The 70839-nt window shown below is 45.1% G+C and overlaps 2 protein-coding genes across 5 annotated transcripts; one reads left to right on the top strand and one right to left on the bottom strand.

Annotated features, from left to right (window-relative positions):
• The first annotated feature begins 14231 nt into the window (after positions 1 to 14231).
• LAS1L (LAS1 like ribosome biogenesis factor) lies at positions 14232 to 36050 on the top strand. Of its 4 annotated transcripts, none has more exons than XM_030806430.1 (14): positions 14232 to 14558; positions 15305 to 15430; positions 16410 to 16479; positions 17603 to 17684; positions 19158 to 19442; positions 19778 to 19824; positions 20667 to 20776; positions 23646 to 23731; positions 24083 to 24133; positions 24432 to 24638; positions 24987 to 25134; positions 30198 to 30688; positions 33677 to 33824; positions 35731 to 36050. In XM_030806430.1, the coding sequence occupies exons 1-14, from the start codon at positions 14323 to 14325 to the stop codon at positions 35855 to 35857; spliced, it is 2214 nt and encodes a 737-aa protein (XP_030662290.1). In that variant the 5' UTR covers positions 14232 to 14322; the 3' UTR covers positions 35858 to 36050. The 4 variants fall into 4 exon arrangements, with proteins under 4 accessions (XP_030662290.1, XP_003272704.2, XP_003272703.2 ...); XM_003272656.4 differs by having other exon boundaries at positions 33674 to 33824; XM_003272655.4 differs by lacking the exon at positions 24083 to 24133 and having other exon boundaries at positions 33674 to 33824.
• Positions 36051 to 43248: 7198 nt separating this feature from the next.
• ZC3H12B (zinc finger CCCH-type containing 12B) lies at positions 43249 to 60521 on the bottom strand. The gene is made up of 5 exons (XM_003272654.3): positions 59764 to 60521; positions 51916 to 52055; positions 49634 to 49868; positions 48877 to 48983; positions 43249 to 47094 (listed from the first exon to the last, which is right to left on the bottom strand). Exons 1-5 carry the CDS (start codon positions 60369 to 60371, stop codon positions 45674 to 45676), a joined length of 2511 nt encoding a protein of 836 aa, XP_003272702.1. The 5' UTR covers positions 60372 to 60521; the 3' UTR covers positions 43249 to 45673.
• Positions 60522 to 70839: the final 10318 nt, after the last annotated feature.

Here is a 70839-nt window from a genome sequence, read left to right as displayed (position 1 = left end):
ACAACAACAAAAAAAACTGAAGCTGTTAGGGTGGGCCTTAATCCAATCTGACTGACATCCTTTTAAGAAAAGAATATAGGCTGAATGCCGTGGCTCACACCTGTAATCCCAGCACTTTGGGAGGCCGAGGCGGGCGGATCACGAGGTCAGGAGATCGAGATCATCCTGGCTAACAGGGTGAAACCCCATCTCTACTAAAAAATAGAAAAAATTAGCCGGGTGTGGTGGCGGGCGCCTGTAGTCCCAGCTACTCGGGACCACAGTAGCAGGGACTACTGAGGCAGGAGAATGGCGTGAACCTGGGAGGCAGAGCTTGCAGTGAGCCAAGATGGTGCCACTGCACTCCAGCCTGGGTGACAGACCAAGACTCCATCTCAAAAAAGAAAGAAAGAAAGAAAAGAATATTAGGCTGGGCGTGGTGGCTCATGCCTGTAATCTCAGCACTTTGGGAGGCCAAGGTGGGTGGATCACGAGGTCAAGAGATCGAGACCATCCTGGCCAACATGGAGAAACCCCATCTCTACTAAAAATACAAAAATTAGCTGGGCGTGATGGTGCATGCCTGTAGTCCCAGCTGCTTGGGAGGCTGAGGCAGGGAGAATTGCTAGAACCTGGGAGGTGGAGGTTGCAGTGAGCCGAGATCACGCCACTGCACTCCAGCCTGGTGACAGAGCGAGACTCCGTCAAAAGAAAAAAAAACAGAATATTGGAAAAGACAGACAGACACACCAGGGATGCATTAACACAGAGGAAAGACCATGTTGAAGACACAGCAAGAAGGTAGCCATTGGCAAGCCAAGGAAAGAGGCCTCAAAAGAAACCAACCCTGCTAACACCTTGATCTTGGACTTCCAACATTCACAACTGTGAGGAAATAAATTTCTGTTATTTTAGGCCACTAATTCTGTAGCATTTTGTTATGGCAGCCCTTACAAACTAACACAACTAGGTAATAACAGAGAGAGAAATTCATTCCAGGTCTATTTGCCTGCAAGTCCATGCTCTGAGCAGGTCTTGCTTTCTCCATTTATACAATGAAGGGAGCCAGCTCTTATGAGAATCCAGTGAGGGAAAAGATTTAGGATAATATTGAGAGACGTGACTCCTCAGAGAGTATTCTTACCTGCTAGGAAAAATCTAAGAGTAGCGCCTTGTGCACAGTAAGTGCTCATAAAATGTGTATGGAGCTAAATGAGGGTATACCTCAACAAAGGGCCTGAAAGGGAAAAAATAACAAGTTTCCTAACCCTAGAGTGCCCAAATCCCAGAAACTGCTGCTGAAAGCAATTCACCGGAAAGCCTTCACTGAATGATGCGAACTAAGGAGTAGAACTAGGGTTGCCCAATTAACCCACTAATTTATTCTCCAAACCCACACACTGACATGAAACAATGCAAACCCTCCCCTCCCCATACCATACACACTCACCTCAAACTCTGACATACACTCTCACTCACATATAGGTGCTTGCAAAGCTTACATGAGCTCCCATAGACACATCTTGCCCACACTTTCATATATATTCCACCATAGTCTTATGCCCTACACTGTGATACAAATGCATTTATTCATATATATATTCTCCCAAACACCACAACCTCTCGCCATTCACATATATTCCACATACTCACATAAAACTCCACTACAAGCTCCCATATTTTCACATGCATTTCCTTTGTTTACATACACTTATATGCTCACATATACACATATGGATATTTGAACATACATAGAAAATAATTAGCTGGGCACAGTGACTCACACCGGTAATACCAGCGCTTTGGGAGGCCAAGACAGGAGGACCACTTGAGCCTGGGAGCTCAAGACCAGCCTAGGCAACATAGGAAGACCCCATCTCTAAAAATATTTTTAAAAAATTAGCCAGGCATGAGAGTGTACACCTGTGGTCCCAGCTACTCAGGAGGCTGAGGTGGGAGGATCACTTGACCCCAGGTGGTCGAGGCTGCAGTGAGCCTCGAGGCTGCACTCCAGCCTGGGTGACAGAGGAAGACTCAGTCTCAAACAAAACCAAACAAACAACTCATATGTTGGACCTTAAACCCCAAGGTGATGGTATTAAAAGGTGGGGACTTTTGAGAAATGATTAAGCCATGAGGGCTCTGCCCTTGTGAATGAGATTAATGTCCTTATAAAATAGGCTTCAGATAGCTGCCTGGCGCTTTTATCTCATCTGCCATGTGAGAACACTGTGTTCATCCCTTTTGCTCTTCTACCATGTGAGGATGAAGCAAGAAGGAGACACCTCAGATGCAGACAGCAGCCCTCACCAGACACTGAATCTGCCAGTGCCTTGATCTTGAACTTCTTAGCCTCCAGAACTATGAAAAATAAATGTATGTTGTTTATAAATTATCTGGCCTGTGGTATTTTGTTATAGAAGCAGAAATGAACTAGGGCACCTTCACTGTTGTTCAGAGATGAAACCAATCACTCTCTCTTTTGCATTCCCTCTGGCTTCTCTTACAGTACTCATATTCAGCCCCGATTTCTACTTATTTAAGGAGCAAAGCCCAGAAATGCTAAACAACTTGCCGAAGAATTTTTTCCTAGTAAGAGGCAAAGACCTGGGTTGGGGAGGTGCTTATCTCATTGAGGGCAGAGATTCCATCTGATTTCTTTGTTTTCTTAGTTCCCAACACAAAACCTGGCATGTAGAAGCGGCTCAGTTTGAAAGGATGGAAAGAAGAGGGATAGAAGAGGAAAGAAAGAGGAAAAGCAAACTTGCTTCTGGGATTAGTTTGGTATTTAGCACTAGTTACCTTCCCTGAAAACTGTCAGACAGAGGGCACTTTGCAAAAGATCATGAACCAGACCATGTAAGGCACCTCCATCCTAATCAAACTCAGCAAGTTGAGGAGAAGGAGGCAGTATAGGAAAGTGGAGGATATTCTAAGAGAAACAGAAAGGCTGAGAAGAATTTAGAAAAACAAAAAGACAGATAGAATCCTGAGGTACAAATATAGACTTATTCAGGAGGCCGTGAAAGAAGCCAGGATGTGGTAAGAGGGATGAAGATTAGAAAAGGGCTAAAGATAAGCCAGATTCACATCATGGCCAAAGTGCTGCATGACAAACTTGAGAAAAAGGGCACCAGTCCAGCCCCAGCTTGAGCTTATAGGGGAGTGCAGAACTCATCCAGGATATCAGTTGCTAAATGTGAGGGGAAGGAGAATCAAGAAAATTAAGGCTCAGAGCCTCCCAGCTCAGGCCTATGTAATCACCTCTGCCCTAACTGGTATACCACAGTAGTTGCAGCCAGGGGTCAACTAGCAAAGGTCCAAGGAACATATAACCCAAATAATGAAAGGCTTGAGGCAGGCTCAGAGGACATGGTCAACTCTCAAGTATCCACATGCTAATAAACAGTGGATTATTCACAAGGATTTTGTTGTTGTTTGTTTTGAATTCAAACCTGGTTTTACCCACTTCAACACACCACCTCTTCCTCCTCCTACCACTTTCCCCAGGCAGCCAGCATCCTCTGAGAGGCTGACTGTGACTCCTGGTCTTGAAGGTCTGTACCTATACCTCGCTGGAGTCAGGGTTCTCAGGGAGGAAGCTTTGGAGCACCTCATCCAAGACCTTCACCATCTACCCATAGAGAACCTGGAAGGGAAAGAAGATTAAACAATCATGGAATGGCTGGGGCTCCAGGCTCTCAGTGGGAGTAACCATAGGTGTGGAATGCTGTTATTGAGTTCCTGTTAGATGCCATAAACACCTTTTCTTTTTTCAAGCTTTCCACACAAATCACCCTAAAAGTTAGCATGTATTAACCACATTTTGCAGGTTGAGGAAACAGACTTAGAAGGGGATGGAATTTCAGCCAAAGTAATAGAGCATTTAAGTAGGAGGTAGATTCTGCACCCATGGTTCCCTGAGTTCTAACTTCATGTTCTTGCCAATATATCTGTTGTTTCTGAAAGACCTTTCAAATCACAGAGAATTCTTTCATTTCTTTAATCAACTCATGTAGCAATGTATATTATTTCTTTCTGTCCCTTTACTTTTTTCTTACCTTTCATTTTGTTCTTCTACTTTATTTTTCTTCTTGCCAGCCTTCCATTATTTTCTCTTTCTTCTTTCCTCCCTTACTTTCCATATACATTTGCTTCCTAATATGGAAGATTCTGCTGTAAGAATTGTGGAAATCAATCAGCTCATAATCCCTGTTTTCCAGGAGTTCCCAGTAAAGCACCTACAGATACAAATTCACATGTCCACAGGATCACATGGGATATAAATAAATTCACCCCACTGCTTCTAGTACAGCATAATAAAAAGAGAACTTGGGTTGGAAATCTGGGTCTCAGTCTCTGCTTTGTCACTTACAGTATGACCTTGGGAAAATCACATTACTTTCTTGAGCCTCTGTTTTCTTATCTAGAAAATGGAAACAATAAAACTTGGTTTACAGGCTTCACAAAGGAGCTTCAAGGCTGGGCGTGGTGGCTCACGCCTATAATCCCAGCACTTGGGGAGGCCAAGGCAGGCGGATCACCTGAGGTCAGGAGTTCGAGACCAGCCTTGCCAATGTGGTGAAACCCTGTATCTACTAAAAAATACAAAAAAAAAAAGATTAGTTGGGTGAGGTGGCAGGAGCCTGTAATCCCAGCTACTCAGGAGGCTGAGGCAGGAGCATCACTTGAACCTTGGAGGCGGAGGTTGCAGTGAGTCGAGATTGCACCATTGCACTCCACCCTAGGCAACAAGAGCAAAACTCCATGTCAAAAACAAACAGAAAACGGCCGGGCGTGGTGGCTCACGCTTGTAATCCCAGCACTTTGGGAGGCCGAGGCGGGCGGATCACGAGGTCAGGAGATCGAGACCACTGTGAAACCCCGTCTCTACTAAAAATACAAAAAATTAGCCGGGCGTGGTGGCGGGCGCCTGTAGTCCCAGCTACTCGGAGAGGCTAAGGCAGGAGAATGGCGTGAACCCGGGAGGTGGAGCTTGCAGTGAGCCGAGATCACGCCACTGTACTCCAGCCTGGGCGACAGAGCAAGACTCCGTCTCAAGAAAAAAAAAAAAAAAAAAAAAAAAAAAACAGAAAAATTAGCCGGGCGTGGTGGCACATGCTTGTAATCCCAGCTACTAGGGAGGCTGAGGCAGGAAAGCTGCTTGAACTCAGGAGGCAGAGGTTGCAGTGAGCCAAGATTGTGCCACTGCACTCCAGCCTGGGTAACAGAGTGAGACTCTGTCTCAAAAAACAAACAAGCAGACAAAACACACACACACACACACACACACACACACACACAAGAAAGATAAGAAGATATAAATAAGGAAGAAAGTGTTATGTAAAGCATCCAGTCTGTAGTAGAGAAGTAATAAATGATAGCTCCTTTTCCAATACCATGATGCTTCTTGTATCATGAATTGAGCTGGAGTTGGCCTGGCATGGTGGCTCATACCTGTAAACCCAGCACTTTGGGAGGTCAAGGCAGGAGGATCGCTTGAGTCCAGGAGTTCATGGCTAGCCTGGGCAACATAGTGAACCCCATATTGAAACCACTGTTGCAAAATTATAACAGAAAATTGTTACAGTGAAAGAGATCTGACCTAACAAACTCCATCTTGCTTCTAACCTCCAAACCGTCCTTGTTCATTCCTGGGCATAGGCCGAACTAACTTTGGGAGGAACTTAGTTTACAGTTTAACTTTGGAACAAAGATGATAACTGCCCTTTCCCAAAACAAACCCCCTTGGGGACTAGACTGTTTTCATAGGACTAATAAATTAGCCACAAGATTAGAAATTACGGTTTAGGGCCGGGTGCGGTGGCTCATGTCTGTAATTCCAGTACTTTGGGAGGCCGAGGCAGGTGGATGACTTGAATCAGGAGTTAGAGACCAGCCTGACCAACACGGTGAAGCCCCGTCTCTACTAAAAATACAAAAAATTAGCTGGGCATGGTGGCACGTGCCTGTAATCCAGCTGCTCAGGAGGCTGAGGCATGAGAATCGCTTGAATTCGGGAGGCAGAGGTTGCAGTGAGCTGAGATCCTGCCACTGCTCTCCAGCCTGGGCGACACAGCAAGTCTCTGTCTAAAGAAAGAAAGAGAGAAAGAGAGAGAGAAAGAGAGAAAGAGAAGAAAGAGAAAGAAAGAAAGAAGAAAGAAAGAAGAAAGAAAGAAAGAAAGAAAGAAAGAAAGAAAGAAAGAAAGAAAGAAAGAAAGAAAGAAAAATTATGGTTTAGGAGCCATGAAGCTGGAGGCTACAAGATTCTGGCCCTCCCCAAATTGCTCCTGGGAAGCAATAACATCACTATTGTAAAACCTGTGAACCCTGAATAGCTGAGACAGGTCCCAGTCAATTTAGAAAGTTTATTCTGCCAAGGTTAAGGACATGCGCACCAGTGAAACAGCCTCTGAAGGTCCTGACGACATGTGCCTAAGGTGATTGGGACACAGGTTGGTTTTATACACTTTAGGGAGACATGAGACATCAATCAATATATGTAAGATGAATAATGGTTCAGTCCAGAAAGGCGGGACAACTGGAAGCACAGGTGGGACAACTCGAAGCAGGGAGGGGGCTTCCAGGTAATAGATAGGTAAGAGACAAATGGTTACATTTTTTTGAGTTTCTAATTAGTCTTTCCAAAGGAGGCAATCAGATATGCATTTATCTCAGTGAGCAGAGGGATGACTTTGAACAGAATGGGAGGTGGCTTGGCTGGACAAGGTGGTTCACGCCTATAATTCCAGTATTTTGGGAGGCCGAGTTGGCGGATCACTTGAGACCAAGAGTTCAAGGCTACAGCAAGATGTGGTCACACTGTAACTGCCCAGTGGGTTCTACTTGCCTGCTGCCCAGATAGAGCCATTCTATCAAGATAGGAGAATTGCAACAGAGAAAGAATTCAATACACGTAGAGCTAGCTAAATGGAAGACCTGAGTTTTATTATCACTCAAATCAGCCTCCCTCAAAATTAGGAGGCTAAGGTTTTCCAAAGGAGAGTTTGACAGGCAGAGGGCTAGGGTAAGGATCCTGCTGATTGGTTGGAGATGCAATCATAGGAGTGTAGAAAATGGTCCTTGTATGTGGAGTCCACTTCTGGGTGGGGGATCACAGGGGAGTTGCTGGTCTGACTGGGGCCATGAAACAGTCAGAAATGCAAAAGTCAGTTGGGCATGGTGGCTCACGCCTGTAATCCCAGCACTTTGGGAGGCCAAAGCCAGGAAATTGTTTGAGCTCAGGAGTTTGAGACCAGCCTAGGCAACATGGTGAAATCCCATCTCTACCCAAAACACAAAAAGGTAGTCTGGTGTAGTGCTGCATGCCTGTGGTCCTAGCTACTCTGGAGGCTGAGCAGGGAGGATCACTTGAGCCCAGGAAGCAGAGGTTGTAGTGAGCTGAGATGGCACCACTGCACTCCAGCCTGGCTGACAGAATGAGACCCTGTCTCAAAAAAATAAAATAAAATAAAATAAAATAAAATAAAATAAAATAAAATAAATGCAAAAGCCTGAAAAGACACCTCAAAACGCCAATCTTAGGTTCCACAATAGTGATGTTATTTACAGGAGTAATTGGGGAAGTTGCAAATCTTGTGACCTCCGGAATAATGGCTGGTAATCAATTATGCCTACATCTTAGTGGAATTCAGGGTCCTCTCATCCTCCTAACTTGGTGGTCTTTCATTAGTTTTACAAAGGTAGTTTAGTTTTGAGAAGGGCTATTATAATTTAAACCATAAAGTAAATTTCTCCCATATTTAGCTTGGCCCACACCCAGGAATGACCACCGACAGTCTGTAGGTTAAAGGCAAGATGGAGTGGGTTAGGTCAGACCTCTTTTACTTTCACTGTCATAATTTTGTTACTGCTATAATTTTTTGCAAAGGCACTTTTAGCACCACTATAATCTAGCCTGGGTGACAGAGTAAGACCCTGTCTCAAAACAAACAAAAAAACAAACAAACAAACAAAGGCTGAGCTCAGTAACTGACGCCTGTAATTCCAGTAATTTGGGAGGCCTAGGTTTGTGGCCAGGAATTTGAGACCAGCCTGGGCAACAGGGTGAGACCCTATCTCTACAAAAAAAAATAAAAAATTAGCTGGGTGTGGTGGCATGCCTACCCAGCTGGTAGGTAGGGGTCCAATCCTAGCTGTTTGGGAGGCTGTAGCAGAAACATCTCTGAAGCCCAGGAAGTTGAGGTTGTAGTGAGCTATGGTGGCCTCACTGCACTCCAGCCTGGGTCACAGAGTGAGATCCTGTCTCAAAAAACAAAAGAATACAAAACAACAACAACAAAAAATCTTTTTTTTTTTTTTTAAGACAGAGTCTTGCTCTGCTGCCTATGGTGGAGTGCAGTGCCGTGATCTCAGCTCACTGCAACCTCCGCCTCCCGGGTTCAAGCAATCCTTGTGCCTCAGCCTCCCAAGTAGCTGGGATTACAGGCCCACGCCACCATGCCTGGCTAATTTTTGTATTTTTAGTAGAGACAGGGTTTCACCATGTTGTCCAGGCTGGTCTTGAACTCCTGACCTCAAGTGATCCACCTGCCTTGGCCACCCAAAGTGCTGGGATTACAGGCATGAGCCACCATGCCAGGGCAAAAAACAAAACTTTGAAAAGCTATTTAATGCCTACTATTTCAGGAAAAGAGTCTAGGGATTTATTATTCTAACAAGATGAGTTTCCAGTTTATAAGATTCCTTCTCTTCTTTGTAAGGGATGGAAGCAGAGAGACCAGTTAGGAAGATAGTACAGTGATCCAGAGAAAACCAAGGCCTGAATTAGAACAGTGGCCATGAGAATGAAAAGAAGAGGACTGATTAAAAAGATAGTGGGTAGATTATGTAGTTTTGGGGGAGGGTGGCACCAAGGGTGAGGGAGAAGATGGAAGAGTGGAAGTGAGTGAGGAGGTGAAGTAGTGGAGAATGATCATACTGTTACAGGACCTCACCATTTACCCAAGGTTAGCCTTTGGGTAGGGGGTTTCCTCACCATAGTCCCTTTGGGGTTTGCCAGAAAGATGTTACAGGAAAGGGGTCCAGATCCAGACCCAAGGGAGGGTTTCTGGATCTCGTGCAAGAAAGAATTCAGGGCGAGTCCATAGAGTAAAGTGAAAGCAAGTTTATTAAGAAAGTAAAGGAAGGCCGGGCGTGGTGGCTCACACCTGTAATCCTAGAACTTTAGGAGGCCGAGGTAGGTGGATCACGAGGTCAGGAGATCGAGACCATCCTGGCCAATATGGTGAAACCCTGTCTCTACTAAAAATACAAGAATTAGCCCAGCATGGTGATGGGCGCCTGTAGTCCCAGCTACTCGGGAGGCTGATGCAGGAGAATCGCTGGAACCCGGGAGGCGGAGCTTGCAGTAAGCAGAGATCATGCCACTGCACTCCAGCCTGAGTGACACAGGATACTCTGTTTCAAAAAAAAAAAAAAAAAAAAAAAAGAAAGTAAAGGAATAAGAGAATGGCTACTCCAGGGACAGAGCAGCCCCAAGGGCTGCAGGTTGCCCATTTTTTTATGGTTATTTCTTTTCTTTTTTTTTTTTTTTTAGAGATGGAGTCTCACTCTGTCACCCAGGCTGGAGTGCAGTGGCTTGATCTCGGCTCATTGCAACCCCCACCTCCTGGGTTCAAGCAATTCTCCTGCCTCAGCCTACCGAGTAGCTGGGACTACAGGCGCACGCTGCCACGCCTGGCTAATTGTTTTTTTTGTTGTTGTTTTTTGTATTTTAGTAGAGACAGTGTTTCACCATGTTTCACAGGCTGGTCTCGAACTCCTGAGCTCAGGCAATCCACCCGCCTTGGCCTCCCAAAGTGCTAGGATTACAGGTGTGAGCCACTGAACCCGGCCTGATTATTTCTTAATGATATGCTAAACAAGGGGTGGATTATTCATGCTTCCCCTTTCTAGACCATATAGGGTAACTTCCTGACTTTGCCATGGCATTTGTAAACTGTCATGGCACTGGTGGGAGTGCAGCAGTGAGGAAGACCAGAAGTCACTCTCGTGGCTGTCTTGGTTTTGGTGGGTTTTAGCCCGGCTTCTTTACTGCAACCTGTTTTATCAGCAAATTCTTTATGACCTTTATTCTGTGCTGACCTCCTATCTCATCCTGTGACTTAGAATGCCTTAACCATCTGGGAATGCAGCCCAGTAAGTCTCAGCCTTATTTTACCCAGCCCCTATTCAGTATGGAGCTGCTCTGGTTCACATGCCTCTGACAATACGATTAACAATATAAGCTAGGCTGGGCATGTGGCTTACACCTGTAATCCCAACACTTTGGGAGGCTGAGGTGGTTGGATCACCTGAGTCAGGAGTTCGAGACCAGCCTGGCCAACATGGTGAAACACTGTCTCTACTAAAAATACAAAAATTAGCCAGGAGTGGTGGAGTGCCTATAGTCCCAGCTGCTTGAGAGGCTGAGGCAGGAGAATCTCTTGAACCTGGGAGGTGGAGGTTGTGGTGAGCTGAGATCGTGCCACTGCACTCCAGCCTGGGCAACAGAGCGAGACTCTGCCAAAGGAAAAAAAAAAAAAAAATATATATATATATATATATATATATATAGCTTAAGAGATGTAAGTGCTTACAGTGTGTCATGCACTCTTCTAAGAAGTCCCTCCCCCCTCCCCCACCCCCTCTTTTTTCCTTTCTGAGACAGAGTATCCCTCTTTCCCCCAAGCTGGAGTACAGTGGCACAATCTTGGCTACATAGTCCTAAACACATTTTAGCCAACCTGTGAAATCAGAAGGACTTCACTGCAACCTCTGCCTCCAGGGTTCAAGCCATTTTCATGCCTCAGAATAGCTGGGATTACAGGCACATCACCGCACCTGGCTAATTTTTGTGATTTTTAGTAGAGACAGGGTTTCGCCATGTTGGCCAGACTGGTCTTGAACTCCCGGCCTCAAGTGATCCACCCTCCTCGGCCTCCCAAAGTGCTGGGATTATAGGCGAGAACCACTGCACCTGGCCAATGCTCACCTCTTTCAATCCACATACCAGTCCTTTGAGACTATTATGCGAACACTATTAATAAGTGCTCTTATTATTTCCGTTTACAGATGAAGTAAACGAGGCATAGAAAAGTTAAGTAACTTGCTCAAGGTTTCAAATAGTAAGTGGTGAAGACACAATTCAAGCCCAAGCTACCTGAGTGCAGATACTGAGGTTCAGATGACTCTGTGAATAATACTGTTGCCATGTATTGAATGACATAGGAAGAGGGACAGATTTTGGGGGAAAGTATTTAAGATTTAGACAGGTTGATGTTGGGTTGCCTGCAGGATCACATGAGTGCAGCAGACAGTTGATTAAATGTGTCTGGAGTGCCGCAGAAAACTTAGCTAGAGACTTGAAGAATATCAACATATAGGTGTTTGCTTAGCCGGGGCCACAGGACTGCTCTAGGTGGACTAGATACACAAAAGTGGAGGTTGGGGTGAAGTGAGGGGGAGGGAAATGGTGAAATAAGGAAGGGGAAGCAGTAGCTTGAAGATACATTTGATTAACTTCAGGATTTCACAGACAATGCCTTGGACTTGGAGACTTTATTTAATTCATGCCCACTGGCACTGCTAGGAGTGTCCTACGTCACCACAAGCCTAGGGATTCTTAGGATTCTTGAGCACGTGCCAGGACAGATTCATATTCCCTGTGGTAAGCAGAAACAATTGTCCCCCAAAAGATAGTCACATCCTAATCCCTACAACCTATGAATGTTACTTTATGTGGTTAAAAGAAAAAGAAAAAAGAAAGAAAAACATTGGAATTCATTGTAATTAAAGATCTTGAGATGTGGAAATTAGCCTGCATTATCTGAGTGGACTCTGCCACCACATGTGTCCTTTTAAAAGGGAAGCTGGGGGAGATTTTACAAACACAGAGGGGAAGATGGAGCAGAGAGAGATTTGAAGATGCTGGTCTTGAAGTTTGGAATAATGTGCTCCAAGCCAAGGAATGCTAGCAGCCACTAGAAAAGACAAGGAGTGTATTCTTCCCTAGAGCAGCTGGAGGAATCATGAACCTACCAATACCTTGATTTCAGCTCAGTGATACTGTTGTCAAACTTTTGGCCTCCAGAACTATGAGAAAATAAATGTCTGTTGTTTTAAACCACCAAGTTTGTGGTAATTTGCTATTGCAACAACAGGAAACTAACACAATGCTTCTTCAAAATTACCACTATTTAACACACTTTGTCCACTAATTCCTAATTCTCAGTAGGTCTCAGGCCCCATTTGCCACATATTAGACATAATGCTCTTGTTACATGCTTTGGTCATGTTTTCTTAGAACACACGGAATACAGAGAACTTCAGCTCTATGTAGATGGAATGGGGATAAATAGGGGTCTTTACCTGAAAAGTACTATGCAAAATTTTTAGCCTATAAACCCCAAAATGTGTGTGAATGATTGCCACAGATCTGGCAGCTCCTCTGACTGGACTATAACTTGAGGAGTCATAGAAACCACTCCCCAGACTTCTTTGCCAGCACACTGTCATGATCCTGAAGGAAAAAGGGTATCTGGTTTCAGGCAGACACCTGGCCAACTGGTTGGCATGGCTACTTGGGACAGAGTAACTGTCAGTCAAGAACCATAGGCAGGCCGGGCACGGTGGCTCACGCCTGTAATCCCAGCACTTTGGGAGGCCTGGGCCGGTGGATCACTTGAGGTCAGGAGCTCCAGACCAGCCTGGCCAACATGGCAAAACCCTGTCTCTACTAACAATACAAAAATTAGCCAAGCATAGTGGCAGGCGCCTGTAATCCCAGCTACTCAGAAGGCTGAGGCAAGAGAATCACTTGAACCCTGGAGGTAGAGGTTGCAATGAGCCGAGAATTGTGCCACTGCACTCCAGCCTGGGCAATTGGGCCAGACTCCATGTCAAAAAAAAAAAAGAAAGAAAAAGAAAAAGAAAAAAAGAAAAATAAAATAACCATAGGCAGACTAAATCTTAGGAAAAGTTGGCTGGAGAAAGAAGCACATATAGAGGATGAATTGGGATTTGTTGCTGTAAAGCGTAAAAGTGCCATTCACAGCAATGCTGTTGAGATCGTTAACAACAGTTCTCTCTCTCTCTCTCTCTCAAGTGTTACATTGGAAAATAACTTCTGCAAGAAGGATTGGGACATAGTCCTAAACATATTTTAGTCAACTCGTAAAATCAGAGGAACTTCATAATACTGCTTTTCTCCCAGGACTCCAAAATACCAAGGAACTTTGCAGAAAAACTAAGTATACCTTGGTGAATGTTGAAACCAACATAGCAGTGGAATGTTGGCAGAGTAAAATTCTACGATTTTCTGCTATGACAGAGAACCTAGAGACCCGTCTACAACTCTCACTGTACAGATGGGAAAACTGAGACTAGTCTAATTCCACATAGTTAGTGGCAAAATTTAGAGTAAAACTCAGGTCTCTAGGCTGGTATGTATATATGTATTTATTTATTTATTTTATTTACTTTTGAGATAGAGTCTCGATCTGTCACCCAGGGTGGAGTGCACTGGTGTGATCTTGGCTTGCTGCAGCCTCTGCCTTCCGGATTCAAGCGATTCTTGTGCCTCAGCCTCCTGAGTAACTGGGATTACAGGCATGTGCCACCACGCTCAGCTAATTTTTGTATTTTTACTAGAGACCGGGTTTCACCATTTTGGCCAGGCTGGTCTGGAACTCCTGACCTCAGGTGATCCGCCCGCCTGAGCCTCCCAAAGTGCTGGGATTACAGGCGTGAGCCACCACGCCTGGCCAGGCTGGTACTAATTTAAAAGGCAGGGCCCCTGGTTTACCTGCCACAAAAGCAGATTTTTTCAACCCAACTGTAACTATTTCGATATGAGATATTTCCTCTGTAGCCCTGCTTCAGTGTCCAGTGTTTTACTAGGTTAGGTCCTGATTCACGGCAATAAAAACATACTTAAAATCGCATTTTCAGTTCACTGGATGACTACAATCAAGTTGCCACTCGCCGAGGGGCGCAAAATAAAATTCCTCTTGCAGTGAAGACACACCGTTTCCGGTCTGGTACAGAAGCCGGTTAGCAACCAGGAAATTGGCGGAACCTAGAGGCTGAACTCTTGCACCTGGAGGGTTTGCTTTGTGAAAAGAACACTTCCGGCCGGCGAGTTTTTAACCCCGCATGTCATTACGCCGGCGCCCAACTCTCACGTTCCGATTGGCCATGCTGACGCTAGAAGGCGGGCTTGCGTATGGGGTCACGCTCTCCTATTGGCTGCTGGTGCGGTGGCGGTTCGGAGTGAGGGTAGCACGTTGAGCTGAAGGCTGTGCGGAGCGGCGCGGCACAGAGCCTGGTGTTGAGCTCAGTATGTCGTGGGAATCCGGGGCCGGGCCAGGTCTGGGTTCCCAGGGGATGGATCTCGTGTGGAGTGCGTGGTACGGAAAGTGCGTTAAAGGGAAAGGGTCATTGCCACTCTCGGCCCACGGCATCGTGGTCGCCTGGCTCAGCAGGGCCGAGTGGGACCAGGTGACGGTTTATCTGTTCTGTGACGACCATAAGTTGCAGCGGTACGCGCTTAACCGCATCACGGTGTGGAGGAGCAGGTAAGGTGGCGGGTTCGGCCCTTTTGCCTGCGTTCTGGTGGCGCTGCACCTCTTCCTTTGTCGAGTTTCTATTAGGCCCTGTTCTCCAGTCTTCCCCTAAGTCGCCTAAAGTTGTCCCTCTCCCAAATGCCTGGGGGAGCGCTGCAGCCATCTCTTGCGCTAATCCCGTTAGCGCAATGGAAAGTAAGGGGTTGTGCCTCAACAATTCTCTTGTTATATCTGTGAGGTTTACCCATTACCTCCAAAAAGTGACCTTCTCCCAACTTGGAGAGGATGCCGGAGGGACTAGTGAGGCCTGAGCCAGGGCTTAAGGAGTAGGTTAGTACCCTAGGGTAGATTTCCGATTCCAGTGGGGAGGAAGTCTTGCCTGCAAGACAATGTTTGAGTGGGGCGCCTCAGTCCAGTTGGTAAGATTGAGTTGGGAGCCGACTAACGAGGGATAAGGGGCTCCTCTAGCTCAATGAGTTGATTTGGGGGTGAAAGAAAGGGGTGTGTCCACACAACTGTTGATTGACAGTCTACCAGTTAGGTGTCCTGTATACGGCCTAGTCAGCCCCTCATGCCCTATATACTGTTGGATCCCACAGACATTACCCTGTCACCTCCCACCTTCTTTTGTTTTGTGTCTGTTCATGCTCTCTTGAACCAGAATATGATGGGTGTAGCCTGCAACAACCTAGGTTCTGAGGTGGAGGGTGGACCAGTGTAAGGGCTCTTTATGATGGTGCTGGACTGTGACCCTTTAGGTCAGGCAACGAACTCCCTCTGGCAGTGGCTTCTACTGCTGACCTGATACGCTGTAAGCTCTTGGATGTAACTGGTGGCTTGGGCACTGATGAACTTAGACTGCTCTATGGCATGGCATTGGTCAGGTAAGACCTGCATGGGGTAGGGGTGGAGGTTGGTTTGGGGACTGGAGGCAGGGGAGGCATGTGATAAGCAAAACTTGGCTTCAGGTGTTACCTGAAGCAAAACCCTGCCTGTACCTCATTGTGGATCAGCCTGTGATTATTGCTTGACTTAACAGCTTTTGGTACCCTCGTCAACATTCCTCTTTTTCTTCCTTTTTCCTGAAAGCCTTCTCTTCCATTTTTCTTTCTATCTTGGAATGTGGAGGAAGGGATTCAGACCAGGTGATCTCTGTGGGTCTCTTGGTGGTCTGATATTTTTTCTTACCTTTGAATTCCTCACCCAGAGGAACTTGTCTGAATGGCTCAATGTCCTCGCCTGTGATGTAATGTGGGCTTTCCGACCCTGTCCCTGTCTATTCCTAGCATCACCCTTTTCCCCTTCTCTCCCTCATGAACACTGAAAGATTGCTGAGTTATAGAAGTGGAGACATGGGCTGGGAATTCCTGACTTACAAAGTGACTCATAATGGTTCTAGCTGTATACACGTCGGAAAAAAAGGTTGCTACTGAGTTTTCATATCTGTCAAAGTCTTCGTTTATCTATTGTTCCCCTTGTCTGCCTTGAGATCCTCCCTTTCTCTTCTTATTTTCTCCATTGGTTAGCTGTGCTCCCCATTATCTGATGTAGTCCTTTGCAGCATTTATAACATATTATGTTCTAGCCTAATATGTTACATTATATCATGATTATTTATCTTAGACTGAACTGTTCAAGGCTAGAGCAGTGTCTTATTCGTCTGTATGGCTTCATTATAGGGCAGACTCTCATTAAATGTTGGAATGGATGGAACTGTCCCTGTTCTGGCTGACACCAACTGTAAGAATAGGACAGGACGGTCAGCGGAAAAGTTGTGGAAATGCAGGGTTTCAGTAACTCAGCAAAGTGTTTGGAATAAAATGGTTCCTTGGGCTGTGCCACTTATTTCTCCCTCAACTCCAGGTTTGTGAATCTTATCTCAGAGAGGAAGACAAAGTTTGCCAAGGTCCCCCTCAAGTGTCTGGCTCAAGAGGTGCGTATGATTCAGTGAACTTGCTCAGTTCTCTCTCCAAGAGGGCTCACCAAATGGGGCATGGAGTAATGTGGGCACACAGTCAGACTAGCTTATCCCATCACTACCGGCCAAGTGCAGCAAGAATCCCAGAGCCTCAGCTTCCAGCCTGAAGGAGGCACAGTTGCTCCCTTGCTCTCATATGACTGGTATCTCAGAGGGCTTGGCCTGCCCAGCTTGCTGGGAGGAGCCCAAATGTAGCACTGGGTGGGGACAGGAAAGAAGTGACAGTTACAGCGCCTGCCCTCAGGGAGCTGACAGTCTGAGGGAGGAGACAGCTCAGCCACTATGAGTCACTTTGTAAATCAGGAATTCCCATCCCATGTCTCTACTTCTGTAACTCAGACATTCCTACCCTGAGGAGTATGTGAAGTGTGTAGAGGCCCAGAGGGCAGGCATGCTCTCAGTCATTAACGCTTCCTGGAGGAAGTATAGGAGGGAAGCAGGGGTAAAGGATACTCAGGGAGAAGGACAGGGGAGAGGGAGGCTGGAGAACGTGATTGTTAATGCTCATTCACAGGTATTTCTTTGTTGTAGAAGGGTGGTTGGTGGTTAGGGGAGGTGTGTGCCTTTTCTGCTTCTGATTTTCTTTTCTTTTTTTGAGACAAGAGTTTTGCTCTGTTGCCCAAGCTGGAGTGCAGTGGCGTGATCTTGGCTCACCACAATCTCCGCCTCCCAGGTTCAAGCAATTCTCGTGCCTCAGCCACCCGAGTAGCTGGGATTACATTTGTATTTTTGGTAGAGAGGGGGTTTCACCATCTTGGCCAGGCTGGTCTCCATCTCCTGGCCTCAAGTGATCCACCTGCCTTGGGCTCCCAAAGTGCTGGGATTACAGGCATGAGCCACTGTGCCTGGCCCACTTTTCTGATTTTCAGTACCTCCTCCATAGAGCAGTAAAAAAAGAACAAGGAGAGCTGGTTTTTTTTCTTGGCTCTGTCACTATGTTTGGAATCTTCTTTCAGGACCTCAGTTTCTCTAGTTGTAAAATGGGGCAGGCGGTGATCAGGATAATTAATCTCTGGCTCCCTTCCAGCTTTAATAATTATTTTCCAATTTCTGTACTCACACCCTCCCCTGTAATCAGGTAAACATTCCAGATTGGATTGTTGACCTTCGCCATGAGTTGACCCACAAGAAAATGCCCCATATAAATGACTGCCGCAGAGGTGAGTCCTCAGAGGGTATACCTATCACAGTTAAGCCTAGGGGCCTGGGCTTGGTGGTGCTGAGGGTAGAGGGATAGGCAGGAGGGTCTCCACCTGGAGTCAAGGCTGGGACTAGGGTGAAAGAAGTGAGGCCTCACCTTGGGCACAACATTTAAAGTGGGGGGAAGTCAAAAGTTCCATAATCAAGATAAATAACATATTAATGTGGAAAAATTCATGATAAACATTGTATCAAAACTTTAAGTAAAACAGGATTAGTATTACTGATTTCTCCTTTTGTTTCAGCTTCCAACATGGCTTGGCATATTTTGATACCTTGACTACAGAGGTTTTTTTGCCTGCCCTTAAGTTATTTTTTGTTTGTTTGTTTGTTTTGAGACGAGTCTCACCCTGTTGCCCAGGCTGGAGTGCAGTGTCACGACCTTGGCTCACTGCAGCCTCCACCTCTCGAGTCCAAGTGATTCTCCTGCCTCAGCCTCTTGAGTAGCTGGGTCTATAGGCACATGCTACTATGCCTGATTAACTTTTTTTTTTTTTTTTGAGACAGAGTCTCACTCTGTCACCCAGGCTGGAGTGCAGTGGTGCAATCTCAGTTCACTGCAACCTCCACCTCCTGGGTTCAAGTGATTCTCCTGCCTCCGCCTCCTGAGTAGCTGGGATTACAGGCATGCGCCTCCACGCCTGGCTAATTTTTTTTTTTTTTGTATTTTTAGTAGAGATGGGGTTTCACCATGTTGGTCGGGCTAGTCTCGAACTCCTGACCTCATGATCTGCCCGCCTCAGCCTCCCAAAGTGCTGGCATTACAGGCATGAGCCACTGCACCTGGCTGTATTTTTTTAGTAGAGTTGGGGCTTCATCATGTTGGACAGGCTGGTCTCAAACTCCTGACCTCAAGTGACCCGCTCACCTTGGCCTCCCAAAGTGCTGGGATTATAGGCGTGAACCACAGTGCCCGGCCATTCCCCTTAAATGTTGTTCCTGAGGTAGTGCCTCATTAGTCTCACATGCCTCTCCATAGTTGAGGTGGGGGGGTTGCCAGCCATGAGCCATCAGCAGTGTATGAACCCAGGAGTTCCTTGGACAGCCACCCCATCCCGATTAAGAATCCTGCATTTAGCCTCACTCTTTGTGATGGGAAAACAGATCTAGAAAAGGGGAGGCTTGGCCAAGGCCATGTAACTAGCTAATGGGGCTGATTCCTATTTCTCCCACTTACTAGCCCCTCGCTGTTTTTGGCATCTCATCTCTAAGTCCAATAATAGGTTTTTTTCTAGAAAAAGTGCTGGTGAGCAGGATAAAGCAAAGAACAGAGGGATAACCCAGAGTGAAAGAGGCAGCTTCTGGATATTTGAGATTTGAACCTTGGAGCCAAGCCTTTTCCTGGGGCCTTCCTATAGTACCCACAAGATGAGGCTGGAGGCCTGCTAGCTGCCTGCCTGATCCTGTGGCACTGCCTGCCTTCCCCGCTCTAGGCTGCTACTTTGTCCTCGATTGGCTCCAGAAGACCTATTGGTGCCGCCAACTGGAGAACAGCCTGAGAGAGACCTGGGAGTTGGAGGAGTTCAGGGAAGGGATAGAGGAAGAGGATCAAGAGGAAGATAAGAACATTGTTGTTGATGACATCACAGAAGAGAAACCAGAGCCTCAGGATGATGGGAAAAGTACGGAGTCAGATGTAAAGGCCGATGGAGACAGCAAAGGCAGTGAAGAGGTGGATTCTCATTGCAAAAAGGCCCTGAGTCATAAAGAGCTATATGGTAGGTGTTTTGGAGGGCAGAAAGGGGCCCATAAGCCCAGAAGGCTCAGGCTTAGAGTTAACGCTATTCATTTCCCTGGCTCAGCATTTCCTCTGGGGCTGTGGTGAATCTTAGCTTAAAAAATTACTGTCACAAACCATCTTCCTGGCCAGTTTCCATAGTATAATGGCTGTCACATTCGCCTCACAAACCATCTTGAGCCCTGTGAAGTAGTTGGGGAAGGAATTCTAGTTCCTCAATTACAACTCAAGAAATGAGGTGAGAGAGGCTCAGAATCCCATCAGGAAAAGGGGTCTGGGCTGGCAGTCCTATCTGTCTCCCCATTCTGTTTTCAGAAAGAGCCCGAGAACTGCTGGTATCATACGAAGAGGAGCAGTTTACGGTAAGAAAGTGCCCTGGACTTGGTGTGCTCTCATCTGCCCCAGCCATTTCTTCCCTCTTGCCAGCTACCTGAGAGAAGTCTTGAGAAGGAATTTGAAAGAAAAGTGACAAAGCGTGAGGGAACTTCTCGGAAAGAGAGAGGGGGGAACTAGGAAGGAGACAAGAGGAGCAGAGTCCAATTGGCTGATCCTCCACACCGATGGAAGGGAACAGATGATGAAGTTTGCGGATAATCTGCCCCACTGGGTGGTAGGGAACAACTGGGAATGGGTAGTTGTGCAGTCCTGCAATTCCGCAGCTGACCAGTAGATGGGGCCCAAGAGCTTCCCTAAATCAGGTGAGCTGGAGGGGTGCAGTTTTTAGGGAGGTCACTCAGAAACCATTTAGCTCAGCCCTTCCTTTTCACAGATTAAGAAATTGAAGCCATGGATGAGTGAAGGGACAGGCTCAAAGTCACATATACAGTTAATGATAGAACCAGGATTAGTACCTGGATCTCCCAGTTATCTTTCTTCTGTAACTCATTGCCTCCCTTCATCCCTGGCCCTTTGGCCTAAGAATCTGTATCTCCAGCCAAATTCCCCCATTGAACATCTCAGTATTTACCCACAGGAAATTCAGTTGGAGGAGGGAGGGAGGGAGAAGGAGGAGAAAGTCTCACATTTGAGAGTCAGGCTATTTTTAGTTGCAAGGCCAATAGGGGAGTTGTGGGCCCACCCCTGCATGCCCTGCCCTGTCCCCTGCAGGGCAGTGCTGAGAGGTCCTATGGGAAGGGATCCTGGAGGGGTGGAGGTGGGTTGCTTGGCTGAACCAGCCTTCTGATGGGACCCTCTTTGCTGGCAGGTGCTGGAGAAATTTAGGTATTTACCTAAGGCCATTAAGGCGTGGAATAACCCGTCCCCACGTGTAGAATGTGTCCTGGCAGAGCTCAAGGGCGTTACATGCGAGAACAGGTGTGTAACTAGGTAACTGGGAGCTGCGTATTCTCTAGGATAGAGAGTAGCAGCCTCAATGAAATCGGTTTCCCTATCCTAGCTTGCCAACCTCTGCTGTAAAAAAATCCCAGGGATAATCCTAATCCCCTCCACAGTGACCCTACATTTGGCAGAACTGTCTGCTCTCAACCCTGCCAACTTCCAGGTGGGGCTTGCCTATACTAGAATGGCCAGAGGCAGGAATGTCCACTATCATCCATCTCCTGGCCAGCTGCTTTCCTCTCTGTTGGGTGGCATGTGGAGCTCTTGACAACTAGGAAAATCCCTTGATAATTACCACCTCACTCACTGCCTAGCCCTTGTCTAAGTTTGAGGTAAAAGATATATGTATGGTGGGCACTGCTAGTCTTGTCTTGTTTTTTTTTTTTTTTTTTTTTTTTTTGGTGAGACAGTGTCTTGCTCTGTTACCCAGGCTGGAGTGCAGTGGTGCAATCTCAGCTCACTGCAACCTCCACCTCCCAGGTTGAAGTGATTCTCATGCCTCAGCCACCAGAGTAGCTGGGACTACAGACGTGAGCCACCACACCTGGCTAGTTTTTGTATTTTCAGTGGAGACAGGGTTTCACCATGTTGGCCAGGCTGGTCTCAAACTCCTGGCCTCAAATGACCTGTCCGTCTGGACCTCCGAAAGTGCTGGGATTACAGGCATGAGCCACTGTGCCTGGCCTTTTCTCTTTTTTTACGATAAAGTCTTGCTCTGTCACCCAGGCTGGAGTGCAGTGGTGCGAACACAGTTAACTACAGCCTCAACCTTGCACGCTCAAGAAATCCTCCCACCTAGGCCTCCTAAGTAGCTGAGATCAACAGGCATGCACTACCACGTCTGGCTAATTTTTTAATTTTTTGTAGAGATGGGGTCTCACCATGTTGCCTAGGCTGGTTTCAAGTTTTGCGATTCAAAAGATTGTCCTGCCTTGGCCTCCCAAAGTGCTGGGATTACAGGTGTGAGCCACCACGCCCGGCCTGGTGTTTTCTTTTGAACTGCCATTGGAGGGTATTAGCATTCCTTGGATAGTCATGGTTAGGGGAATAGAGGCGGGACCTTCTCAGGGTCTGGCTCCTAGAGACTAAGTTCGTTGTCTCTCAAGTATGGCTGTGAGCCTTTGTTTCCAAAACAAAGTGCTCAGCTCAGTCCAGAGCAGGCTCATAGTATGTCTACCCATTCTTCTTTCCTCCCTAGCTCTTGGGGGCTTTCTACCTAAATTCAGCTGGAAGGGCTTTGGGGGACTTTCCACTAAGAACCTGAGGAGGCAATGCTAAACCTCAGCTAGAGAGAAGTTGGAGAGTGTAGGTAGGTGGTGTAGGTAGCAGAGTAACCCTGGGTGAGAACTGCAGTGTAGGCTGGGATTGCCCCTGGAGTCTTCTCTTCATGTCCAGGATACTAGTTCCAAAAGTATTTTATCATTGTTTTCCCAGCCTAGGTTTCTTGGCTCTACCCTTCAGCAAAAGGGTTGGTGGTAGCTTCATTAGCAGCTGGGAAAACTATGCCCCTAACACAGTAGTGTCTGCCTGGTAATGCTGGAGGGAGGGATCTAAGTATGTCAATTTTCCAGGCATTAGGACACCTTGGGAGCTCTTTTTTCCACATCTAGGCTTGGTCAGTTAGGAGAATGTCTATATCTGTTTAGTGTTGCTATAAAGGAATACCTGAGGCTGGGTGATTTATGAAGAAAAGAGGTTTGTTTGTCTCATGCTTCTGTATTCTGTATGAGAAGCATGGTGCCAGCATCTGCTTCTGGTTAGAGCTTCAGGCTGCTTCTTCCCCTCATGGCAGAAGGCAAAGGGGAGCCCACATGTGCAGAGATCAAATGGCAAGGTGGAGGGCGAGATGTCAGGCTCTTTTTTAACAGCCAGCTCTTGGGGAAACTAATAGAACAAGAACTTAATACTGTGGGAACAGCACCAAGTCATTCATGAGGGATCTGACCCAATGACCCAAACCCCTTCTACAGGCACCAAGGTCAACATTGGGGATCAAATTTCAACATAAGATTTGGAGGGGACAAACATCCAAACTGTAGCAAAGAGCCTCTTGGGAAGCCACTAACTCTGGAGGAATCAGCTTGCTGTTGCTAGTGTAGGTTTGAGCTATTAACCCATTTATGCCGGAGGTTGCAAATTTTTTTTTTTTTTAAATCAGACCTTGTTGAAGACCTTGAGCAGTAGGATATAAATAACTCCCACAAGCTTAGCATTCCAATAATGGAACACTAGGCATAAATGGATTAATAGATAGGGATGAGAGATTACCCCTATAGCCTACTCCTGCAACTCCTCTAACCTTGTTCTGGGTTTTTAGAACCCCTAGTAATAAGGCCTATGGACCATATTTGGTCTAGCGGTTGGGTCCCCAAGGTTTCTACTTCTAGGATCTAAAATAAGGTAGCCAGGGAGAAGAGAAGGGGTAGGGTACTGGAGAATGGTCAAGAGAAACCGACTACAAGAACTGAGTCTAAAAGCCCTTGACCCCGTGATCCCAGGCATTTAATTCCTTCTGTGGATGTGGAGCTTTTTCCTGTCTGTGTGCTTAAGTGTATTCAGACACTACTGCTCTCGTTATGGGCCATAGATCAGCATTAGTGCTTGGTAAGCACTTGTTCAAAACCCACTGATCCCAGCCTCTAAGCAGCCCCTGCCCGAGGAGGCTGAAGCCTAAGATCCAATTGTTAGCCCCCTTCCTCCCCACTCCTACCCACCCACCACCCCTCTCCCTATGCTGCTTCAGCCACTTGAGCCAGAGGCATTAGCTGCTTTGGAGGTGGGTGGCGGAGTAGGAGAGGGTCTTCTGCCAGCATCACTTTGCTAAACTGGTGTCCTCTTGTTCCAGGGAGGCTGTGCTGGATGCTTTTCTGGATGATGGCTTCCTTGTCCCCACATTTGAACAGTTGGCAGCTTTGCAGATAGAATATGAAGGTAGGGTTCTGGGGGCTCACTGCACCCTTAGGGTTCTGATTCCTGGGTGGGAACACCTAGGGTGGGCTGGGGGGGCCCTGGGTTGAGGTGTGAAGGCTGTTTCCTGCCATTCCATGGCCTCTGAAAGTCCTTCAGCCTTCCTGGCTGAGCAGAACAGGTAGCCCCACTGACAGTTGTGGGGCTGTCCTTAAGTGGTCTGGAATGGGGTGGGGTGGGATGGGGTGGGGTCGGGGAGTCTTAATGACATTATTGTGCCATGTTCATTGTGATTTAGCTGCTAGCTAGAGAGCTAGAACAGCAGAATTGGAGGGGCCTTGTGAGGTCATCTAGTCCAACATCCTCATGTTACAGATGGTCAGACTGAGGTCCAGAGAGGGGAAGGTACTGACCCAAAGTCACACAGTGAGTTATTGACAAAGCTGAAGCTAGAACCAGATCTCTGTTTTGTTTATACTTTATTTTGAGTCAGTTGTTGGTTGCCAGATACTAACTGGTTTCTCTCTCCCCACTGTTCTGCTCTCCTCTTTCCTTTGTTCTGCGGTGGCAACTCTGTTGGTGGGGGGCTTGGCTCATGCGCGCGCACACATTCTCTTGCTCTCACTCTCACTTCCTTTCTCTTGCTGTCTCTTGCTCTCTCTTTCGTGCTCTCCTGCTCTCTCCCTCCTATTGCCCCCCCAAATGGGTGTCCCTTACAAACCAGAAAACGTGGACTTGAATGACGTCCTGGTGCCAAAGCCGTTCTCTCAGTTCTGGCAGCCCCTGCTCAGGGGCCTGCATTCCCAGAACTTCACGCAGGCCCTATTGGAGAGGATGCTCTCTGAACTGCCAGCCTTGGGGATCAGCGGGATCCGGCCTACCTACATCCTCAGATGGACCGTTGAACTGATCGTGGCCAACACCAAGACTGGTGAGGGAGACTAGCCCTAGCCCTAGGGCCTAAGGCAGCCCAGGCAGGAGCCTCTGCCACTGTCCTCAGCTCTCTGCTAAGAAGCGCCAGGCAAACACCTCCCGTGTTAAAGGTTTAGGTTTGCCCAAGAGGGCCCCACGGCAGCAGTGGACAAATCTCCCTTTTCCTTTTCTTCTCAGAGCCAACTAAACTGGGCTGGGGCAAAGTGCCCTGAATTCTTTGAGCAGTTGGGAGGTATAGGTGGGGAGTCTGGGGGGATGGGGAGGGACAGAGCCAAACTTTCTGAGGTGAAATGTTGGGTGGGGGGCTCACTGCTTCCTTCTCCTTAGATCCTCTCTTCTCTCTCAGGACGGAATGCTCGCCGATTTTCTGCAGGCCAGTGGGAAGCAAGAAGGGGCTGGAGGCTGTTCAACTGCTCCGCCTCCCTTGACTGGCCCCGGATGGTTGAGTCCTGCTTGGGCTCACCTTGCTGGGCCAGCCCCCAACTCCTTCGGATGTAAGTCTCTTGAATTCCATCCGGTAAGAGGGTGAGGCCCTTCAAGCCTCAGGGCCACACTGCCCTAGAATGACTGAGTTAGAAGGGCCCTTTGGGGACAGTCTAGCCCAGTCTCACTCCCACTGACAGATGGGACAACTGAGTCCAGAGAGGGGAGGGGTAGGGTTTTCTTACCTAAGATCACACAGCTTAAGACCTGACTGAACTGAGTCCAGTGTGGGAATGGATAAGACAATCCCCCTAGAGTGCTTAGCACAGTGGCCTGCACAGAGTAAGTGCACAATAAATGGTAGCTGCTGTTTATTATTGAACCCAGGTCTGACTCCAAGCCCAGTGCTGTTTCCTCTATTATCTTTCCAAAGTATACCTCTGATAGTTGCTTAGCAACCTTCAGTTGCTCCCTATTGCCTTCCTGTTAAGTCTAGGCTTCTTAGCCTGACATTCAAAGATCTTTCTGATTCTGGCCCAACTTACCATGGTAGCCATATCTCCTGTGAGTCTCCTTTACCCTATCCACCCTGGGTTCTATGGTCGAACTGAATATTGCACTGGTAAATACCTGTGGTTGTCTCCCTTTCCTTTTCTCTGTCATTTCCTGACCCTGAGCCACTTCCCTCATAATCATGGAAGCCTTTAGCACCTGATTCCCTTCTTGCTTTCTTGAGCAATATCTGTTTCATTTGGATGACTCATCTGACACTCTACAGCTCCTCAACTCCAGTGACTTTCATTCTCCACTACACTCAGCAACCCATTTCCATCATTCGGAGCTGTTCCACCTCTGAAAGCTCACATCCCAGCATCCCACTCGGTGACCACCACTTCTCGCCCTTCTAGTTCTCACCCTTGCATCCCATGACATCTGCTCTTTGCCTGCATCCAGATCTCCATCCCTCCATTTCCTGCATCCCTTGACCTTGCTTCCCCTCTATCCTGTCTGTGGTTGCTCAGTTCGGCCACTCATCATCAGCACCTTCAGCTTTGCCCATCCTTTGGCCATATCTGACTTGCAAACCCCTGAGCTGGAATTGATCCTCCCCATTCTGCTTCCCCTGCTCCTCAGCCCGGGTAGCTGAGCTCTGCTGGAGAAAACCACATAGCCCTGCGGATTGCTGCCACTGCAGAGGTATGATTTTTAATCTCGGGCGAGGCCTCAGTTCTGCTTGTCTGAACTTTTACTTGTTTTCTGACCACTTTCTCTCCCATTTCCTCACTATTCTAAACCCTTACCGCTCACCTCAAGCCCCTCCCCCCTCCCATTTCACCCTAGCTTCCTCGAGCACATGGAGGCATCCGGCAGGGCCCCCTCGACCTGAGGTCCAGCCCTCGTGAACTGATCTGCGGCTGCACTCAACCTTCTCGCCAGTCTCAGGAAGAGGTGGCCTTGCCCCACCTCAAAGCCTGCTCCTACACCTGTGCTCTGGAGCCACCTCTGCCAGCATCGCTGGGGCCTCACCCCAGCCTCTACCTTGCTCTGCTGGCTCTTGCTCTTCAACCTAGGAACGTGCCTGAGCTTTTCTCATCTTAAACAAAACAACAATAACAGCAACACAAGCAAAATCTCCTTTGACCCTGCATCCCTCTGTTGGGTTATCATCAGCTTATCATTCCCACCCTTCCCATCAAAACATCTCAAGAGTAGTCTACACTCAACACTCTCCATTTCCTCACTACCCTCTTACTCCTCAACCTGCTGCAATTTGACATTCACCCCCAGAGTTGCTTTGACCTCCTAATTACCAAATCAGTGGGCCCTTGTCAGTCTCTGTGTCTGCTGCATTGATGCTGTTTACCACCCCCTCCTCGAAAAATGCCTGTGCTTATTACTAGTTCCTATAAAGTGCTGAGACCCAAATCTGTCTAGCCCTGGCCCCTCCCCCAAGATTCAGCCTCGTGTACTCGACTGCATGTCAGACATCTCCCCTTGGATGGCCCACAGGCACCTTATTGTGACCAAAAGAGAATTGGTCGTCTCAGTCCCCATCTCAACTCTAAAGTGATCTTCCTCCTCTGTTCCCTATCTCACTTGGTGGCGGCACCATCTACCCTGTCCTGTTGACTCTCGAATACTTCCCAAATCTGAGGTTTTGTGTTGCCGTGTCTACTTCCCTTAGTGTCTCCTTCCCTCTATCAGACTAAGCTTTTCAAGGGCAAGGACTCTACATCAGCTGTCTGTGCCCCAGCACACCAAACAGGCCTCAGTAAATGTCATTGAATTGAACCGTGCTCTGCTCTCTCATTCCCAGCAGTGCTGTCCTTGGTGGGAGCTGACCCAGTGCCTGGGGAATGAATGAAGTGGGAGTCTGGATGCCAAGACCCTCTTAGTCCCTGATCCCCCTATTGAGTCCAAAAGTCTTTCTTTAACCCTGATGGCATTTGGGACACAGAGGTATTTGTAAGGTTTTAAAAGTGGCTTTGTAGACAAAGTCAGTCAAGGCAAGACTTCCAGGAGTTGGAACTGAACAGCCACATTGCCAGATGTGTGCTCCAGACTAGAAGTGATGTGGATGGGTGGGAAATTGGGAGGAGAACCAAAAGGGCCTGGATGAGTCAGAGTTTCGAGAAGAGGCATTTGAATAATTCAAGCAGGAGAAAGAATAAAGCAAGTTTCAAAGTCCAGAAGGAACATGGCATGTGTATGTAATGGGAGGGAGGGAGTGACAAGAGCAGCATGGAGAGGTTTGGATAGGTGGCCTTCAAGGTACTTTCCAATCCTAAGTGCCTGCAGAGTGGAAGCTGCTGGTCTCGGAGAAGTCTGGACCACAGAGATCTTCTCCCAACCCAAGCATACCAGAGGGATGCGACACATGCCAGCAGTAACAGCGGCTCACTTGGGTACGATTCCTTGTGCACAGATCCTGCCTTTCCCAGATAAGCAGTGAATCTAGTCCTAATCACCCCGTTACACAGAGTGGGGAACAGAGGGGGTTTGCCCAGGTATTATGCTGCAAGTCAGAGCTGGGGCCAGAATCCAGATAGCCTGTCCTTAGTCCCATGCTCTTCTGTAATACTCCACTAGATTGTATTATTGCAGAAAGCATCTGTTAAACGCAGTTTTGTTTTCCCCAGAGAAAAAAATAAAAGATACTATTGGAAATTAAGTGTCAGGCATGGTGCTGTGTTTTTTTGTAGAGGTTAACTTCATTTACTTTGACACAGCAGTCTTGGGAGGTGGAAGTATTATATATTATACCTTATTTGACAGATAAGACATTGAGGCTCTAAGGAGTGATGGGACTTACCTAATAGCCACACATTTGTTGATGGTGGGACAGGGATCTTGGCCCAGGTGGTGTGAGCCCAAAGTCCACCTTCATTCCATCAGCCTGAATCTGTGACCTTCTCAGTCCTGAGCTATGACCAGACATACTTGAGGAAGGGGGTGTATTTTAAGATTCGCATCACCCCTGCACCTTAGTGGTCAGACTAATGGTTCAAGATAGCAGGTGGGTAATCATAAGCAGGGCTGATAAGGCATTTTGCCAGTATCAAGTGTCTGGGAATATTTATTATTAATCACACTAATGGACCACCAAGAGAGGACAAAGTTTCTCTCTGGCTTTTCATCTAATTGGAGCTGGAAGCTTTTCAAGCACTTTCCCCAGCCAGCCAATATCAATTTAATTTGAGCCACTATCCTCTTGGAATATGAAATTGGCTCCATAGACAGGATCTCCCAGTGAAGTCATCAGCCCCCCAGCCCTGCCCCCAGTGGCCAGTCACCCTGCATATGTGACCAGTCTGCATGTGCCCAGAGAGAAAACAGCCTGCTGAGCTCATGGCCCGTCTGTGAACCATCCGCATCCATCTGTGACCGGGTGCCTGTTAGGTGCCAGGTTCTATGAGAGGCTCTGTGAGGGGTGCTCACCCCCCTCTCCCCTCGAGCTCCCCTTCCCAGCAGCTCTGTATCTGTTGGTGGTTTTGCTGTTGGCGCCGTCTTTTGTGTGCACAGTGTCATCATCTTTAACTCTGCCTGACCCCTGCCATCAGTCACCAAGCCCTGCTCTGTCTGTCTGTGTGTCCTTCACAGCTTCACTCCCTCCCATCTCCACTGCCAGTGCCCCAGGTCAGCCCTCCCCGACTCTGGCCTCAACTGTTGGAACAGGCTCCTCCCTGGTCTCCCTGCCTCCAGGCTGCCTGTCCAGGCCAGCCTCCACATGGTCACCATGGTGATCTTCAGAAACATAGCCTTCATGTGTACTCAGAATTGGCAGGTGAACCCTCACACACACACCAATGCACACACTTACCTTCCCAGCCCTCTCTTCCTCCCACGGCTCCTCAGCACAGGCCGTGCCCTCTAGCTGGGCTACTCACTGCACGCAGCAGCACCGTGTGCTTGCTCTTGTCTCTGGGCTTCCGGGCCCTACCTCCTGCACGAAGCCCTCCCTTGGTCTTTCCTGCCCTCCTCGTGCTCTCTGTCTCCCTCAGCCCCGCAGTGCCTGCAGTAGGTTCGCAGTGCTCATCTGGCCTCCCTCCCACATCCTGCTTTGTCTTGTCAGCCGCTGCTTTTTTTTTCTTTTCCTCCATTCCAGGCTGGGCTGTAGCTGCTCCCATAAAGGGATCACAGTTTGTGTTCCACGCAGAAGGAGCCCAGAACACTTCCAGGCATATCCTTGGAGCTCAAGACAGGTTGCTCAGCTAGGCCAGAGAAGAGAGGGATCTGCTCATTTCCAGCCCTGCAGGCCTGTTGGCTGTTTTGTGTATTTATGTAGCTTTTAAGTGCAGACTAATAGCTATCATTTATTGCATGCCCACTATGTGCCAGGCACTGTGCCAGGCATTCTATGTGAACTTTCTTATTTACTCCTCCCAACAATCCTATACATCAGGTATCATTATTGTCCTCATTTTACCTGAGAATGGAAGTGAGGCACAGAAATGAACCACAGAGCTTGTTCGGGGTCCATGGTCCTGTTGTTTCTATGTTCTGTCTGCTCTACTACACTGCCTTTCAGAGGCAGGTCTAGAAGTTCAGAGACCAAGTTCAAACCCTGGAGTGTTGGGGTATGAAGTGGCTTGAGATTTTGAATCTTTCCTACCCCATCCCTCCCTTTGCTCAGCATCTTCAAAGCCATGGGGCAGGGCCTGCCAGACGAGGAGCAGGAGAAGCTGCTGCGCATCTGTTCCATTTATACCCAGAGTGGAGAAAACAGCCTCGTGCAGGAGGGCTCTGAGGCCTCCCCCATTGGGAAGTCTCCATATACACTAGACAGCCTGTATTGGAGCGTCAAACCAGCCAGCTCCAGCTTCGGGTCTGAAGCAAAGGCCCAGCAGCAGGAGGAGCAGGGCAGTGTTAATGATGTCAAGGAAGAGGAGAAGGAGGAGAAAGAGGTCTTGCCAGACCAGGTAGAGGAGGAGGAAGAAAATGACCAAGAGGAGGAAGAGGAGGATGAAGATGATGATGACGATGTTGAAGAAGATGATGAAGAGGAAGACAGAATGGAGGTGGGGCCTTTCTCTACAGGGCAAGAGTCCCCCACTGCCGAGAATGCTAGGCTTCTGGCCCAGAAAAGAGGAGCTTTGCAGGGCTCTGCATGGCAGGTTAGCTCAGGTAAGAACTACTTTGTCCCCACATGAACTTTTCTCTTTGGCTGGCTCTTGAGGCTTCCTTCTACCCTAGGAAGAGATGGAAAGTAGCAGGAGGTAGCCAATGTGAGGCAAGCCTGGAAGGCAGCCTGGTGCATAGATGACAGCTGGTTTCCCCCACCTCTTAGGATGGAGCCTGTGAGCGCCAGGGACCACTGTCAGGCTGCTGGCTACCTCATATAAGAGCACATTCTGAGAGGATGACATGGGTGTGAGCCCTGGGCAGTAACATAGAGGCAGAAGATAGCAAGAAGTAGGGAGTGTGTACGTATATGGTTCTGCACGTGTTTTTCACTTGCAGTGAGACAGTGCTTTCTGTGTATGTGTGTGTGTGCCTCGAGGCTGGCTGGTGGTGAGACAAGATTTTGCTGTGTGTATTAGAAAGAAGGAACCTAGGAGGCTGGGCATCGTGGCTCACGCCTGTAATCCCAGCACTTTGGGAGGCCAAGGAGGGTGGATCATGAGGTCAGGAGATCGAGACTATCCTGGCTAACATGGTGAAACCGTGTCTCTACTAAAAATACAAAAAATTAGCCGGGCGTGGTGGCGGGCGCCTGTAGTCCCAGCTACTCGGGAAGCTGAGGCAGGAGAATGGCGTGAACCCGGGAGGCAGAGCTTGCAGTGAGCCGAGATCGAGCCACTGCACTCCAGCCTGGGCGACAGAGCGAGACTCTGTCTCAGAAAAAAAAAAAAGAAAGAAGGAACCTAGGGCATTAAGTCAGAGAAACAGGAAGTGAGATCACAAGAGAGAATAAGGAATGCTGTGATTTTTAGGTGAGCACACAAATTAGTGAGGCCAAAGCTAGGAAGAGACTGCAGGGAGGGTTAGTGATAGGGATCTGCTCTTCCTTTTGAGTACCCTTGCTTAGGTTAATGAACAGGAACCTCGGAGGCTGGAACACCCAGAAGGGATGACAGAATAGCGTGGTGTCGGTGTGCTGAAGCCTGGGGAGGGAGGGAGAACAGCTGGGCCTGTGTGATGTGGGGTATGCAGTGGCAGAGAGTGAGAGGGGAGGCAGTGAATGAGTTTATAGAGAAAGATACTATGGCCTTTGTTTGTCCTTGTATGGACAGGGTGGAAGCACTGGAACATAAAACATAAAGTCTGTCTCTCTGTGTGTGTGTATAAGCGTGTGCCTATACCTGCTGGCCAAACCATAGCCCAATGACAAATAACTTAGGGCAAGGAGGGGGGGTCTTTGTAAATATTGAAAGGGAGGGGCATTGACATAAGCAGAATTGTGTGTGTGTGTGCGTGTGCGTGTGTGTGTGTGTGTGTGTGTACAGGAAAAAGGGAAAAGTAGGAGCAGTTGAAGTCATGGCCAAGCAGTCTGTCGTACAGCTTTGTGAAGAGGAGGCAGGGTTGCTGAAATCCATGAGGGCTAATAGGTAATCTGTATGAGAGAGAAGTGACAGCATTGAGGTTGGCGGCAATGGAGGGGTAGTGGGAACAGGCAGTGAGATATGGCCATCCAGAGATGGCCTGTATGTTCACACCGTCAGTGGGGACATGTACAAGGGTATCAGGCTAAAGAGGCAGAGGTAGTGATGTAGACAGTGTTGGGGATATTAGTGATGATAGAGAGATGATCGGGTCAGTGACAGAGCCTATATAGGTAGTGGCCCCTGTGCACGAAGGTGTCTCTGTATCATGGAGTAATGCAGGACATTAAGACAGGCACAACTTCCAGTAAGAGAGCCAGGAGAGGGGGATGGACAAGTAGAGGAACAGTCCTTCCTGAGGAGCTCTGGGTTACATAAAAAGCTGGTCCAGGGTTGACACATTATAGAATGCCAGGGGCATTATGACAGGGAGAATTCTTTGAGTACCAGGGAGATGCAGAAGGCCAGAGATGGAATCTACATGGAATGCACCAGTGAAGGCTTCATTTGAAAACACTTCATTTGAAAACACTTGTGGAAGGATGGGGAGGGACATTTAATATAATACTGTGTGGTAGGTATCTCAGTGATAGGACAGAGGGGGATGGGGGATGCCCGGCATCCCCATTCTAAATTGGAGCATCTGTATGTGGGGGGAAGTGAGTTGTGAATGTGGAAAGTCCTAGAACGTTAACTCTTTCCCTCTCTCCTTTGCCATTGCTCCTTCTGTGTGTACACATGTGTGGGGAGGTAGGGACAGGAAGATTCCTGGTTGTATGCCAGTGAATGAGGGGTGTGGGAGGCAGGGAGTGAACAGGACAGTCACTGAGTGAAGGGCTTGTGTATGTGTGCTTCTGTATACATATTTGGGTGGCTGTGAGGGGTGGGATGTGTGGTGAGACAGCCGTTCCCTAGAAAAGGGGTGTACCTTGTGCATCTTGGGGCAAGAACTACAGGCAGGGGAACATATTGTCTCAGGGAGTCCACCCTGAGATGGGTGTGGGGGTGTGTGTGTATTTCTGCATTAAGAAAATATGTGGTATTCAAACAGGCAGGGGAGTGTGTGTGTAGATTTGTAGGAAATCTAGGTCATTCAGCTACTCTGAGGTACTGGTGGGTTTGGGGTTTGGGGGGAGGTGCTTTGGGAATTCTGGGACATCCAGACCCTCCATGATGTATCCCTGTGTGTGTGTCTACAGACAGGGAAATAGGGGTGAGGATGAGAAGTTGAAGCAGTGATACAGCCAGGTCAGAAGTTGTTGTTTGTGTCCGTGTGGAACATTCCTGGGGAAGTAGGAAAAGAACAAAGAGGGACAAAAATGTCTGTAGTTGTATACTTGTATATGTAAGCACATAGAGGGGGAGAAGGACCATAAAGAATGTGTGGTGAAGCACTCTGGTGGAGAGGGGCTCATGAGAAGTGATACCGAGAGCAGTGAAGCTGGAGATCCTGAGAGAGCCCACCCGTGCTAAGTGGGGTGGGTGGATGGACAGGGTGAGCAGGCCTGTGCAGCAGTCGGAGAACCAGCTCATCAGCCCAGTCTTGCCACTTCCCTTTGCTCCACAGAAGACGTGCGATGGGACACATTTCCCCTAGGCCGAATGCCAGGTCAGACCGAGGACCCAGCAGAGCTCATGCTGGAGAATTATGACACCATGTATCTTTTGGACCAGCCTGTGCTAGAGCAGCGGCTGGAACCCTCAACATGCAAGACTGAGTGAGTGCCCATGGCAACAGGATTTCTCACCCCCTTTCTCTGCCACCTGTGGGAGGGAGAGAAGACAAGGTGAGGTGGGTGGGGGAGGTAGCTGTCCCCAGTCAGGGCCTAAATGAGTGAAGTGTAAGCCCCAGTCCCTGGCTGGGCCCTTGCCAGCTCTCCGTGTCCCTCGTGTGGGGAGCCAGTGAAGTAGCCACACACAGCTGGGCTTGGCATCCCTCTCAGATTGCATTCAGTTTGTACTTATGGATGGACGTGTGTGTGTGTGTGTGTGTGCACGCGCACACACACATTTTGGGAGGAGAAGGGTCCATAGCTTTCAGCAGATTCTCTAACTGGTCCACCACTCCTAAAAAGTCAAAAATAGATGCTCTCATCCAGCTTTTTCATGTTCCTGAGGAGAAAACTGAGGCCCAGAAAGGGGAAGGAATTTGTCCAGTGGTGCACAGAGTAATCAGTAGGCCTCCCCACACTGTCCAGGCACCTTGGTAGCAAGGGCTGCACAGGGCTTCATGCTCTCCCTCAAAACTCACCTCTGGATCACAGGCGTGGGATCCCTTGGGTCACCAGGGAGCCAGGAAACAAGCAGCCCTTGCTGAGGGGCTATGCTAGTAACACAAAGGAGCCCATCCAAAGGGCCTGTACATTCCAGAATGCTGGGCCATTCTGACCAGAGAATCCTGTGAGTACTAGAGAGGAACCCCTGCGGGCCCCTGAAACTGAGTCTTTCCCTTTGCTGCCTGCCCACTCCCTGGGAGATGAACCCCTCTTCATCTGGGCATTCTGGGAAAGGGCTATAGAATCCAGGGGCCCCAGAAGCAGGCCAGACCCAAGGCAATGCCATGGACTCTGTCCAAGGCCACGGGCCAGCAGGCCTCTTGGAGAGGAGAGGTGGCAGCTGGGGAAGCCAGGAGATCTGTAGTTGGGAGCGGGATTCACATGTCTGAGAGAGAGGTGCCCTTAGCCCTCCTTCCCAACCAGCCTGGCCCTGGGCAAGAATGGCTTATTGAGTACCATGGATATCAAGGGTGAAGTGTGGGCAGCTGGAGCTGTTCAGTCAAGAAGGAAGCTGATTCAGCCCAGCTCCCACACCCACTGTAGTAGGGAGGTTTCCTCTGCTGTGGAGGGGCATGCCCACCCCTGCTTCTTGTCTCAGCTCCACCCCTGACTTGGCTATGTGGCCTTGGGCAAGTCCATTCCCATCTCTGGGCCTCAGTTAACTTGTCTGTAAGACTGTGGGTGATGGGAGGTGGTGGGACTAGATTATCCGTAAGGGTTCTTTCAGCTGCAGTAGTGTAACCATGGATCTGCCTGAGGGTAGGGTGATGGCTTTGCTCTCAGCTGTCACCCTCACCCAGCTGGAAGGACCTTGACTTGCGGGAAGCAGGGGAAACAAGAGTGTTGTGAGCAGGGCCAGGGAGAATGAGGGCAGAGCCACCCTCCCTAAAGCAATCTTGCAATCGTGGCCCTAGTCTTATAGCCCAAGGCTTGGGCCCCTTAACCAGCTATTGGGTGTGGGAGGGATCCAGGCCCCCAAGCTCTAAGGCCTTGAAAGGATGCCCTGTTAAGGCAGCTACTTTCAATGTCTTGGGAGTCAGGTTATGTGGGGCCCCCTCCCCTACCTCAACCCAAACAGCTCTGCTTTAATTTGGTTTATCTACTAGGGCTCTGCATAAAGCTTCATTTGAAAAGTTCTTGCCTCCTTCCCTCCCTTCCTCAACTGAGGAGAGGGCCAATCCAACCCTGGGGCCCACACGAAGTCGTTTCTCGGATTTGCTCCAGTCTCTTTGTAAAGCCAGGCAGGAGAGTGGGCCCATCCCACAGATACACACATGTCAAGCACTCTTGGCCCCTCCAGAGCCTAAAGCTGCCTCCTTCCCTGACTGACCTCCCACTCTTTCCTCAGCACCTTGGGCCTGAGCTGTGGTGTCGGCAGTGGCAACTGCAGCAACAGCAGCAGCAGCAACTTCGAGGGCCTTCTCTGGAGCCAGGGGCAGCTGCATGGGCTCAAAACTGGCCTGCAGCTCTTCTGATGGCCATCCCTGGTGCAAGTGTTCATCCAGCCCTGCCAGGGCAACAGCCCACCCCCTAGTACAACTGATGCTCCCTGAGACAACCTGGGAGACAGCCTGGATCAGCCACATCAACTCAGTTGTCCACCACAGGGGAATTTTGAATGTCTTTTGTTTTTGTTTTGTTTTGAAAAATAATAAACAGGCAACTGTAGTTTTGGTGTTTGTGAGATGAAGAGGGTGGGTGCTGGGGCAGACCAGTATAGTTTTCTCATTACTGTGGAGGCTCCAGACAAGGCTTTGACCAGGAGCTAGGTCCTGAGGTCCTTTGGGCCTCTGGCTTTGATTGCTCCTATAACCAGGCTCCACCCATATCTTATTCCGGACTCCTCAAACCATTTCTGTTCTCAGCTGTAGTATGAGGCCAAACTCACTTGGAAGCATCAGGCCCCACAGGCATTGCTAGCTACAGAGCCTAGCGAGTGGCCAGGTGGTTTGCTTAGAGCCTCCCTGACAGTGGGAAGAGCCAGGCCACCTTGCTGCTACCCAGCAGGCTTCCTGCTGTTCTCCACACCTGCCCTCACTATGCACCAAACAGCAGCTGAAAGCCAGAGAGAATATTTTCTTTGTCACTTCTGCACTCTTTTGGCCTAGAAAAGATGTGTGGGCTTCCCTGTGATGTGCATTAGAGCCAGAGAAATATCTTAGGGACTGATCCAGAGCCCCTTCTCTGTGGTCACCAAATCCCCTCAGAAACTCACCTCATCTTAGAGTGCCTACCACATGTCAGCCCTGAGCTACCAAGAGATAGGGATGAATAAACCATGTTTTCATTCCTTAGAGCCTTCAGCCTGGTGAGGAAGGACAGAGTGACCAAATGATAACCTGATGCCTCTGCTAGGTGCCTTAAGGGATTTCTGTAAATGGCCGCACCAAGAAATGATGGAAAGAGCTTATGCTAAGAAAATGCCAAAGAGGAATTTGATAATAAAACTGCTGTGCTAAAGCCCAGTCAAGGGTTTTAACTTGGATTAGGACCCCCAGAGTGTCTACACCACTTGAAAGGATATACTAAGTATCATTGTGGGTATGTGTATAATCATTTTTCTAGCTTTTATCAAGTTGTCAAAGGGATCCATTAGTCCAACAGCCCAGCAGTGTTAAGATCTTTCCTGTGTATGATCCAAGCATTAGGTATGGGCATAGCAGTCTTGTGCAACATCAGTTTCCTTCCAACTCTTCCCTGTCCTCTCACGATGGCAAATGCGAGAAGTCTGTTGGCACCTTGGAATGGCAGAGCTGGAAGAGTCCTCAAAGAACATATAGGCCACATCTAGTGAAGGAATTTGCAGATGTGTACTCCGGGAGGTACTCCAGTGCCTGCTCTGTGGGGAGATAGGTGCCATAAGCTCTGGGTTCCCATCCAGCACTTCACCAGATTCTTATGTATTGGAATCATATATAAGATTTCTTTGGAAAGATGTTTTTGTTTTGTTTTGTTTTTGTTTTTTTTGAGACAGCCTCACTCTGTCGCCCAGGCTGGAGTACAATGGCACGATCTCGGCTCACTGCAACCTCCACCTCCTGGGTTCAAGTGATTCTCCTGCCTCAGCCTCCCAAGTAGCTGGGATTATAGGTGCCCGCCACCAAGGCCGGCAATTTTTTTTGTATTTTTAGTAGAGACGGGGTTTCGCCATGTTGGCCAGGCTGGTCTCAAACCCCTGACCTCAGGTGATCCACCTGCCTTGGCCTCCCAAAGTGTTGGGATTACAGGCATGAGCCACCGCACCTGGCCAGAAAGATGGGTTTTGCTGCTGAAAAAAATAAATAAATAAATAAGGTCTGGAAGTCACAGTTCTAGTCTACGTCCCCCTACCCCCAATTGTATGCACTGAGACAGTGGGGCAGAAAAAAAAGAAGGGATTTGCCTAAGGCCACAGAGCAAGTTAATAGGTCATTGTAGATCAGTGTTTTCTAGCAACTGTCAACATCACCTGGGTACTTGTTAGAAATGCAAATTATTGGACCCTATTCCTGACCTGAATCAGAAAGGGTGAGATTGGACAGCAGTCTTTGGCTTAGCAAGCCCTTAAAGTGATTCTGATGCACACTGAGGTTTCAGATGCACTGGTGTACAGGAAAAAGCTCGCCAAAGACCTGGGTTCCAGGCAAGCTCCACCACTTAAGAGGAGCAACCTTGGGCAAATCATGCCACAGTTTTTTTCACCTGCAGGGAGATAATATTTGCCTCACATGCTTGTAAGGATTAAAACAGACAATAGATGGGAAAGTGTTGTCTAAAGCATATCATGCTTTGTATGTGTGCGTGGTGTAGGTTCATGCCAGGGTTGGTAAGCCTTGAAATTGGAACTCAGGTCTCTAGATAAATAACCCATTGTCATGCTTTCCCCTGGCCCTCGAAGACTGATCTAAAGATGAGGAGCAGACTACATGAGCTCATTTCTAGTCCAGGTCCAGAGAGTAAGAGCCAAGGGTCATTGTTGGCTGGTATCCTTCTGGAACCTGAGAGTTCTGAGGCCAGGTTGAAGGGCTTCAGATGGCAGGGATTGGTGGGTGGGGAGTGGAGCTGTCAGGAAGCAACCTTACTTAGCCTAGTGCCCATGGACCTTTTCTTTCTGATTAGAGATAAGAGACTGATTAGAAAGTCTGAACTGCAGACAATTTTCATTTTTGTTTTTATTTTTGGAGACAAGGTCTTGCTCTGTTGCACAGGCTTGAATGCAGTGGCACAATCATGGGCCACTGCAGCCTCCAATTACTGGGCTCAAGCGATCCTCCCACCTCAGCCTCCTGAGTAGCTGGGACTACAGGTGTTCACCACCACACCTGGCTAATTTTTGAATTTTTTGTAGAGACAGGGGTCCTCCTGTGTTGCTCAGGCTGGTCTCAAACTCCTGGCCTCAAGTGATTTTCCTGTCTCAGCCTCTATAGTGCTGGAATTATAGGTATGAGCCACCGTCCCCAGCCTGAAATGCACACATTTAACTGGGAAACAGCAGATAGGGGTCAAGGAAAGAGAGCATAGATGATATTATTATTCAACAACAGTAATTCAGAGATTCCCCTCTGATAGATAATTCATTAGTGGCAAAGAACATGGTTCCCGCGCCCAAGGAACTCCCTGTTTTGTGGTAGAGACGATGTGCCAAAGTGAGTGACAAGAGCTAAGAGGTATTGCTCAATATTCCTGCAAGGCCCACTGTTGGGAGGGACTAACAGCGGCTTGACCAGGGGGTTGGACAGCTTGATAGAGGAGGTGACATTGGCACTGGGTCTTCAAAGGCAAGACTACTAGTCAGAACAAGGAGTAGAAGGAAGGTCAAAGTCTGGAGAGGTTGAGAAAGCATGGTTGGGGGCACCAATGCAGGGTACAGGATAATTGGAACGTGGTGATATGAAGGACTTGGTATTACATGCGGCCTGAGGGGAGGTGGAGAGGGATATGACCAGACTAGTTCATTTTCCACCTGACATTAGGGCAGAAGCACTAGACGTTTTTTGTTGTTGTTGTTGTTGTTTGTTTGTTTGTTTGTTTTGAGACGGAATCTCGCTCTGTCGCCCAGGCTGGAGTGCAGTGGCGCAATCTCGGCTCACTGCAAGCTCAGCCTCCCGGGTTCACGCCATTCTCCTGCCTCAGCCTCTCCGAGTAGCTGGGACTACAGGCGCCCGCCACCACGCCCGGCTAATTTTTTTGTATTTTTTAGTAGAGACGGTGTTTCACCGTGGTCTCGATCTCCTGACCTCGTGATCCACCCGCCTCGGCCTCCCAAAGTGCTGGGATTACAAGCGTGAGCCACCGTGCCCGGCCCTGGACGTTTGTTGATTGTCCCTTCTTGGAATTCTAGTTCTTACCACTCTCCTTACCCTCATGCTGCCACTGCCCTCCAAGGAAGTCTTAATGTCTTACTTTATTCTCTGAGTGTGCTTCATTCCCCCACTGAGTGGAAGTTCCCCAAGATGGACTATTCCTCTTCTGTCTGCCTAGCTTAGTATAGGCCAGACCCCTATCCAGTACTCAGTAAGAACTTGATACATGTATGCCCGAGGAATGTGACAGGAAGAGTAAGAGACAGAACAGGAAAAAGGTGGGGAGAGATAAGCACTCTTAGTCCTGTGGAGGATGATAACAAAAAAAGATTCTCAGATTCACAAATAGCCTCTTCTAAAGGCTCGTAGACTGGGCTCTGCTGCAACCATCATGGCTACCTCTACCTTTAGAATGAGACTGGCCTGGAGCACGGTGGAGGGTGGGTAGGAGGCTCCAGAGAGAAGAACCAACTCCACTATGATAAAGGGCTTACCGGCCTGGGAGTCATGAGGCCTGGGCTTCCAGTACCTGCCTTTGCCACTAATTCTGTTAGGCCTTGGTCAGATCTCTTCAGTGCTCTTGGAGCCTCAGTTCACGCACTATACCCTGAAGGGGTTGATGCAGCTGAGCGCTCTTGAGTGTGAAGTGTAGGACAGTAGGCTCCTTTTGGCTCCGATATTCTGGCTGAGACAGCAGATGATGTGTCTTTGGACCTGAGGCTATTCAGGGGAGAAACTACAGGCTGCGTACAAAAATTAAGTCTGGGCCCTGGGCCCACCACTTGGTTCTGACTGGTGGGCAAAAGCAGGCCCAGCCCTGCCCTGTGGGGAGCACCAGTTTGATTAGCACTTGGAACTGTTAGTCTTCAGAATTTTGAGGACATATACTTACTGTGGTAAAATTCAGATGAACACATTTGGGGAAATCCCTGCCTTTATAGTTTATCTCAAAATATAAGTTGCAAGGACATAAATCTAATACTTTAGGAGCAAACTAGAGTATATGTATATGTTTGTGTGGTATGGCTTTTGTTGTTGTTGTTTTTTGTTTCTTTGTTTTTTGAGATGGAGTCTCACTGTGTCGCCCAGGCTGGAGTGCAGTAGCATGATCTCGGCTTACTGCAACCACCAACTCTTGGATTCAAGCAATTCTCCTGCCTCAGCCTCCCGAGTAGCTGGGATTACAGGTGCGTGCCAAGACACCCGGCTAATTTTTGTATTTTTAGTAGAGACAGGGTTTCGCCAGTTGGCCAGGCTGGTCTCGAACTCCTGACCTCAGGTGATCCGCCTGCTTTGCCTCCCAAAGTGCTGGGATTACAGGCATGAGCCACCATGCCTGGCCCATTGTTGTTGGTATTCTTAAAGAAACAGAGCCATGAGTGGTTAGTAGACAAATAGTTTATGCAGTAAATAACTGTGGTTACAGTTCATTGTTGTCAGCAATACAGCATTTTCCATCACAATTATAGGTGAAACAAAACCTCATGAAGTAGTCATAGCACATTCATGCTAGTGAGAGCATATTACAAAGCAATGCACGTGCATTATAGGGGCAGACAAAACTGGGGAAGGGCTATATTTTCACTCACCTCTGGTTAACTTTGTGTATTTTGTCATTAAGACTTACATTATGTTTGGGTCAAACAAAAAACCCAAAGAGATTTTATAAAAGTTTACAACCATTAAACAGTATTGTTTAATCCCACAAATGGATAAAGCAAACTACTATAGCTCAACAATACACAAACCAGGACTAAAAATAGTCAATCTATGTATATAGCTAGCTACCATACAATAGATATTGAATATGCTGAGTCTTTACAAAGGCATTGACTATTTTAGACAAGCAGGTTCCAGAAATACACTTGTTTGTTTCCAATGAGAACTAACTGTAGTGCCATTTCAGTTGAAGACTATGCACTCCTTAGTGTCAGACGCGAGGATAAGCAAACTAGGGGAAGGCAGAGGAGGGTTAGGAGGGAGACCTGAGCAGACTCTTTGGACAGCTCAGCATTACTTTCTCTGTGCAGATCCAGACCTGGTTCACAAAGTAGAACAAAGTGTATTGAAATTTTTGGCCCTCAAAAAGGGCATTTGTACAAAGTCCCATAGTCCCATACTTACAGCACAGATTGAATGGTAACTGAGTGCCTCTCAAAATGAACTCTTCTATGTTAGAAGAAAACTCAGGGCCAAAGGTTAATGGAAATCAATGTTTGAATTACTGTATAAAGATAATTTATTCCAAAATAGAAAAAAATGAATTTTAGAGAAGTATTCTCCTGGAAACTAGCAGGAGGTGGGCAGAGAGAGAGAGAGAGGGGGGAGAGAGAGAATCATGCTATGTGTTTTATTACTTAGAAGAAGAAAAGTTTTGTAGACCATTTCCATAAGGCATCTGTCATTCTCCCATACCTGGCACCTTAAGAGAGAGTGCAATGGCTCGATATTACCTTTGAAAAGGCTTCTTTTCCTTTGAGTTGTCTTAACAGAAAGGGTGCCCTGGATTGACCATGCCACTCCGGGGTCACACTTCTCCTTTAGATCAAAATGAAAACAACAAAATCACAAAAAGAAGAAAAAAATCAGAAAAGCTACAAAATTGAAGGCCTCAACAGGCACAGACTTGCTATGAGGTCAGAAAATCAGTGAAATAAGTAAAATTACAAAGCACCTCTTGCAAAATATACTGTTTCTTGAAAACCACACAAAACGCTTTGTAGTAACCCCTGCTGAGTGCTTAGAGGTAAGTATCCTGAAGGACACATGCTTAGTCCCATGAAGGAAGCTTGATTTTATTATCAAGGCAGCCGAGGGGGTCCCAATACTTCTTTGTTATTTGCTGTTTTATAATTACAGACAAAATGGAAAGTCAAGAAGTGCGTAGACTTCAATATAAAGAAAATGTTTCTCTAATAACTAGGAACCATGCTGTATTTATGTGTTCATAGTTGTATAGCTCCATTTGTAGATTCTTGCAGATGAGTCACTAACACTGACACTTTGTACACAAAATCCCTTTTGCAAGGACATATTAAATTTAATAGGCTAAAGAGAACTTATGCAATATAATGCTTGAAATTGTACACATGATAGCTGTGCAGTGGTAATAAAGAGGCCTTGAAAAATTGTTTTTGTCTATAAATTACTACTGCCCTTTAGAAATAAAAGCTCCCTCACAACCCCTGAGCTACTTCCCTGTGACACACAGTGCCACAAACCTCATGGTGATTCATTGCCAAACCTAGCTTAAGATGAGTTTTGTACATTTGTTTCTATACAATCAGGAAAAAAAGAGATACAATTTGTATCAACAAAAGGTCATTTCTGGTTATTTGAGGCATTGCTCCTAGCCGCTTTTGGTTCATACCAAAAAGAAGAATGAGAGGAGAATGACAATCGTTTTTAGTAAATCAGAAATACATATGCTGCCTTAAAAAATATTTTCTGTATTGGGAGGAGCTTACACACTTTCCGAGTACTAAATATGAACATGTTCAAGACAAATTGCAGGTGACAAGATGAATCTTGTGCTTCTTTGTAAATTGTACAGCTAGTGGATAGTGTGGTGCCATTCATGATCTTCATCTGAGATTGTCAAATACCCTGATTTAGACACGGGTCCGATTTAGAAAGTCCAAGAAGTTGAAGGTATGAAATGGTGTTTGTGTGAAATAGCAAGCACTGCAGTGGCAACTGGTCACTCTGTGGATCTACCTGATAGAAAATACTTTTACTCTTTTTCAATATGCTGGGGTATACGAAGATCAGAGGATAGGAGATAGAATGTAAAGCTGTGGTTAACTCAAGTGAAACATTGGTTAAGATGCAGTATTGATCAACTTGGACAGAGACAGAAAGCCAGAAAGCAGCATGCAAGCCATTGTCAAACCACCAGAAACAACCCTGACTACAGCCTCACATTCAGAGTGTTTCACAGTAAGAAACATTTATAGGCAGTGTCACACCTTCTCATGAAGAAACAAAAGGCCAAGGCCCGGCCTTCTCAACTTTCATGAAAAAACGATCATAGAAGTTAGCAATTTCCAGCTCAGGAAATAGTGAGCTGGTCATGGTTCGAAATATTGAAATATACAATGGATTCAAAAAGGGAATTCATTTAGTGCAGCTTAAAAAAAACAATAAACACCTCTTCTAGAGGCATTTAGCTATGAAGTTTTCCACCCTGAGCAAGATACAAGTTGCGCAAATGGTGTCGCCCAAACCAAAAGTCCTGCCGTCTAATAACTCATCTAACAATTATTTAACAGCAAGTGCACTCTTCGCATAGATTTAAAGTGCATAACTGAGCCAGCTATTAGCAAAGATGCAGTATCCCCTTTTGGAAACTTCCTTTTTCCACAAAGAAAATCCCCTGGTTTTGTTTCCTAGAGAAATTCTGTTCCACCAGTGATTGACCTTATTACCCAAAGGGTGGACAGGAAGAGAAAGTGGATACATGGCTGTGCACTGTCCTCCATTACATTTCATCCAATGATGTTGAATACTGCATAGGTCAGAAGTCCAAAGAGCATCCAATAGTCCCTCCTTGAGTGAAGCTTTTTTATTCACCATTTAATGCCACATGGGTTTGGCCATCTCTCCTGGGATAAGGGAAGTGGATTGTGGTAGTAAGTCCCCTGGTCCTTGTCAAACTCTTCTGAGCTTGTGTAGCACACACATACTATGCTTGGAACTTGAGCTTAACCATCAGTTTCTCTGCAGAAGACTGCAACCTGATCCCTAATTTGCTAAGGTGAAGAGACTTGGAAGGAGAACTGTTAATAAATGTTGGCAGGTAAAATGTGCAAAGGAAACAGAGTTGCTTTGCTCTGGTACCTAAGAAAGCAATGTTCAAATATTGCCATATAATTTCACTCTCATAACTAGTTGAAACTATGAAATGTGACTTAAAATCATCAAGTCAGATTAGTGACCTATACAGCTATAGACGAAGGACCGTGTAGAGCCTACCCTCTCATTATCGCTATATAAAAGGTTATACAGAGATACACACACATCTCAAACCAAATATATATATTCATACATGCAATATAATTGCTAATAATAGATTTAAAATATAGTTCTAGAAGCTTCAATATGACCCTATAGCTTCGTTAATAAAGATTAAATGATCAGATATCCATGCAATAAAGTATGCATTTACTTTTAAATAGCTTTAAATATTTCTATTAGAAAAAACCTAAAAGGTTAATTCAACATATGATCTGATCCTGATGCTTTTGCTCTCTAAATTGGATATATCATCCATACTTTGTAATATAGAATATGTGACTACGAAAACTCTGATAGGCTGGGCGCAGTGGCTCACACCTGTAATCCCAGCACTTTAGGAGGCTGAGGCGGGCGGATCACTTGAGGCCAGGAGTTTGAGACCAGCCTGGCCAACATGGTGAACCCCCGTCTGTACTAAAAATACAAAAATTAGCCGGGCATGGTGGTGCACGCCTGTAATCCCAGCTACCTGGGAGGCTGAGGCCATAGAATCACTTAAACCCTGGAGGCGGAGGTTGCAGTGAGCAGAGATAGTGCCACTGCATTCCAGCCTGTGTAACAGAGTGAGACTCTGTCTCAAAAAAAAAAAAAAAAAAAAAAAGAAAAGAAAAAAAGGAAAACTCTGGTAATGGAATCCTCTGGGATTTCTTACATCTAGACCTCTCCCCCTGGGTTTTGTCCTCCATTACCTGCATGGTGCAGTGCAAAGGGGCATGGGACTTGGATTTAGAGGACTTGGGTGTGTGTCTTGACTTAGTCATTTGCTAGCAGTGTGACCCTGGCTAGCCACTTAATTCCACTGACCTTCACCTTCCTTCTCTATAAAAGAGAATGTTAGTAAGACGTACCTCACAGGGTTGTTATGCGCTTAAATGATATAAACACTGTAACTTGTAAAGCGCAACACAAATTATTAGTTACTATAATTATTGTATTAGTGTATTATTAGTACTAATATTCATATTTGTATAAAGAAATAAGTACTATGTCATATCAACGTGCAGCCCTAAGCTTAGCAACAATCAAGGCTGCCAGTTGCTGGGCATCTGCTGTGTGGGGATTCTTCTCCATCACTGCAAGGACGATGTTAGAAGGGAAAATATTGCAGAGGTTCTTGTAGGTCTGATACTGGTGCTCTGGGATCATATGCTCCCTGGAATCATTGCACATTCCAACCCAAGGATTCCTCCAAAGCTGCTCCATCTTTTCAGGCACGCTCCGTACCATGACTGGCTCATAACATGGTTGCATGAGGCTGTTACTCAAGGGATAGGAGTGGTAGCCATAGGAGTCAGTTGCACAGGGCAGCGGGTCCCAGCTGGCATGCTGTTCCCGGCACAGGGGAGGTCGTCTTTGCCTCACGGGGTTGCTCTCATAGAGGCGGGAGTCAGAAATGCTATCCATCCGAGTCATCACCAGGGCACGGCCTGGCTGGGGGGTTGCCCCAGGATGGATATTGGGAGGCATGGGGTAGTCTGCAGGACAGCTGGAACGTGTTCCAGTTGATGGGTGCTGGGCATGCAGAGCTAAGTGGGGGACTGACTGTTTGTGGGGGCCTTGCTTAGAATCCTCTGGGCCATAGCTCTGCACTCGTGTTAAGGCTTCATGGTAACCATGAGGAAAAGGCTGAAGTCGGTTCTGGGATGCTGAGCGGTGCAGCTTCAAATTGCCTTCAGGATGGGTATCAGCTACAGCCAAATACACGTTGTTGTAAGAGGAATAGTTGTCATTCCTGGTATGGCTCACACGGCTGTCAGGACAGAGGTTAGGATTCCGGGCATACACCCCCCGGTCTACTTCAGCCATGTAATACTCTCGGTTATGCATGCTGTTGATGTTCAGTTTGGAGAAGTCACCTAACATTGAATAGTAGCCATGGTCCCCCATGGATTCAAACTTTGGGTATTGCTCAGCATAGCTAATAGGGGTCCCATGGCTGTTGGTAACCAGGATGGGAGGATACTGCATGCTGGCCATATGCTCCAAAGAGGCCTTCTGGTGGGGGAAATGGGAGGATCCTGGCACTGGGCTGCTGGCCGAACGGGTGTTGAGTGCACCCACTGCATGGCTTTTGGGGGGTGGGATTGTGGGAACACTTAGGGCAGTCACAAGCGAGGGGACAGAACTAGCCTCAGGCTTACGGGCAATGGACAGCCATTCCTCAGGCTCCACAGCCACAGACCGGATGCTGGGATCTGATTGGCGCTTGGGGGCCACACGTTTGACCTCTGAGGTTATCTCACCTTTGGCACTAGACATCCCTGTGCCACACTTGGCCAGGGTGCCTTCACTCATAGTTTTCACTGTGGACAGTTTGGCACTGATGCGGAGCTCATCAGCCACCGAACGCTGGGGTTGGTTGGCCCGCTCCGGATGGTAGTATTTGCACTTGTGGCCGTAGGTGCATTTTTTGCCTGAAAAATAATGCCTTGGGGTAAGACTCTCTCTCAGTGATGGAACCCTCCGTGCCAGAAACTGTTGTAACAATCTGGTCACTCAGGTTGGGGTTTTACTGTTTGGGGTAAAGGCAGAAAATTAACTGTCCACAAAGATGAGAGACAGACAACACCAAGGAGGCATCATACACTGTGATGGGAGAGAGAAAGTGGAAAGCTATGGAGAAAATTGCAGCATAAAAGCTAAGAGCTGGCTGGATGCGGTGGCTCCCGTCTGTAGTCCCAGCAATTTGGGAGGCTGAGGTGGGTGGATCACTTTAGCCCAGGAGTTTGAGACCAGCTTGGGCAACATTGTGAAACCCCGTCTGTAAAGAAAAATACAAACAAAATTAGCTGGGCATGGTGGTGCACGTCTGCAGTCCCAGCTACTCAGGAGGCTGAGGTGGGAGAATTCTTGAGCCTGGAAGGTCAAGGCTGCAGTGAGCCATGATCATGCCACTGCTCTCCAGCCCAGGTGACAGAGCAAGACCCTGTCTCAAAAAAAAAAAAAAAAAAAAAAAAAGCTAAAGCTGAGCAGTTGAGCAGTTTTAATTTTTCGATAATGTACAACTTTGCCTAGGCATAATCTGCATGCTGAAGCAGCATAGAGTAACAGAAAGCAGCATAGTGAAGTGCAAAGAGCACAGGTTTGGAGTCCAGTCAGATCTGAATTTCAATTCCAGCTACATCCCTTACTAGCTGTGTGACCTTGGTAAGTGACTTTATTTTGTGAGCCTCATTTTCCTCTTCTGTAAACAAAGTTCATCATCATGCCTATATCATAAGGTCATTGTAAAGATTAAATGAGATAATGAATATGAAAGTACTCTGTGACTTAAATGTTAATTGAGGACAAAAACCAAAACACCCCACAAAAAAAATGATCATCCAAAAAAACAGACATTCCAAGTAGCCTCAGATCAAGCAGCCCATGTCGCAATGTTAGGCGCATAAATATTGTATCAGAGGGACTGGGGTAAGAGCATGAAAACACTCTAGAAAACTATATTTATTTAAAAAAAAAAATGGAAAGGGGCCGGGCACGGTGGCTCATGCCTGTAATCTCAGCACTTTCAGAGGCCGAGGTGGGTGGATCACTTGAAGTCAGGAGTTCGAGACCAGCTTGGCCAACATGGTGAAACCCCCGTCTCTACTAAAAATACAAAAATTAGCTGGGCTTGGGATCATGTAATCCCAGCTACTGGGGAGGCTGAGGCAGGAGAATCACTTAAATCCGGGAAGCGGAGGTTGTAGTGAGCCAAGACTGCACCACTGCACTGCAGCCTAGGTGACAGAGCGAGATTTTGTCTCAAAAAACAAACAAACAAAAAAACTGGAAAGGACAGATCTAAAGGAAAGTTAGTATTAATTGAAAGAGGGTGCAGTCACCTGCCTGAGACACATGTTCATCTTGGGGCCGAACTCAGTTTGGTATTTCCCTTTTACTTCCACATGCCATATAGGTTTCTTCATTTCCCTGCTCCCAGCAACATAGTTCACGACTTAGGCAGCTAGAACACATGTGCTATTGTCACAAGTGACAACTAGTCTTCCCTTCAATTCTAGCTACCTTTTCCTCATTCAGTTTCTAAGATTTTTCTTTAAATACCTAACAGCGTACATGAAGACACAAACTTTAACTCAAAGACAGTGGACAAGCCAGGATTTCCCATTTGTAAGGGAAACCTGGAAGAGAAAAGTGTTCACAGAATCCTTATGTTTCCAGTGGTACAGAACTCAGTTTTGTACGTAGGTACTCACCATAAGGACATGGTTGCTTCTTATGCTCAGGAACAATGGGTCTCTTTCTTAAGAAATTTTCAAGGCTTGGGCCATGGCGTCCTAATGGATCATCTGGAGGCATAAATCTGAAAGCAAGTAAGCAAGAGGTGACTGCCTTCCTTTCTGTCCCCTACTCCTTACTAGGAGTTCAGATTTCCATTACCTCTTGCCTGTACTATTGTCACAGCCTTCTAATTGCCCTTCCTGCCTCAAGTCTATCCTCTGCTAATCTAGCAGTTCTTCCCTTTGTTGCCACTTTATCACATAGAAAGGATGATTTTCCCTGTTCATCATTCTTCCATGAACTACATGTTTGAGCCATACTGGCATGTCTGCTGGTTTCCCAACATGCTACCCACTTTCACACCTTCATAACTTTATTCATGATGTCCCCTTCACCTCTCATGCCTAGCAGCCCCCTTTCCTCCATCTGTAAACTTGATCTGAAATGTCGTCTCCTCTGGGATGCCTTTTTCTATTACTTCACATAGACAAAGCAATTTTTAAAAAACAAATTTTAACCGTAGCTCTTATAACAAAACATTGTGGTTGTCTCTTTCGCTCCTCTACTGCACTTTGAGTCCCTTAAGGGTGAGTCCTTTTCCTTATTCATCCTTTTACCTCTGTGGCAACTAGCAAAATGTATGATACACAGTAAGTGTTTGGTAAATGTTTATTAAAATGTAATCTATTCCTACTGATAACTTGGATATAGGCCTACTGGAAAGAAACGCACTTGTCATTCACAAAAGAATACATCAGCAACCGCTCCTCTATAAACTTCTTCCATTCTGGCTTTTCAACTTGAAGGTCTCGGTAGTTATCATTGGACACAATGATGCCATCAGAATCAAAAGCCAGTTTGACTATGAACCGGTCATCATAGCAGACAACCCTCCTGCCTTGGACTCTTCGGGATGGTGTGAAGACAAGAATCTTTTCCTTCTCCAGTTTTCGTAGAATATCTTGATCTGTCAAAATATGATTATATGCCACAGAGCAGAAATCATCTCTGGAAATTAACAGTATTACCCCAATATTAAAAATGCAAAAGATGGTACTGGATGAAGATATTATTTGCCCTTAGAGGGAAAGTAGGCCCTGTTCCTGGCTGTGATATCAATCTGGATTATGACGTTAGGCAAGTCATCTTCCCCTTTGGACTTCAGTCTTCTTTTTGGTGAAGGAACAGGATTCGATGACATCTGAGTTTTAAAAACTACCATGAAGAGTGAGAGTGACACTGATATCTTAGCATTCTTGATGCTTGTTTTGCCCTTTGGCCAAAGCACCAGCTTTTTGGTTGTTGATTTTTTTTTTTTTTTTTTTTTTTTTTTTTTTTTTTTTTTTGAGACGGAGTCTCTCTCTGTCGCCCAGGCTGGAGTGCAGTGGCGCAAACTCGGCTCACTGCAAGCTTCGCCTCCTGGGTTCACGCCATTCTCCTGCCTCAGCCTCTCCGAGTAGCTGGGACTACAGGCGCCCGCCACCACGCCTGGCTAATTTTTTGTATTTTTAGTAGAGACGGGGTTTCACTGTGTTAGCCAGGGTGGTCTCATCTCCTGACCTCGTGATCCGCCTGCCTTGGCCTCCCAAAGTGCTGGGATTACAAGCGTGAGCCACCGCGCCCGGCCTTGGTTGTTGATTTCTAACAGGGAAGTACTGAGGATGTGTCTGCCAGGAGGAAACTAAAGCATCTCTCCTAGGGACTTACATTTTTGGCTTCTGCCTGAGGGAAGGCCAAAACTAGGGTGAAACATCAAGATACAGCAACTGAGTGCTGACCCCCTTTCCTTTTGGTCTCCTAGTTGCTGAGGCAAGAAAGCTTGCTGGCTGGCCTTGAGCAGGGCTAGGATCTATTCTCAGACTGAGGCTCAAGAGCCTGTTCAGCAGATGGCAAATAGCTTCACACACAGCTCAGACAGCCATTCATGGGACTTTCTCTTTAGGCACATCAGGCAACAGCTGATGCTCAGAAGACTGTGGTAAATGAATGTAGAGACCCCTCTGCCATTAGGACTGCATCATGACTTTTGAAAACCTTAGGCATTTTTGCTTTCCTGGGCCCCTTCCTCCATAAGAAATGTTAAATATTGGCTGCGCATGGTGGCTCATGCCTGTAATCCTAGCACTTTGGGAGGCTGAGGCAGGCAGATAGCTTGAGCCCAGGAGTTCAAGACCAGCTTGGGCAACATGGCAAAACTCCATCTCTACTAAAAATACAAAAATTAGCCAGGTGCGGTGGTACATGCCTGTAGTCCCAGGTACTCAGGAGGCTGAGGTGGGAGAAAAACCTGAGCCCGGGGAGGTAGAGGCTGCAGTGAGCCATGATCACACCATGGCATTCTAGCCTAGGTAACAGAGTGAGACCCTGTCTCAAACGAAGATAAATATTAAATATGAAAAATTTCATTTTCAATTGCTTCGGTATAAAGCCAAGGATAACGCAGCTAGATACATCATTATACATGCATTGCTATTATATTCAATTTTTTCTTCTGATGTGAGAAGAAAATAAAATTAAGACATTTCCGTGGGACCTTAGCAATATCATTGGCCCTAGGTGCCAGACCTACTGTGTCTCATGGATAAGTTGGCTCTGACTGCCGTGGGACTTTTCTCTCTCTCTATTTTATTCCCTAATTTGCAAACCTCACAATCACTTCTTTGGTACAGAATGAGATCCATTGTCCACCATGGTGTTTTTACTGTCCTGAAAACTTAGTCATGCTCATAACCAGATTCATCTCCCTTTAGTCTGAAGTTTATGGTCAAATGGAAAAGCACTCCTTTTTTTTTAAACTATGTGCTTTATCTTTTGCCAAATTGAAGTTTTCTTTAACTGTCAGATGCTACAAAATGATAGCTTTCTTTGAATCTTTTTTCAAATATATGCTTAATAAAAATACTTTAAATATACTTAACAACTCTGAAAAATAAATATCTAAATTGGGACCATCCCCAAACTATCTTTCCAGATTTGCCTCTAGATGAGAAGAAATGTCTTATTTGACACAGTACCTGTAATTGGTGCATCAGGGCGGGATTGCTCCTTTCTCCATGCAGGCACAAATACAGTAATATCTTTATGGCCTTTATCTAGAAACCAATCCACAGCAAGTTGTATTCCTCTGCAGGAGAATTCTTCTTTATTCCCATGGCTTTAGGAAGATACAGAATAAGAGGAGAGAAGATTGATAATAGATAGCAAAGAAATATCTGAAGCAGGCTTTTTCTTAGTACCAAGGTATTAATAATAGACATTTACATTCTTTTCTTTCTTTCTCTCTTTCTTTCTTCCTTTTGCTTCTTTTCTTTTCTTTTTTTTCTTTTTCTTTTTTTTTTTTTTGTCTCACTTTGTTGCCCAGGCTGAGTACAGTGGCACGATCTCGGCTCACTGCAACATCCACCTCCTGGGTTCAAGTGATTCTCCTGCTTCCACCTCCTGAGTAGCTGGAACTACAGGTGCGCACCAGCATGCGCAGCTAATTTTTGTATTTTTAGTAGAAACAGAGTTTTGCCATGTTGGCCAGGCTGGTCTCCAACCCCTGACCTCAGGTGATCCACCTGCCTCGGCCTCCCAAAGTGCTAGAATTACAGGCATAAGCCACTGCGGCCAGCCATGACATTTACTTTCTTGATAATGCCAAGTAACATGCTTTTTAAAGAGCAAATCAAGATATTTTTTATGTAATTGTTACAAATTTGTCATTATTATTACAAACTTCATTCAAGGCCACAGATGGTTAGTAACAACTCCCAATTTATTGCAGCCCTGATGGCTATCTCCTATCACTAGTTCCTTTTTCTCTCTTCTCTTTCTGTTTCTCCTACCACTTTCTTTTCAAAGATTGAGATATTCACAAAAAGTGAAAAAAGTAAAGGTATTACCAGAGGTTTAAAGTTTATATAGAGTATTAATTGGGGATAAGTCTTAAGCACATATATATTAAGCTTCAAAAATAACATCGACAGCAAAAAAGATATGCATATAAATGCTCACTGAAAATTCTTATTACATATATCCATTTAATACAATGCACCAACAAAAATCATATTCATGAAAATTTTAAGATGTAGGAAATGCTCATAATTCTGAAAGAGAAAAGAAAAAATACAGACTATATATAATGTAACACCAATTTTGTAAAAGAAAACCTATGTATAAGCTTAGAAAAAATATCAGAAATAAGTACATCGAAATATTAATAAATATTGTTGTTCTGTGTGAGAGGGTTATAAGTGATCTATTTTCTTCCTCTAATTCCAAAATATCCTCAAAAAACCAAGTATTCCTGGCTGGGTGCAGTGGCTCAGGCCTGTGATCCCAGCAGGTTAGGATGCCGAGGTGGGAGAATTGTTTGAGCCCGGGAATTTGCGACCAGCCTCGGCAACACAGCAAGACCCCATCTTTATTAAAAAGAAAAAAAAATCAAGTATTCTTTCTATAATCGGAACGTGGTATAAAGGAGAAGAAATTCTATCAGAATTACTTATAGGAATAAACATTGTGAAAACTTAAAAAGCCAAACAGAATTCATTTAAATAGAAATTGGAAGAGGGAAAATTTGCAGATAAATTGGGAAAAGATGCACTAGATTTGTGCCTTGTTTGGCTGTGAAAATTACGATCTCTTAGCATGGTATCTAGTGCTCTGACATATACATAAATCACACTAAATTATAGTTAATTAAACAGCTTGGATGGTAACAAATGGGCATACATGTACCAGTTCTACTACAATCAAGTGGCTATTGTCTGTTAACACTGATCAGAAGAAAATAATTGTTTTGTTAGAAGGCTAATTAAGACAATGTAATGGGGCTTCTCGCTTTGGATTCCTCACCTTCTCACTGGCACTAGCTCACTCAACTACAACAAAAATGAACTCCAACATATTGTCCCCTTTCGATGAATTCATATATAACATCCGGGGCCTCATCAATTCTTGTACTGCAAGACTTCCCACAGTCTTATCATTCTTGAGGCAAATTGCAAAAATTTATTAAATGCTTTTATTCACATTTCCAAGCATATGCTAATCATGTTTAAAGCTCCCCACTGAGTACCATAAAGCAATTATACTACTCAACTGAAAGTTGAAAGCACTTAAGAAACAAAAGGAAAATATATTTAGGTGTCAAGACACTCTAAGGTAGTCTTAGAGATAACTACCACTGACTCCTAAAAAGTTGAACAATGGGGAAATTATGCAAGACCACAGTGCTTAAAGGGTTAATATTGGATGAACTCTGGAAGAGAAGATGTTCAGTTGTGAATTTTCCCACTGCTACAGTGCTAGTAAGTATAAAGAGTAACAGAACTTGGGAAAATTATCAGAATTGCCATTACGAAGATTTGAAGGAAAGGGATGGAATTTCATTTGGCTCTGCAGTGCTATGATCTTCTCCCAAACAGTCTAAGTCCCGAAATAAATATGAGAGTAACATTTGCTGTTAGATACTGCAACTTTATATTTTATTTATTTATTTATTTATTTATTTATTTATTTACTTATTTATTTTTTGAGACAGAGTCTTGCTCTGTTACCCAGGCTGGAGTGCAATGGCACCATCTCGGCTCACTGCAACCTCCGCCTCCCAGGTTCAAGCGATTCTCCTGCCTCAGCCTCCCGAGTAGCTGGGATAACAAACGCATGCCAACACGCCCAGCTAATTTTTGTATTTTTAGTAGAGACGGGGTTTCACCATGTTGCCAAGGCTGGTCTTGAACTCCTGAACTTGTGATCCGCCTGCCTCAGCCTCCTAAAGTGCCAGGATTACAGGCGTGAGCCACCACGCCCAGCCAACTTTATATTTCATACTGCCAAATTCTGTGTTTAAAATTTTTTTTTCAGCCTTGGCAACATAGTGAGACCCTGCCTCTACAAAAAATTAGCTGAGTATGGTTATGCACACCTGTAGTCCTAGCTACTCGGGAGGCTGAGGCAGGAAAATCACTTGAGCCCGGGAGTTTGAGGTCACAGTGAGCTATGATCATGCCACTGCACTCCAGCCTGGGTGACAGAACAAGGCCCTGTCTCTAAATATATACATATAATCATTAAAAATGTAATATATGGTTATAGTATAAAATGTGGAAAATACATAAAATATAAAGAAAAAAACTTCAAAATCCAACTGTTTTACTACAATCCAGAGACACTGTTAATATTTTGATATATTTATATTCTGATATCAATTTCCTAACATACTGAGAATTACGTTAAGAAAAAATGTAACATACCTATAGCATCCCATTAAAATATATTAAAAGTATGCCATTGAAGCATTTCATGAGGCACACCAAATGCCCAATAAGAATCAGAAGGCACTTTCAACATTTATCAAGGTGGCAATGAATACCTACACAACAGCCAAGTATGCAAAGTTTATTGCCCCCCAAACATTTAAGGAATGAATAATTTTTTTTTAAAAAAAAAGAGGAAAATAAAATAAAGCTTTTCAAGTGGCTTGTTTTTGCTTAAACCCATACAATGTCCTTTTGCAATCTAAAAATGCCAAAAACCCTAGGACCTGCAAGTCAGAGTATCTTGGTGACACTACAGTTCACTTTGTCTTGTAAACTTGCTTAGGAACCTCTCATGATCCAGGTTCCCAAGCCAAATTCAGCTTAGCAGATAGGTCATTAGCCCCACCCTCTGCAATTGTTTTCTCTGGGGTTCAAATGTTTGGGCTTCTCCTAGATTTAACAAAGAATATGGTTGCATTTACATTTCAAAGCCTTAATTCCTCTGAAATGGATTTCTCCTCCCAAAGGAGACAGCTCTCAGAATGAATGTGTACCCTTTAGGATCTTAGCATATATCAATCAGTATGTGGACCACGGGTGCACTACTACTAAATGTTAACCAAATGCTGCTAATGGCAAACGAAGCATCATAATTTTTTTTTTTTTTTTTAGACGGAGTCTCACTCTGTCACCCAGGCTGGAGTGTAGTGGCGCAATCTCGGCTCACTGCAACCTCTGCCTTCTGGGTTCAAGTGATTCTCCTGTACAGGCACGCCACCACCACACCCGGCTAATTTTTGTATTTTTAGTAGAGATGAGGTTTCGCCTTGTTGGCCAGGCTGGTCTCGAACTCCTGACCTCAAGTGATCCTCCTGCCTCAGCCTCCCAAAGTTCTGGGATTACAGGTGTAAGCCACCAGGCCCGGCCCATAATTTTATTTTATTTTTGGAGACAGGGTCTCGCTCTGTCACCCAGGTTGGAGTGCAGTGGCCTGATCACGGCTCACTGCAGCCTTAACCTCCCTGGGCTCAAGCAATTCTCCCACCTCAGCCTCCCAAGTAGCTGGGACTACAGGCACGCACCCCCACGCTGGGTTATTTTTTGGTATTTTTAGTAGAGATGGGGTTTTGTCATGCTGCTCAGGCTGGTCTCGAACTCCTGGGCTCAAGCAGTCTGCCTGCCTTGGCTTCTCAAAGTGCTAGGATTGCAAGCGTGAGCCACTGTGCCTGGCCAGCATCATAATTTTAATGCAAGATAATCCAACAGGCTGAGAAACAACAGACATTAACATGTAGTTTGTCTAAGAAATACCAATCTCACCATAAACTTACAGCTAACTAATGAGGAAAACAAACCAAATTTAGATTAACAGTAATAACAAATCCATAAGTAGACTATAGCGCTGAACTTTGAGCATGTGAAATGTGATTGCAGAATAAATGGGACTCATCAGTAATTTACTACTCAGACAAAAGAAAAAGATGCTAACAAGGACTCAACTGGCAATTTAAAACAAATTACATGGTCTACTCTGCACTATTTTAATATGCTCCTAACAATAAGGTTGCACGCTATTTTTTTGGCGCTATTTAAATCATGCGAGATGCCTTTAATTTAGCAAAGTAACTCATACAGAAGATCAAAGTTCATTTTCCTGTCAGTATAATAGTTTGCTACTGACATAGACCAGATATGTTGAAATTAATTATCCAAGTAATTAATCTCTGCATTATTCCTTAAAAAGCGAAAGAACCAGAGTGTCCTTTGTGATCAGCAATCCTTGAATAGAAGTCCAAAGAGAAGGAAGATATTACATTACCATGAAGCCAAAGTCCCCAATAATGCCTTAGGTTCTTCTCAACCTTAACTCCGAAACACAAAACCAGACCAGACCAAAAAAACCAAAACAAAACCAAAAAAAATGGTAGGCCTTGGGAATCAGGTCCGATCTAGGGTGTTCCAGGTGGTCTGGTTTGATGACAGATTGAGTTGGACACAGCCCAAACTCCTTCCCCTCAAGAATCACTCTTTCTTATGCCTGTTAGGAGGGGAGCAGAGACACCTTTGGCCTTTTGAACACAGACATTATCCTCTGCTTTTCACTGGCCCACTGCATCATTCTGATTGCTGTAGTATTGTGTGCAGGCCATTTAACTTTCTTGTTACTAATCTTTTGGTTTCCCCTCATTAAAACAAAGGAGCTGTCTAGCCTGCTTTATGTATCTTATAATTATGATGATGTCATGATTTTAAAAAATTGAAAAAGGAAATCTGTAAATGCATTCTCTGATACTAGCGAATATGCCATACATATATATATATATATATATTTTTAAATAGGGTCTCACTCCTTCACTCAGGCTAGAGTGCAGTGGCGACATCACTGCTCACTGTAGCCTTGACCTCCCGAGCTCAAGAGAACCTCCCACCTCAGCCTCCTGAGTAGCTGTGACTACAGGCATGTGCCACTATGCCTGGATAATTTTTGTATTTTCAGTAGAGACAGGGTTTCGCCATGTTGCCCAAGCTGGTCTTGAACTCCTGGGCTCAAGCGATCCTCCCACCTCAGCTTCCCAATGTGTCGGGATTATAGATGTGAGCCACCGTACCTGGCCCAAATATTCTTAATACACTAATAGCCACATAATACTGTGTGATATTATGAAAAGAGAACTGGAGTCAGATTAGTGTTTTAATTTAAGCTTTGTAAGCTTGGGTAACCTTGGGTAGTTACTCAAACTCTTTAAACCTGAATCTCTTCACCTGCAAAGATGAACCAAATTAGTTTATTCTTATAGGGTCTCCAGTGGGGATTAATTCACATATGTAAAAGAATCTGGCACAGAATCAGTATTCGTAAATGTTAGTTTGTTTCATTTCATTCATTTGAAGTCAGAGGACTTAAGTTCGAGTTCTCACTTTACTACTTACTAGCTATGTAAACTCAGGGAAGTCACTTACCTTTGCTGAGCCTTATTTTTTCATCCGTAAGATAAAGCTGCTGTGAGGATTAAACAGGACTGTATACTAAAGTGTACTTCCAGATAGTCTGCTAAGCATTTCCTGTATACAGCAATGGTACGGTTCATGACTTTCTCCCATCCCCACTCTCTCATGTCTCTGTGGGAGCACCCAATACTGTGGGAAAACAAGGCAAGATCCCTGCTTTCAAAGACAATGGGATAATCTAAGTTAGAACTTGCTAGACTAAGGCTTTTCCACTTTGTTCTGATTGCCTACGGTCTAGGGATTCTAATGAGTCCATCAAGCAATGATAGACTCAGTAGGAAAAGGGCTCCTGATTACTGGGGTTTTTTAAACCAAGGCTGGATTACAATTCATTTGAGAAATAGAAGAAGGGATTCCTATGGCTCTCTGACACAAAATTTTAAAAATGATATGAGAGAGTATGGAATAAATTATGAAGGCACTATAGGTACTATGTTAGTCTCCCACTGCTGCTGTAACAAATTATCACACATTTAGTGACTTAAAATAGCACCAATTTATTCTCTTACAAGTTCAAGAGGTCAGAAATCTAAAATCAAGGTGTTGGCAAAGCTGTGTTCTTTCTGCAAGCTTAAAGAGAGAATCGGTTTCCTTGCCCTTTTCAGCTTTCTAGAGGCCACCACATTCTTTTTTTTTTTCCTGAAACAGTCCAATGGGTGAGAAAGGCCACCCACATTCTTTGGCTCATAGTCCCTTTCTTATGTCACTCCATCTTCTTGTTTCTGCCATTCTATCTCCTTCTACTTATTCTGATCTTGCTGCTTCCCTCTAATAAAGACACTTGTGATTACATTAGGCCCACTTTGATAATCCAGGGTAATCTCTCCCATCTCAAGAACCTTAATCACATTAGCAAAGTCCATTTTATCATATGAGATAATGTATTCAGAGATTCCAGGGGTTAAAATGTGTACATCTCTAGGGGGCTATCATTCAGCCTACCACAGATACTGTAGTTCAGAGATCATCATTGGAATCAGAAAAATTAGGAAGTTCTTTGTGGAGGTGGTGCATTTTGAAGGCTATGAAGATACAAAGGAGGACACTTCTAAGTTGGGAAAAGACATGAACACAGGTAGTGGGGATAGAAATCAGCATAATTTTCATGGAGACCATTAAAGAGACAGTTGTAAATGCAGTAAGCATGAGAGATGCAATCAAATGGGAGGAGGGAAAGGCCAGATCACAAAGAGCCTTAAAGCCAGGGAAAAGGATCAAAATTTGGTATAATAACAGTTGAGAGTTACTGAAAGTTCCTAAGTAAACCCCAAAGTGACTTTATAAAAGCAGCATTTTCAGGATGGTTAGTCTAGTAAAGTAGGGGTAGGACAGCAGACCACAAAAGGAACAAAGCCGAATGGCTATGTCTCCTCTGAAGCATCATCACTGATGTTGAAGCTGCCTTTAGAACACCTGAAAACAAATTGGCAGCAACTTCAGTGGAGGAAGAAAAGGCAAGGGCAGGATCATTTTAGTCTCTGGCCACCTTCAGAAACACACGCCACAGTCAATAGCCATGCTCCTCTTATAATGATTTGCAAAGGAAGAAAATTTCTATGAGCTCAGGGCAGTTTTTTAAAATGAGAGAAAAAAACATACCAGGCTTACCTCATTGCCACATTACTTCCATCAATGACAACTGGCCTCAAATTGTCACTGTTATCTATTTCATCTTCAAGAGACAATTCGGGGCTTGCAATCTCTCTGGAGCTGGGCCCACGAGGCACTAACAGACTCAAGTTGATCTGCCCTTCTGAATCACCTTTGTTCCCAAGTCTGACAAGCTCTGCCAATACATCATTAATAAGTGATTCTGGGCCCAGCTTGTTTAGCACTGATTGAATCTGTTCCTCTGCATAGCCCAGCTTTAGTGCAAACTCCATCTTAGCTTGGTATTCCTTCTCCAAGTCAAGTTTACCATCCTGTAAAATGCTGCTCTGGGAGAAACTTGGACGATCTAGGCAGGGTGATCGACAGAGCTGGCGGTGTGGCTTGGAGTGCATCTCCTTTTTCTTCAACTGACCATCCCTAGGTTGGCAGCTCTTGCTGTTGTCACTACTCTTAAGGCTTATCTGTTCAGGGTCACTCTCAGAGCTCATCCAGTCTTCAGAATCAGCGTTGCCCTGCTCTGTGCTGTCCTGCTTAGGCTGCTGCTTCTCTTCCTTGGAGGCACTCTTCTCCATTTTTGGTGTCTCTACCTCAGCTGTGGCCGTCATCCCGTTTAGTGGGTCGTCTGAGGTCTAATCAGTTCTTTTTCTTTTTAGCCTGCTTGGAATCCACATGCAGTGGCATTCTTTTGTGGTAAAATGTCGTGGTAGCAATGGTGCAAGAGTTTGACTGTGTGGTTTGGTATGTTCAGATGTTACCAGTCCCTACAAATAAACACACATACCACATCATATTTAGCAAACTTTAGGAAAAGCATTTTAGAATACAGAGGTTTCTTCTTAAGAAACTACAGGTCTTTTGGCATTTGATTTTTCTGCTTACAATGATTACACTCAACTTACATTAAGGATAAAGAGTCCCTAATTCTATAATAATTCTAGACATAAAAATTTCAGTGGTGGTAATAATGCTGTAATTCCCACCCCCCACCCCCTCCTGTGGCCCCCCTACTCCGCCCTGTGACACAAAATAACAGCTAAAGTTATCTGCTTATCATAACAATTTAGAGAAAGAGAAACATCACATTTCAAGAAGGTGCAAGAATATATATATATATATATACACACATACATACATGCATATATTTCCATGGAAAGACTCTCTTTCTTCCTTTCTGCCAGGAAGTGTTTCCAGATCCCACACCATATCCTTCTTGCTAAGGCTAAAATCCACTCCCGAAAAGCACATGCAGGCCGGGCACAGTGGCTCATGTCTGTAATCCCAGCACTTTGGGAGGCCGAGGCGGGCAGATCACAAGGTCAGGAGATCGAGACCATCCTGGCTAACACAGTGAAACCCTGTCTCTACTAAAAATACAAAAAATTAGCCAGGCATGGCGACGGATGCCGGTAGTCCCAGCTACTCAGGAGGCTGAGGCAGGAGAATGGCGTGAACCTAGGAGGTGGAGCTTGCAGTGAACCAAGATCGCGCCACTGCACTCCAGCCTGGGTGAGAGAGCGAGACTCCGTCTCAAAAAAAAAAGAAAAAGAAAAAAAGAAGAAAGAAAGAAAGAAAGAAAGGAAGAAAGAAAGAAGAAAGAAAGAAAAGAAAAGCACAAGCACATGCTCTCCAGCGTTACTCTTTACAAAATATCAGGAACTCCATCTACTAGGGAGACTAGAAAACCATTAAAATTGCTTCAGACAACTGAAGCAGGCTGTAAGGGTTAACAGAGAGGTGTGTTTCAGATAAGAAAGGGTGTGTATGCACTTTCCTGAATGTGTCTGAATCCTCTTTTTTAATTGTAATTGATAAACAAAAGGAGAAAAGGATAAAATCAACTCAACTTGCAAGAGAAACCAGAACATAATAAAAAGAATATTAATTACAGAAGAGAATTAGGGACAATTTTTTTTCTTTTTTTTTTTAAGACGGAGTGTTGCTCTGTTGCTCAGGCTATAGTGCAGTAGTGCGATCTCGGCTTACCACAACCTCTGCCTCCTGGGTTCAAGCGATTCTCCTGCCTCAGCCTCCCGAGTAGCTGGGACTATAGGCACACACCACCATGCCCGGCTAATTGATGTATTTTTAGTAGAGACGGGGTTTCACTATGTTGGCCAGGCTGGTCTCAAACTCCTGACCTCATGATCCGCCGGCCTCGACCTCCCAAAGTGCTGGAATTATAGGCGTGAGACACCTTGCTCAGCAAAAATTTTATTTCTAAACTCCTTCTCTAACCTATCTCATCTGTCCCAGCAGGTTTCAGTTCTAACCCGGCCTAAGTGTGTTCTTTCCTTTGAGCCTCAGTTTCTTCATATGTAAAGTGAGGATATTGATAGCTACCTCACTGGTTAATTGTAAGGATTATATAATATATGTTAGGAAAATGCTTAGAAAAGTGAAGAGAACACAATAGGTTCTGAATATACATAAAGGGGGTAATGATACCAGCATGAGTTTGGTTTTCTTTTTAAAAGAAGACTGACAGTGAGATAAGGCTATAGACCTGTGAGCACTGATGAGGTCTTCAGGCAGAAGCTGTGCTCACTCATCTAAAAATAGGCTACTGGCCGGGCACGGTGGCTCATGCCTGTAATCCCAGCACTTTGGGAAGCCAAGGTGGGTAGATCACTTGAGGTCAAGAGTTCGAGACCAGCCTGGCCAATAAGGTGAAATCCCATCTCTACTAAAAATACAAAATATAGCTGGGCATGGTGGGGGGTGCCTGTAATCCCAGCTACTCAGGAAGCTGAGGCAGGAAAATCGCTTGAACCTGGGAGGTGGAGGTTGCAGTGAGGTGAGATCACACCACTGCACTCCAGCATGGACGACAGAGTAAGACCCCATCTCAAAAAATAAATAAATAAATAAATAAATAAATAAATAAATAAATAAAACCAGGCTACTTATGTGGCCAGTGTGCCAGAGATTTTTAGTTACACCTCAGTTCTGTTTCTTTTTTTGTGTGTGAGACGGAGTGTCGCTCTTGTCGCCCAGGCTGGAGTGCAGTGGCATGAGCTCAGCTCACTGCAACCTCCACCTCCTGGGTTCAAGCAATTCTCCTGCCTCAGCCCCCCAAGTAGCTGGGATTACAGGCATGTTCCACCATGCCCGGCTAATTTTGTATTTTTAGTAGAGACGAGGTTTCACCATGTTGGCCAGGCTGGTCTCGAACTCCTTACCTCAGGTGATCCACCCGCCTTGGCCTCCCAAAGTGTTGGGATTACAGGCGTGAGCCACCACGCCCTGCCTCAATTCTGTTTCTACAAACAAGGAAAACCTCTAATGGTTTGAAGAATGCTATGGATAACTGCATGCTTACTTTAGGAATCACATTTGGAAACAGAGCCAAACGTAATCAACATCTCAGAAACGACATTCAGGCAGCATATAATGACTCCTGGAATGATTACATTACCACTTGTGACTTTAAAAATTTCCCTTAGTGAATTAGTCAACACATAGACACCAATTTCCTTATAAGTTCCACATTTACTATCTGACTTACAATTTATTTTCTTCAAAATAATTTCTAGTGTACACAGGACATTGAAATATTTCCCCTGGATTTATTCAAAGCTTCAAAGTCACTTAAAACCAACGGTTTATAAGATTAAATGTATATTTTCTTGGCAAATGGGAGGTACCTGTAAAAGATAAGCAAGACTACTCTTAGCTAGTGGACCATAGAATGTTTATTTCATACTATCAAATATTTAGTTGTGTCCAAATTGTCATTGGTGTGAATAATTTCACCACGCTTATGTAGACATACAATAGCAAATTTAAATTCAGGGAAAATATCACAAACGTAGGAAACCCTTATTGAAATTACTCGTTATTATTGTGGAAGTTTCCTACTCAATAACCTAAAGTAGAAGAGAAATAAGTGGCTTAGCAGAAATAAACTCGGATTTCTCTTTCAAAACCTTAAGCAAGAATATCTTAAGAAAAATGTTGGTGATCTTTCCTAAAACCTGTGTAAGTGTGAAGGTGTCACGTGTTTGTCTATGTGTATGTGTTTCTTTTATAATGCAAAAATCCTTGGGACAAGATAGCAACAATGTGTTTTTATTCAAAAGAACAGTCCCTGAGTGCCAGAGACTGTGCTAAGCCCCAGGGTTAGAAAGATAAACCAGAACTAAGCCTGTCCTCAAGAACTCAACCAACTAGTAAAATGTTGGCTAGAAGGAACCCTAGAAATGCACTTCTATAGAAGATGAATATTTCAATTACAGTTCAAGTTGGGATACTCTTGTGAATGAAGGGAGTGTTTACTAATAGTTATGCAAGAACAATAGGCATAAACTAGGGATGTCCCAGGTAAACCTGGGTATATGATTGGTCACCTAAGTTACTTGCAAATTTTCATTGACATATAGAAGAGGAAATACTCAACTTTGTCAGTAGGGTGGGAGATAGGTGTGGTGGTTGAAGAGATTAGGAAAGAATTCAAGAAGCATATAATATCTAGTCATCTGCTGACATTACTTAATTAATTCATTCAAAAATATTTATTTAGTGCCAACTATGCACCAGACAACATGTTAGAAGCTGAGGATATAAAATAAGATGAGGACTCTGATCTCAAGGAGCTTATAGCGATGTGGTGAGGAATGGGGAGACAGACAATAATCAAATAATCATATAATTCATAATTATAAACTGGCTAAGTGATTAAGCATTAAAAAGCACAGGGAGCTATGAGTTGAGCCTTAAAGGAAAGAGTTAAAATTTGCTGGGTAGGGAAGAGTTTTTAAAATTACAAGCATATGAAGATTAATATGATGTAGTGCCTTAGTCAACACCTCATGCCTAATATTATTGGCAAGGAGTAACAAATGAAAGCATTGAAGATGGCTAAAGCAAAAGAGTCACTTTTGCTCAAAAAAAGAAGGTGATTGGGGAGAAAAGTTTTAAAGATGTTGTTTTAGCTTATGACATGTGTTAAAAAGAGTTGTTGGCTGAGCACAGTGGTTCAAGCCTATAATCCCAGCGCTTTGGGAGGCCGAGGCAGGAGGATCACTTGAGCCCAGGATTTGAGACCAGCCTGGGCAACATATGGTGGAACCTTGTCTCTATAAAAAAAATACTAAAATTAGTCAGGCATGGTGGCATAGGCCTGTAGTCTCAGCTACTCTGGAGGCTGAGGTGGGAGAATGGCTTGAGCCCTGGAGGCAGAGGTTGCAGTGAGCCAAGAGGGCACCACTGTACTCCAGCCTGGGTGACAGAGCCAGACCCTGTCTCAACAACAACAAGAAATAGAATTGTTACCTTTTATTGTTACTGATTGAAAAAAATCCACAAATGAATGCATTAAAGACTGGCATACTTTGGAAAATCACATTAGTCAGATGAAATTATAGAACTGGATGTAATTTGTTTTAAGAAGCTAAGAGCTTTGTCACCAGATAGCCACGTGTGGAAGATACAGAGCTTGCCTATTAACTTGTTTAAGAATATGATCAAGCAAATGATTGCAAACTTGCATCTGAATCTAAAAAAAGCAGAGAAACATAAGCAGGCAAAATCTGCTAAAAGTGACCTCGAGGAGGAATTTCCACCAAGAAAAAAAGATCAAAGTCTTCTACTTTCTTCTCTCTCCCACTAATCTTTTTATTAGGAAATACAACTGATTCAGCTTGCATTTGCATAGAGAAATTTTCTAAGATTAGTCTTCAGGTTCTACTAAAAACTTGACTTCATCTTTTCCAGAATCTGCCAAATGACATCCTATACAGAGGCAGAAACATCTGGCCATTTCTAGTGAGCCAAAACCTTTGGAAATGTTCAAGAAAGCCCATTAACTACATAGAACAGAGTTATCCAGCAGTAATCAAGTCAAGAACAAGATAGTAAGTTCTCTATCTGCAGGTGGCCAAGCCACTTGTTATTGTGTTAGAGACTTAGGGATACCTACTTAGACAGCCGCCCTTCCTGCCACTTCTAGCAATTTTTTTTCATAAAAGGCATTCTCAAAGAAAATATACATATCAAAAATTATCTGCTGTGTGGAATTTCTGGTGGGCCCAGATAATTGAGAAATGACTATAGTTCAATCATCATAAGAATACTAAGCTTTATTTTCTTGGTTTCTCCTCTGAACTGGACCACTGTTTTTAGAATTACTTTTTTTGTTAACTTTTAAGTTCAGGGGTACACGTGCAGGTTTGTTACATAGGTAAACTTGTGTCATGGGGATTTGTTGTACAGATTATTTCATCACCCAGGTATTAAGCCCAGTACCCATTAGTTATTTTTCCTGATCCTCTCCCTCCTCCCATCCTCCACCCTCTGTTAGGCCCCAGAGTGTGTTGTTCCCCTCTATGTGTCCTCAAAGACCTAAAGACAGAAATACCATTTGACCCAGCAATCCCATTACTGTGTACATACCTAAAGGATATAAATCATTATATTATAAAGACACATGCACGTGTATGTTCATCGCAGCACTATTCACAATAGCAAAGACATTCAACTTAAATGCCCATGAGTGATAGACTGGATAAAGAAAATGTGGTACATATACACCACGGAATACTATGTGGCCATAAAAAAGAATAAGATCATGTCCTTTGCAGGGATATGAATGGAGCTAGAGGCCATTATCCTTAGCAAACTAACATAGGAACAGAAAACCAAATACTGCATGTTCTCACTTATAAATGGGACCTAAAGGATGAGAACACATATAATTAGCTTCTAAGAGAACAAATTCAAATCTGTATTGTACCAAATCATCATATTTTACTTTAAAAATGGCAAATAAAATAAGTTATAAAACTTCGATAACAGTAATAACATATGAACAATCATTTACATTTGCATTACATCTTAGAGTTGCCTAAGTACATTCACATATATGCTCTCAATAGAGCCACATAATTACCTACACAATCCAGTTTTGAGATGTGATGACTTATATAGCCCATCTCCAATCCCCTGTGTCAAGCACATCAGCTAAAGAAGTTACACAAGCCCCAGAAAGAACTATAAAGTAAAGGCGTTCTCAGATACTTTGGAGGCAAAAGAGTTTGAAAACTTTAGTGATTCTCAGAATGAAAAGGTTCACATAAAGACACTCTGAGAAAATCGAAAATTCAAATCTTTCCATTTTTATTTATAATAAATAAATCACATGCAGGAATTATATCATAAAGGAGGTAAAGATTGTTTCTTAACCTCCAACTATACCCATCTGTTTGTGTGCTCTTGAATAGTTTATAGGTAGTAACACTTAGCAAAGAAACAAGTCTAAGAAATAGCATATTTTCTGTGGTTTGTAAAAATGGGATTTCCCTCAAGCAATTAGAGCACTCTTGTCAGCCTATCTGGTTTTACATTACCCTCCAAACAAAATTATTTTTTATATTTTACCTTCAATGCATTCTCAAAATGATACATGTCACAGCAAAAACTGTCACAATCAGAGCTAAAAACAACTGAGCTTATTCAAAATTTAGGATTTCATTTCAAATGAGACCCAAGAGCATTGTATGATTAAACTACGTCAATTCTTGTCCTCCCACTCCCACACCAAATGTTGAAGCTTTAGACAAAATGTTTACAAAAAAGTAACAGTCTGTTGATTTTCATTACTCATTCACTTTTTTCAGGACTTCAAGCAAAGTAGACACACAATATTTTGATTTCAAGACCCATTATTCCCAGGTTTTGAACAGGGGCTCATTTTTCTGCTACCTTCCACAGTCACGTGTTCCATTAGAAAGGACGTATGTCTCCAGGATATCTAAAACATTTAGTACTACACACACTCTGTTGTCCAAACTAATTAAAACCACATTGTTAAATGTAACCTCAATTTATACTTGATTCAGTCTTCCCACACAAAAACATCTCTAGTGCTTGACACTCCAGAAGGACAAGAAAACTGTAGGTTACATACTTACTATTTTCTTCTCTCTATATAAAGAAGGTCTAGGAAAAGATCATTTCAAATTCATGCAGAGAAGCTGCATCATATGCTACAGGAGACGGTCTCTGCTAGAGTAAGGGTTCAGTGAATGTGTGTTCTCTGGCCATTAGTGACAGCTGAGGAGCTGTTATGAAAGTGGCTTCTTCAGAAAACACGCCCACTTCTATGATTCATTGGTGAAGTTTATTTTTTTTCTCTCTCTCCTCCTCTTCTCTCTTCTTTCTCTCCTCCCTCTCTTTTTCTTTTTGTGCCACCTATCCCCATCCCAAGACTTTTAATCAAAAGCTATAGGGAAATATGGCTATGTCATTCTATAACTTGTAGTAAATTGGAAAAAAAGAGTGCCTTTCTTATGACTTTCATAGTGATAAATATATCTTGAGCATCTCATTCAGTTAACAACACTGGGCTTGATCTTTCTTGGTTTTCTCCAATTTAACTGTTTTGTTAAATGTATGGAATAGAGTACATTCTATTTTCTCTCTTTATAATTAAATCATTAGCCAGAATGAGAAAGGACACAAGGATCGGGGCAATTCTGAGGGGTAGCTGCAGTATTGCAGCCATGACATCATCAACTGAAGTCTAGTTAGTTCCAAAAATCTCCCAGATGAAATTCGAGATATATTGGGTGGCAAATAGGAGTAGAAGGGAAAGAGGGAATAGAAGGATCATAGAGGTTACAAGTTTTAATTGTTATTATTTCAACTAACGTGCTGTTTGTTGTCACTTCCTTCCTCAAACAATTATATATTGCTTTTTTCAAGAGCTGTTCTGTTTTATCTCAGCTGCAGGAGTAATTCTGTGGCCAGCAAAGTACATAAGAAACACAGTTTTAAAAGTATTTCAGAGGCTTTTAGAACAAAGAATGCTTAATAATGCATTCTTGTTATATTAAATATGTCAACCATATAATGACATAGGTACACTCTTGGCTGTCCTCCCATGAGTTTAGGATGCTGGTAATCCTTGAAGGCGCTCTGCAGGAATGGTAAGAGGTGTCTTAGTGTAGTGAGAAACCTTCTGCATTTGGAGCTGGAGTCAGGGTATTTGGGTTCAAATATTCCCTCTACCACTAATTTTTAATTCCCATTCTGGATACTAGGTACTTAGCACTGCTGTAGGTGCTGAGGGTTCTAAAATAAATAAGATGCAGTCCCTGTGAGGTGCTCACATTCTGGTAGGTGAGATAAACATGTAAACAAATAATCACAGAGCATAGAATATAAGGGGAATACCAAGGAGGGGTAAGAGGTAAGTAATTCTTTTGTCTGAGGTAAGAGAGGTGAAATTTGAGCTGGTTTTATCAGGAAAGGGGGAGTGAAAATGGGGAGGACATACTAGGCAGATGGAATCGCATTTGAAAGGGCATGGAGGTGTGAAAGACAATGGTGAGGTCAAGATTAGTGAGTAATGCTCTCCACACTCAGTGTTCTCTCCCTTCTAGTTCACCCACTTAACTCCTGCTAGCTGTAACGTTTGTTTCTCTCCCCAACTAGACTGTGAACTCTACTAAAAGCAAGAACTGTCCGCATTCATGTTTGTATCTCTGCTTTCCCCAATCCCAACACCTAGCATACCTTTATGTATGTGATATGTTTTCAATGAATATTTTATTAAATATTTCATCCTTGTAGTACTCTTTTTCTTTCTTTCTTTTTTTTTTTTTTTTGTGAGACAGAGTTTCACTCTTGTTGCCCAGGCTGGAGTGCAATGGCACGATCTCGGCTCACTGCAACCTCTGCCTCCTGGGTTCAAGCGATTCTCCTGTCTCAGCCTCCTGAGTTGCTGGGATTACAGACATCCACCACCATGCCTGGCTAATTTTGTATTTTTAGCAGAGATGCGGTTTTGCCATGTTGGTCAGGCTGGTCTTGAACTCCTGACCTCAGGTGATCCGCCCCCCCTCAGCCTCCCAAAGTGCTGGGATTACTGGCGTGAGCCACCGCGTCTGGCCCATCCTTGTACTCTTATAGCCTCTGGCATACTCATAGAAGCCTGAAGTGAAGTTCAGCTGATCAAAATTATAAAGACCATTTGACATTAGTTATACATAGCCCTGGCTTTTACTCAAATAGTGGTAAGTTGGGTTAAAATGATTTCTTGTGAGTCATTGATTATCCAGGAAAGACATAATTAAAAATCTGTCTATGAGTGACTTTGTATTTCAGTTAACATTAATATCAGCTTGTTTAGAAAGCACTTTTTTCCCACAGTAGAAATTAAAAATAGTGAAAACGATGTACAGTAACAAACCTCCAAATGTTTAAAAGTTCATGTAATTATATTTATGCCATGAAATCTTTTGATAGTTACATAAATTTAAATATACTAATGGATGATGTCAGTGGGAATGACAGTGAAAGCACCTTAAAAAATCTGCTTATCAGTAAAAGCAATGACAACACTGGCAAATTGTTAAAATCAACTTTTCCAGAATTTTGTTAGGCAGGAAAATAGGGTCTGGAAGTAGGGAACATAAAGCCAATTCATACTTTAGCTATGGCAGGAAATACCATCTCCATAGGGCGTAGGCCAAGTAAATAACTTGTAACTTTCCTTCATCCTCTTCATTTACATAGGGTGTACCCCAAGTAATCAGTGGAATCCTCTGCGGGGTATTTAAACTCACCAAAATTCTGTAATGGGGCCCTTGAGCCCCTATGCTCTGGCCCGCTCCCACACTGTGGAGTGTACTTTAATTTTCAATAAATCCCTTCATTCCGTCCTTGCTTTGTTTGTGAGTTTTGTTCAATTCTTTGTTCAAGACACCAAGAACCTGGACACCCTCCACTGGTGACATCTGGAACTTAACGAAAGGTTTTCAATAATCCAAATAGTGTTTATTTAGCCAGGTGTGGTGGCTCTCACCTGTAATCCCAGCATACTGGGAGGCCGAGGCGGGCAGATCACCTGAGGTCAGGAGTTCGAGACCAGCCTGGCCAATGTGGTGAAACCCGTTCTCTACTAAAAATACAAAAATTAGCCAGGTGTGGTGGCAGGCACCTGTAATCCCAGCTACTTGGGAGGCTGAGGCAGAAGAATTGTTTGAACTCGGGAGGCAGAGGTTACAGTGAGCTGAGACGGCGCCATTGCACTCCAGCCTGGGCAACAAGGGTGAAACTCTGTCTCAAAAAAAA

This window comes from Nomascus leucogenys, chromosome X, assembly GCF_006542625.1.
Source record: "Nomascus leucogenys isolate Asia chromosome X, Asia_NLE_v1, whole genome shotgun sequence".
Classification (NCBI taxonomy): Eukaryota; Metazoa; Chordata; class Mammalia; order Primates; family Hylobatidae; genus Nomascus; species Nomascus leucogenys.
Note: the sequence above shows the minus strand (reverse complement) of the source record. Positions and strands in the feature narration are given on the sequence as shown.

Bases quoted from the DNA above. Each gene is read 5' to 3' on its own strand.
- ZC3H12B (XM_003272654.3), bottom strand. From the start codon at position 60,371: ATGACGGCCACAGCTGAGGTAGAGACACCAAAAATGGAGAAGAGTGCC. The intron at 52,056-59,763 runs GTAAGCCTGGTA...ATCTTCCTAAAG, and splicing joins GGAAGTAATGTGGCAATGAG to CCATGGGAATAAAGAAGAAT. The intron at 47,095-48,876 runs GTGAGTACCTAC...ATTATTTTTCAG, and splicing joins GAAGCAACCATGTCCTTATG to GCAAAAAATGCACCTACGGC.
- LAS1L (XM_003272656.4), top strand. From the start codon at position 14,323: ATGTCGTGGGAATCCGGGGCCGGGCCAGGTCTGGGTTCCCAGGGGATG. The intron at 23,732-24,082 runs GTAGGGTTCTGG...CTCATGTTACAG, and splicing joins TTTGCAGATAGAATATGAAG to ATGGTCAGACTGAGGTCCAG. The intron at 25,135-30,197 runs GTAAGTCTCTTG...CCCTTTGCTCAG, and splicing joins AGCCCCCAACTCCTTCGGAT to CATCTTCAAAGCCATGGGGC.